This window comes from Dipodomys merriami, unplaced genomic scaffold, assembly GCF_024711535.1.
Source record: "Dipodomys merriami isolate MVZ:Mamm:240054 unplaced genomic scaffold, mDipMer1.0.p SCAF_6, whole genome shotgun sequence".
NCBI lineage: Eukaryota > Metazoa > Chordata > Mammalia > Rodentia > Heteromyidae > Dipodomys > Dipodomys merriami.
Window position 1 is genome coordinate 2,170,978 of NW_027206179.1, and position 72,089 is coordinate 2,243,066.

Here is a 72,089-nt window from a genome sequence, read left to right on the forward strand (position 1 = left end):
TTGGATGCACCTTCCTTTAGCTCTCTTATCTTGACAAATGGAACTGTGGTTACTCCCAGTCTGCTTCCTTTCTTTTAAAGCCTGAAGAACAGCCAGAAGTTGGTGACTCACACCCTTAATCCCAGATACTCAGAAGGCTGAGATCTGAGGACAACAGTTTATATCAGCCCAGGCTTGCTGGAAACTGATAAAAAAAAACCTATAAGAGGGCTGGGAAGGTGGCTCAGTGGTAAAGTGTTTGCCTTGCATGCATGAGGCCCTGGGTTTGATTCCTCAGCACCACATAAGCAGAAAAAGCCAGAAGTGGTGCTGTGGCTCCAGTGGTAGAGCGCTAGCCTTGAGCTGAAGAGCTGAGGGACAGCGCCCAGGCGCAGAGTTCTGGCCCCATGACCGGCAAAAAACAAAAACAAAAACAAAAAAAACCTATAAGAACAAACTGGAATAGCAATTATTTTGGTAATTCTCATTTTTTTCTTTGTGCACTTTGTGGCCAGTGTTAAGAACAATTTTATTTTTACGCTTTATATCCAGAAATCCATTCCTAATATTTTAAAACCTCATTAAGTTTTTAAAAATATTTTATACTTCAGTTTTCATCTGCATTTTGAAAAGATCCTTTGAAATCTTGAGGCCAAGTGTCAGTCATTGTCTCTTGGCTGCTTGTTTTAAAACAGATATACATTAAAACTTTTAAACTCAAATGACAATTTTTAATGCAAGAATTATAATCACCATCACTGTACCAAGAAGCTAGACTTAACACCTTTATGACTTTTAAAAACATATCCTAATGGTAGAACATCATTGAAAGCAAGTCACATTATATAAGTAAATTTTTTAAACCTCTTTTTGAGGCCTTAATTTTAATTTTAACATATTCATGGGGCAGTTTTAGCAATACTAATCAGATAATCACATCACTCATTTTAACCATCATGTTTCCAATGTCTATCTGCAGGGAAAAGGGACAGAACAAAGATGGGCCATTCCGCCTCTCCTATGGAATGGGCACACACCCAATCTGACTCTTTAGGGTTAGCTGAACAGTGTTTGTGCCAGCTTGCCCTCTTTCACTATGCATGGACTCCTCCCAGAGCCCGTCCCACCATCTGTGCCCCTCCTCAGGGCCTGTCCCACCATGCATGACCAGCTGAACTGCACTTCTGCCTTTTCACCCCTCACCCCTAAAGATAGGTCTTTTGTTGGCTTCTAAGTTTTCCTTTTTTAATCTCTTGGTTCTTGAATGAAATACACAGTTTTAGACAGACAAAACAGGTAAAGTCTTTGACAGTGTGAAATTAACCTTTACATTTAAATTTCTAATATTTATCCCCATATTTTAGCCCAGGGAACTATATCCCAAACTGCCAATGCATTTTTGTTATGCCAGATATCTTGATTACAGTGTAAACAACCTTATGCATCTTAAAATACCAGATTTTCTATTTTTTAAGTTAAAGAATCCTTAAAAAGTCATTTAAAACAATGTGAAAATTCTTAAATAATTTTTGGTAATGTCCAAACTTCCTAACCTTCTGCATTTTAAACTTAACCTCACCCAATTGTTACAGCATATTGGCAATTTTTATCTTGAATATGTTCACAAACACATACAAAACACACACAGATACTAAAGTGTGCAAAAATCAAAATCAGTTGTACATATATTTAAAACTGGTAGCAATTCTAAAACAGAACTAGACAAGGCAACAACCAAAGGCTGAGTTGGGGACTAATGGGCCCCCAGAACTCTGTGCCATTCTCAAGCTGAATTCAGAGTTTGCTGAGTGAGCCTGCCACTCTCACTCAGAACTTCCTTACCTCAGAAAACATAGAACAGAAAACACACAGAAGTATACAAGACAGACAAGCTGCCACAAAGACAAAATCAGGTCTCAGTGAATGGGGCGATAACTCACCACCATTCACAAGTGGGACTCAAATCCACTTACCAGGGGACTCAAACCCCTTCTACTCACCTCCGGAGGATTTTTCTTTTAGATTCCTACAAACGTAGACCCTGGGCCCTTCCAAGGCAGAGGAGAATTCCCAGTCATCTTGGGTCAAGGAAAAGAAGTCCCTAGTGGCCTTCCCCTTAGACTGACAGGTTTCCCCCCATGGGCCAAGGCCCAAGGCTAAGATCTTGCTGGTGCCACTTGCAGGTGGTCAGTGGCAGTTTCATCTGGCTGTGAGCTTTCCCTGCCAGCCATTTCAAGTTATGTTTAGATCCTCCGTGTTCCACCCACCCCCACCACACCCTTCTGGATCCAGAGAGGGAGGAGGAAGTGGCAGTGAAGGGAAGAAAGGGAGGTAAGTTTAAAGTGCAAATAAAAAAGAAGGAGCTAGAAACAGATATTAAGGGGGTGTTAGCCAGTCTCCTCCGAGCCCTCACATCAGGATGAATCAGGGAGGAAAAACGTTCCAACAATTCCAAAACACACACACACACAAAACACTGAATACTGAGAAAAGACACATTCACAGCATGCACATTGTAGATTGTCAGTCAGAAAGAGCTGGATTACAGACGGACCCAAATGTCTGCACTAGTGTACGGTCAACCCTGTAAGCTATCAGTCAGAAAGTGCCGGACTCAAACATCCACACTAGTGGATAGCCTACCCTGTAAACTATCAGTGTAAAAGTGCCTGACTCAAATGTCTGCACTAGTGGATAGTTTATCCTGAGGTAGACATCTCCCATTGGCTCTGTTGACTGTCTTATAGCACGTCCGCCAAGACCTCTTGCCAACCCCAATAAAGAACCTGCAGGCAACTCAGATACAAGATAATTACAGAGCGGCAATGCCTCAATTTACCCGCCATTTCTTGCGACTCTGATCAGGCGTCTGGGTGGGCTTATGAGGAGGATCCCGGACGAACCGCCATACGTTGTACTCGGACTTGAGATCCCCTGAAGCACACCAGAGACCAAGCTCAATGTAAACAGCAAAAGAGTCATTTATTGCAAGCTCGAGCTTGGTCTTCCACTCACCAGGTAACTGGTGACATTAAGAGGCCCTGAGCCCAGGGTTCCAGCACTTTTTATACACTTTTTAGGGAGGGGAGGGACTTTGTATACATCATTATATTTGTCACATATCACTATACATCATGGGAAAGTCATAAAACAATTTTAAAGTATAATTGGTGCACTACAAAGTGGGAAAGGACCAGAAACAGGTTGTTGGTTAAATCAAAGGGCTGATGTACTTTAAAATGGTTGGTTCGCACAACCGGGGAGTCTCAAGGAGATACGTGATGAACTGCAGGGTTCCTTTCTCAAACAAACACCATCTGTGGTCTGACTACTGAGTCACCATGCCCTCCAGCACCTGCCTGCGGTTTTCCCAAGGATTGTTTATGTCCCTAGTCACCCGGGAATTGTTTTTTCTGTTCATTCTCAGGTCAGGCTCATGGTCAGCTGCATAACTCATACCTTACAAGATGTTTACTAGCTCATGATAGAGTCATCCAGGCCTCAGTCTCCTTACCACCAAAAAAAAGCCCAAGTGGTGCTGTGGATCAAATGGTAAAGTAAACAAACAAACAAACAAACACGAGTATAGAGCCCAGGCCCTAAGTTCAAGCCCAGGACCCACACACATAGTGCAAAGGCCTTGTGGAGTCTACCTAAGAGAGCATTCCCGAACTCAGGAGCTCTGCACTTCATTTACAATGCAATTTTCAAACAAAGTTAGCCAAAGTAAACATCTGAACCTGTTAAATATACCCCATTTTCACATTATCATTATTATTATTATTATTATTATTGTATTATTGTAAATTTTGTAGTCTTTAGTTCCTTATCTTTTCTTCTAGTATAATTGTCTTTGCTAAATGTGGTAAACTGAGAAATTTATAGCTTTAGAATGGGTACATAGTTCCAATTTGGGAAGAGTAAATATTTCTGGAAATGAATGTCAGCTATCATTGTAAAACAAGATAAATGAATTTAATGCCACTAACTAGGGTCCACAAAAATGCTGAAAATAGTGAGCTGTCAGGTATATTTTTACTACAAGGAACAATGGTAATAAAGCACATGTAGAAGCCAGGTGCTGCTGATGGTTCACACCTGTAAGACTAGCTATTCAGGTGGGTTAATTCAGAGGATTACCATTCAAAGGCAACCAGGACAGGAAGGTCTGTGAGAGATTGATCTCCAATTAACTACCAAAACAATTTTAAAAAGCTGGAAGTGGAGCTGTGGCTGAAATGGCAGAGTGAGAGTCTTCAGCAAAAAAGTTCAGGGACAGCATCGAGGATTGGCTTTAAAAAGAAAAATCCAAGGGGCTGGGATGGTGGCTCATTGGTAGAGTGCTTGCTTTGCATGCCTGAGGCCCTGGGTTCTATTCCTCAGTACCACATAAGCAAAAACAAAATAGCCAGAAGTGGCATTGTGGCTCAAATAGTAGAGTGCCAGCCTTGAGCTGAAGAGCTGAGGGACAGGGCCTAGGCCCAGAGTTCAGGCCCCACGACCGGACTCCCCCCCGCCCCGCCCCCCCAAAAAAAAAGAAGTTAAAAAAAAAGAAAAATTCAAGAAACAGTCCGGATGCCCTTCAGTGGAGAAAAAGATGAAGAAAATGTAATACACACACACACACACACACACACACACACACACACACACACACACACACACATTTGTTACCCCTTAAAATACACAGTCATCATGAACCCTCATGTCTGTGCACTCTTGATTCTGGTGTCTTTCCTCATTAGTGTTTTGGAGTCACAGGTGCACACTCTGCGTTTAGCAGCTTCAAAGATGTGGATATTGCTCATTTTTATTGTGACCCTTCTCAAGTGTTTAGCTTTGACTGCTCTGAAATGCTCATCAAGAACCTAATCATATATTTTGTGGGTTCCCTATTGTGTTTCTTTCCCATCTCTGGGATTATTTTTGTCTTATTATACAATAATTTCTTCTATTCTGAGAATCACATTAGCAGGGAGGAACTGCCATTTGTATGGACCTAGAGTAAACAGTGTCCTATTCTCCAAGGAAATGTGCAATGGCCTCAGTGATGTACACCTTGGTCACCCCTGTGCTAATCCTCTTTATCTACAGCCTGAGGAACAGGAAGATTCAAAGTGCCCTGTGGAAATTGCAGAGCAGAACTATCTAAGCCACCTGTGGTGGTCAGAAGTTCCTTTCAACGAATATGTTTATGAATGCATTGTCCTGATCTTGCATTTACCCTGACGTCACCATCCATCCAACCAATTGTCCACATTCCACTCTCTCCATTATAGTTACCAGTTGGGTTTTTATTTCTTGACAGAATCCTGAGTAATAAATCATACCACTGAGAAAGACTCACCTTATGACCTGTCTGCCATTTGAAATGTCTTAAACTATGCCCATGGTGCTGATGGCTCACACCTGTAATACTAGCTACTCAGAAGGGTGAGATTTGAGTATCTCAGCTTCAAGCCAGCCTGGGCAGAAAAGTCCATAAGACTTTGATCTCTAATTAACTAGCAAAAAGCCAGAAGTGAAGCTGTGACTGAAGTGGTGGAGATTTCAACTTAAGTAAGAAAGACAAGTGAGAGCACAAAGCCCTAAGTTCAAGCTCTAGAACAGGCACACAAAAAATCAGTTCCTAGAATTCAAAACTAATCTGATATGAAAGAACCTGTGATCTTCAATATGCTACTGCTCTACTTAGCTTGCTTCTCAGAGTTTTGTGAATATCAGAGTATTTAATTGAAACCCTGTACCACAACATGGAGCCAAATGTCCCAAATCAGAATTTAGTCCTTAGTAATGTATAGTAGGGCAACTGTCATTATTAAAAAATGATCACTGTAAGCCTGTGGCTCACATCTGTAATCCTAGCTACTCAAGAGGGTGAGATCTGAGAATCTAGGTTTAAAGTCAGTCCAAGCAAGAAAGTCCATGAGACTCTTATCTCCAATATATTACCAACATAGCTGGAAGTGGAGTTGTGGTTCAAGTGGTAACTCACTAGCATTGAATAAAAGAAGCTCAGGGACAGTGCCCATGCCCTGAATTCAAGCCCCAGGACAGGTAAAAAAATTATATGTATATATATATATATATATATATATATATATATATATATATATATATATATAATTCAAGGACATCTCTAAATACAGGCTTGTAGTTCAAAGCTGGTTTTCAACATTAGCTGAAAATGATAACTGAGCAGATTGGGATAAATCCTTCTTTTTGTTTATTGGTCATGGGGCCTGATGTCTAGGCCTGGGTGCTGTCCCTAAATTATTCAGCTCAAGACTATTGTTGTACCACTTGAGCCACAGCGCCACTTTTGGCTTTTTGTCCTTATGTGGAGTTAAGGTATTGAACCCAGGGCCTCATGCATGTTATTCGAGCACTCTACCAGTGAGCCAACCTCAAATCCCTCATTTTTAATGGTACTTTGCTGTGAGACAAATAACAGAAGAGATAATATCTATGTAGTATAGGAATTTAGTAAATACAATTATGGTCTTCTTCTTCCCCCTCCTCCCCTCCTCCTGCTCCTCAATATATGATCTTGATCATCATCATCATTGTCATCATCATCATCATCTTCATCATCATCATCATCATCATCATCATCATCATCATCATCATCATCATCATCATCTATTGGACTATTGAGGCATTTCAGTTAGCTATCTGAACCCCTGTAGTGCTTCATCCTCCTGAGAGATCATCATATTTTTTATTTTTTTATTGTGAAATACTGAGATCATCATATTTTTAGCTTTTCTTCTTCTTCTTCTTCTTCTTATTTTTGTTTTGTGCCAGTCCTGAGATTTGCACTCAGGGCCTTGCAAGATCAGAGGTTTATAGATGTGAGCCAGGCTGCCGAGCTATATTGATTTTCTTCTGGACACTGGGGCATTGATGTCCCTTCTCTCTGCCTGGAGAGGTTCTTCCACCCTCTGCAATTTAACAGTTACTGGGGAGAGGAATGCTACAGGGACTCCTTTTAAGCCCCTCCACGCTCCTGCTGTACCTTGCCGGTTTGGAAACATACTCTCAGCCATTCCTTTCTCATTATGCCTCAGGATGCTCTGCTTCTCTTAGGAAGAGACCCGCTTTATAAATTAAGCATTTCCTTATATATCCACCCTTAAAATCCACCACTAATTTCTCCTCCAGATCAACCAGACTCGAACAAGCCCCACCCAAAACCTAATCTTCTGCTCCCTCAACTCCCCTTGCAAGAGTAAATCCCCTTAGTTTGGGACACTTCACCAAACCCCCCTCCTGCCATTGCCTCCCACCATGACCCAGCTCTTATTACTCTTAAAGCTCTCACATCCTTTTTTTTTTTTTCAACCCCAAATGAATATTCGGTTTCCTGCTACCCGCTGAGGGCTAAAGCCCATTATCCTTCAGCTTCTTTCTGCCTCTCTCCTGATTCCAATTCACTCTCGCCACAAACTCCCATTTTAGGAATTAAAAAACACTAATGGCTCCTACTGCTTGCTTCAGGACCCTGAAAAATTAATTAGAGAGTCATCTCATCTATTCCCATTTATCCAACCTTCCTCTCCCACATTTCTAACTCCCCAGTCTTTTCAGTGTTTGATTTAAAGGACATCTTCTTTATTATCCCTTTACAACTCACCTCCAGACGCATCCTTGCCTTCACCTAGGAAAGAACCAGATACTCTCCAGGCTCAGCAACTAAACCCAGACAGTATTGCCTCAAGGCTTTAGAGACCACCCCCATTATTTTGGCCAAACCCTACAAAAGGTCTTGACCAATCTCAACCTATCTCCTAGTTTTTCTTCAATATGACCTCCTTTTCTTCAGCCTTTCAGCTGAGCCAATATCAAGCATCCTGCTCATTAGTTGTTCAAAGGATCTATATCCTCAGAATCCTCCCCTAAGTGTACCATTTTTAGTCAATTATTTGTATGTTTGTAGTTTAGACTTAACTGAATCTAGCAAAATCTGCCACACTGTTACATATAGAACACATATTCTTTGCAATACATAATGTAAAGACACAACATATCTAAACTCTTCCTTCAGCTTTGTCCTTGCTGTGGTTTGTGTCTTCTCCAATATGACAGTATTAAGACGTGAGACCTTTTCAGTTTGATTCGGAAATAGAGTGACAAATAGTAAACCAATACAGCAGTTGTACTCACTAGACACCATGTGGCAAAGGAACTATACAAGTTGTGGGTGGAAATGGAGGGACAAACTGGGAAAGAGCAGGGAAAGAGGAGACATTGTCCAAAGAGAAATATATTCTTTACCTGACTTGTATAACAGTAACCCCCCTGTATATCACCTTTATAATAACAATGAACATTTTTTTAAATTTTATTTTATTTTATTTGAGAACATACTGTACAGAGGGGCTACAATTACATGGGCAGGATAATGCATACATTTCTTACCAAGCATTGCAGCCTCCTCCTTTGTTTACCCTTCACCTCCCTTCCCAGCCTCCTCCCTCCCGTCCCACCCAATCATACCCCTTTCCCCCCACACACCGACATTGTAAAGCTTGCTTTGACATGACATTTTGTAATTCTCCTTGTTGCAACAGGTCCACCTGAATCCTTAAACGACTTGTTTGTCCCCATCTCCTCCACATGTTATACTGACATCAAATAAAGTGAAAGCGGGGGTTACACTGTGGGGGAGGGACATACAAAGCAACAAAGAAATAATCTTATAAATGCTTTAGAAACACATGCATGAAAGAAACGAAAACATTAAAATACATATTTAAGGGTTCGTTTTCCTAACATCACATTATCTGACCTTTTCCGCTTGACTCATACCTATACTAGATATTGCAAATAAGGGAAACCATGGGACCTATGTTTCTTTGGGCCTGGCTTACTTCACTTAATATAATTTTTTCCAAGCCTTTCCATTTCCTAACAAATGGGGAAATGTCATTCTTTCTGATGGAGGCATAGAATTCCATTGTGTATATATACCACATTTTCTGGATCCATTTATCTACTGAGGGGCTTCTGGGTTGGTTCCATATCTTAGCTATGGTAAATAATGCTGCAATAAACATAGTTGTGCTGGTAGCTTTAGTGTGGTCTTGTTTGTAAACATTTGGGTAAATGCCCAAAAGTGCGATTGCTGGATCATAGGGGAGATCTATGTGAAGTCTTTTGAGGAACCTCTATACTGCTTTCCAAAGTGGTTGAACAAGTTTACATTCCCACCAACAATGAAGTAAGGGTCCTTTCTGTCCACATCCCCTCCAGCATCTGTTGTTGTTAGAGTTCTTGATTTTTGCTGTTCTAACTGGAGTCAGGTGATATCTCAATGTTGTTTTGATTTGCATTTCTTTTATGGCTAGGGATGTTGAACATTTCTTCATGTGTCTATTGGCCATCCTTCTTTCTTCTTCAGCGAAGCTTCTCTTTAAGTCTTTCGCCCACTTATTTATTGGGCAGTTGTTTCTTTGAGGATTTGTTGTTGGGTGGTTTAATTTTTTGAGTTCCAAGTATATTTTAGATATGAGACCCTTTTCCGTTGTATGGCTAGTAAAGATCTTCTCCCAATCTGTGGGCTTTCTATTGATCTTGCTAGCTATGTCATTTGTCCTGCAGAAGCTCTGCAACCTTATGCAATCCCATTTGTCCAACCTTTCTTTGATTTGTTGTGTTTCCGGGTCTCTATTCAGAAAATTTTGGCCTGAGCCAAGGAGACCTAGGGTTTCTCCTATTCCATCCTGTAATGTTTTCAGAGTGTCTGCTTTGAGTTCAAGGTCTTTGATCCATTTGGAGTTGATTCTGGTGCAGGGTGATATATAAGGATCTAGCTTTAGTTTTCTACATGTAGTTAACCAATTATGCCAGCACCATTTACTGAAGAGGCTGTCTTTCTTCCATATTATTGTTTTAGCTTCCTTATCGAAGATTAGATGGCTATAGGTCTGTAGGTTCATTTCTGGGTTTTCAATTCTATTCCATTGGTCCTGAAGTCTGTTATGCCAATACCAAGCTATTTTGATTACTATGGCTTTATAGTAGAGTTTGAAATTTGGTATTGATATTCCTCCAGCAGTGTTCTTTCCGTTGAGAAGTGTTTTTGCTATTCAGGGTCTTTTATTGTTCCATATGAATTTTTGGATTGCCTCTTCTAATTCCTTGAAGAATGAGGGTGGAATTTTGATAGGTATCGCGTTGAATTTGTAGATAGCCTTGGGAAGTATTGCCATTTTCACTATGTTAATCTTGCCAATCCAGGAGCATGGGAGGTTTTGCCATTTTTTAAGTTCTGTGTTGATTTCCTTTTTCAAGATTTTAAAGTTTTCATCATAGAGGTCCTTCACTTCTTTGGTTAAGTTAATTCTTAGGTATTTTATTTTTTGTGGGGCTATTACAAATGGAGTTGCTTTCCTAATTTCAGCCACACTTTTCTCATTGTTGGCATATAGAAAAGCCATTGATTTTTGGGGGTTAATTTTATAACCTGCTACTTTGCCAAAGTTTTGAATCAGCTTGAGTAATTTGGGAGTGGAGTCTATGGGATTCTTTAAATACAAGATCATGTCATCTGCAAAGAGGGAGAGTTTTATTTCTTCTTTCCCTATTTGGATCCCCTTTATGTCTGCATCTTGTCTTATTGCTGTAGCTAGGCATTCTAATACTAGATTGAAAAGAAGTGGAGAGAGTGGGCATCCTTGTCTTGTTCCTGAGTTAAGAGGAAATGGCTTTAGTTTTTCACCATTGAGTATAATGCTGGCTGTAGGTTTGTCATATACAGCCTTTATTGTATTGAGGAATGTTCCATGGATTCCTAATTTTTCCAGAACCTTCATCATAAAGGGGTGTTGGATCTTGTCAAATGCTTTTTCTGCATCTATTGAGATAACCATGTGGTTCTTGTTCTTGCTCCTGTTGATGTGATGAATAATATTAATTGATTTGCGTATATTGAACCAGCTTTGCATCCCTGAAATGAATCCTGTTTGATCATGGTGTATGATTTTTTGGATGAATTGTTGAAGTCGATTGGCCAAAATTTTGTTGAGAAGTTTTGCATCAATGTTCATCAAAGAAATGGGTCTATAGTTCTCTTTCTTTGATGAGTCCTTGCCTGGTTTTGGGATGAGGGTTATGATGGCTTCATAGAATGTGTTCGGTAGTGAGCTTTCTCTTTCAATTTCATTGAAGAGTTGGAGGAGAATTGGTGTGAGCTCTGCTTTGAAGGCCTTGTAAAATTCCGCTGTAAAACCATCTGGTCCTGGACTTTTCTTAGCTGGGAGGTCTCTTATTGCTGTTTCTATTTCAAAGCTTGATATGGGCCTGTTAAGCTGGTTTAACTCATCTTGGTTTAGTTTTGGCATGTCAATATTTGCTAGGAAAAGGTCCATTTCTGTCAAGTTCTCAAACTTATTAGCATAAAGTTTTGAGAAGTATTCCCTTATAATGTTCTGAATCTTGGTTGTTTCCGTAGTGATGTTTCCATTCTCATCTCTGAGTTTATTAATTTGGGTGTGTTCTCTCCTTTTTCTGATAAGGTTTGCTAAGGGTCTGTCAATTTTGTTAAGTTTTTCGAAGAACCAACTCTTTGTTTTGTTGATTCTTTCTATAGTTTTTTTGGATTCTAATTCATTTAATTCTGATTTAATTTTGATTATTTCTTTCCGTCTACTGGATTGGGGTTTATCTTGCTGCTCTTTTTCAAGGAGGTTTAGATGTGTCATTAAATTGCTAGTTTCAGATCTCTCCAATTTGTTGATGTAGGAGCTCAGAGCTATAAACTTGCCTCTGAGTACTGCCTTTGCTTTGTCCCAGAGGAGCTGGTAATTTGTGTGTTCATTTTTGTTGAATAGCATGAACATTTGAATTTCCTTTCTAATCTCTTCCACGACCCACTCTTGATTCAGCAGTGTGTTGTTTAGCCTCCATGTGATACCGGACTTTCTTTGGTGGCTTTTAGTGTTGAGTTCTAATTTTATTCCCTTGTGGTCACAATGAACATTTTTAAGTCGACAAAAAGTAATAAATATCTTTTAGGAAAAAACTAACCCAGCAATCCACTCTATTTCTTTTTTTTATTTCTTTTTGCTTATTTGGTACTGAGGAATCAAACCCAGGGCCTCAGGCATGCAAGGCAAGCGCTCTACGACTGAGCCACTTTCGAAGCCCTCCACTCTCCTTCTTAACCCTCTTGCTTCTTGGGGCTACAGGGCCTTGAAAGACAAGGCCCAGTTATTCCAGATGTTAGTCACACCTGGGGGTTATTTTTTCTCATCAGAGATGCTCTATACCTTCCTGCAGATTTCAGAAACTCCTCAATTACCCCCTAGCTCTGTCCAACTTAGAGCATCTGGCCCTTCTTGGCCTCATTAACTTCTTTCACATCTGGATTCCCAATTTTTCTCTTATAGCCTTTTCCTTGTACTCTACCACAAAGGGGCCCTTTTCATTCAGCATGCTTACCAGTAGTGTTTCTAGAGCATTTTGAGAACTAGTCTCTAGGTTTTTCATTGACTGCTCTGTTGCCATTTCCACGTGAGCAGAAGAATCCATAGAACACAAGAAAAATGGCACGACAAGAAGCCTCAATTACCACTCCAAACAAACAGGCAATAGATTCTTATTTCTTCAGGGAGTCATCTGAATGGTTGAATTGTTCCTTCTCTCTTACTATATAAAGAACATTGATAGATATTGAGTCTGAGCATGATCTACGGTATTTCCCCCTGTTTTGGGATCCTTTGCTCTTTTTCTATCTATTACTATTGAGGATACTTAGGGCTAAGATGACAAGGCTCAGCTCAGACAGTCATGCACTCTCTACCTTCAACTTCCAGTGAGAACTAAGGACCAATAATCAAACTATTCCTCTAGTGGTTCTGCATAAGTCACGTTGATGCCCTGTCCCATTTTCCAGGAAAAAGAACACATACAGATTCCCATAGGAAATTGGTGCTGATTAATATCCTGATCTAAATTTCTAAAGGTAGAGAGTAAGAGAGGAAATAGAGAGAGAGATGGGGGAGGTGAAGTGGAGGGAGAGGGAGAGAGGAAAGAGACCGAGAGAGAGGAGAGAAGTTTCTTAGGAAAACACATTCAGTAATATTGCAAAACAGCAAAGATGTGAACAGAAATGTACAACAATCTCAGAAAATATACTCAAGAAATTGTAACCAAAGCATGGAAAATTTCACCAAGATGAATGTTCATATATCAGTGAATTTAGCAATATAATGATATTAAAGCAGTGATATAGCCTACATATAGTGATTGGAAGAATCACAGTAGACAATGTACTCAAATGGACGACTGATAGCATAAAAGGCAGATTACTTTGGGCGAAGCAAAGGATATCCAGGATGAAATGGAAATTTAGGAGGTCTAAATGGAACCTTGCGCTGACTCTAACATAACCAGAAACATGAGTACGAATAACTTATTTGTTGAAGCAATCCCTCAGGTCAAACTAATTTTGACTGACAAAATTGTATAGATTTGTCTCAGAACCTCTAAGCCTTCTAGACAACATTTATGTTCCTCTTAAGATTTATTTCTTCCAGGTAGTCGCTCCTTAAACCTGTGCAGCGAATTTCTCTCAGATCTTATCAAGATGATGTAACACTTGGGAGCAAAGATGCAGCCCAGGAGACCTCCACTGGAGGCCAAGATGGAGAAGACCTCCACAGCCACCATGACCTTCCCCTTGGCACTGTGGTAGACAGGCAGGAAGGTGAGCCACACACTGCAGAACACCAGCATGCTGAAGGTCAGGAACTTGGCCTCATTGAAGGTGTCAGGCAGGTTCCTGGCCAGAAAAGCCACCGTGAAGCTGGCCATGGCCAGGGCACCCAGGTATCCCAGGACACAGTAGAAGGCGGTGAGGGAACCCTTGTTGCACAGGATGATGACGTGGCCATATTCAGAGTGTGCATCTGTGTCAATGAAGGGAGGAGAGATTCCCAGCCAGAGGCTACAGAGAGTCACCTGGATGAGGGTGCAGATGGGGATGATGAGGTTAGGAGGCCTGGACACCAGTAACTGCCTCATGCTTCTCCCTGGAGCAGTAAGAGTGAAGGCCAGAACCACAGTGATGGTCTTGGCCAGGACTGTGGAGACAGCCACAGTGAAGACCACTGCAAATGTGGTGTGCTGGAGGATGCAGGAGGCTGTGTGGGGACGGCCAATGAAGAGCAAGGAGCAGAGGAAACAGCAGGTGAGGGAGATGAGCAGGATATAGCTGAGGGCCTTGTTATTGGCCTTGACAATGGGGGTGTCTTGGTGCTTGATAAACACCCCAAGGACAGCAGCTGTTAGTGCAGAGCAGCAGAGAGCTGTGCAGACCAGAGCCTGGCCCAAGGGATCTTCATAAGCCAGGAAACTCTCAGCTTTCATGAGGCAGTGGTTTTTCTGGGAGTTGGCAAACTGGTGATCTGCACACCTGACACACTGCTCCATGTCTGGTGAGTAGTGAGAATCACTATTAGCCTGCGATTCGTAATTTCTCTTTCCTCTCATCCACCTCCACTCAAGCAGCTCATTTTCCCTGATTCACCAGGTGACCTGTATTGCTTTCAGTATGAAGTATTGTAACTCTCTATATCAAAATACCTTCAGGTGAAATCTCTTTCTCTCTCACATTTTTTCTTTCCTTTCTCACTTTCTCTTTTTTCTGTTTATATCTTTCCTTCCTTGCTTCCTTGCTTCCTTCCTTCCTTCCTTCCTTGCTTCCTTGCTTCCTTCCTTCCTTCCTTCCTTCCTTCCTTCCTTCCTTCCTTCCTTCCTTCCTTCCTTCCTTCCTTCCTTCCTTCCTTCCTTCCTGCCCTCCTTCCTGTCTTTCTGTCTTTCTATCTTTCTTTATTTCTGTCTTTCCTACAGTGCAGGAACTCTGGTCCTCGGTATTTTTCCAGAGTATTCATGCTCAAAACTACCACTCTACCACGTGAGCCACAGCTCAAATTCCAGCTTATTGAGTGCTTAATTGTGGAAAAGATTTGTAATGAGTTTCCTGCCCATTATTGCATTGATGCTCTATCCTTAAATATCAACTTCCTGAATACCTTGGATTGCAGGTGTAATATATAATTACCTAGCCTTATGTGCTGCATTCTTGACATGGCATACCACTCTGGCTCTCTGCTACTTATTCAAGAAATAATGGAAAATATAGAATCAGCCCAACCACTTCAATTTAACAAGAGGGTCTAATCCAAACCTCAACCTACTCCTTACACTCCTTACACAAACTTCCTGAGTATTTGATCTGTGTCAAAAACAATGCTCCTCCACTGATATGAGAGTGTCTGGGAAGATCAGCTGGAGAAGGGAGAAGGGAAATGAAATGGAGATGGTAAACTACTTCTGAATCAATTACTTTTGAGTAATTGCTAGTCAATGTAGTGCTAGTGTCAGATATGGAGTGATCATAACAAAGCCCCTTGTATTATTAGTTATGCTAAATAGAAAGTAAAATTTAACTAGAAAGCGCACCAATGGGCACTCAGTAATGAAAGGCTGTGTTAGACCCACAATTCCACATCATTTCAAAGAGCAACAACTGGTCCTTGATATTCTGTTTCTTTTGTTTTTGTCTGTTTTCTTTAAATACAAAACATGTGACCGAGGAGAGGGGTACAGAGGTATTCTCAAGATGAAGCCTGTAATAGATTAGAAAATACAATCAGATTTGTAATGGAGGGGCAATGGGTTGTTTCTTCTAAGAAGTATGGTTTATGGTAGCCATGGAATTCTGCATGAAGGTGCATGTGTGTTCCATTGGCTTCGATTGACTGATGGTTAGGAAGGGAGATGGAAAATTTCTCTATAAGTCACAGACTCACCTGTCGCATTAGAAATCTCATTATCTGGGCAAAGAATGCAGTCAAAGCAACAGGTAGCATTTCTCTCCAGAGAGACCTTCCTGAATCCAGGACCACAGCTCTCAGTGCAGACAGACTGAGGAGTCTGAGAACAGACAGATGAAGGTTAGTGACTCTTCATCTTTTGACCTGAGATCCTAGACACTCCATTGCTTTCAGGGAAAAGATCATCAAAACACATAATCTTTATATACACAGAGCCAATTATTGATTGAGCCTTCTTAGAGTTTCATCTAACATGACCTGAAGAACATATGGGGCCTTGACACCCAGCCCCTCATGCTATCGGGAAGTCATGGAGCCTTTAAGAGCTGGATGTTAATTCTAGGAAAATAGGAAATGAAAGTAAATCCTGCATCCCATTCTTGAATTCAGGTGATGATGTGTTTTCCCTTTTATTCATCGGTGAACAGATGAACAAGAGCATGAGAGGAAAATCACTCAGAGAAACTTCAAACCCACACTCTAAAGCATGGCTAATTACTTTGGAGGTGCTGCTGTACCCAGGGCGATTCACATCTCTCTTGGCTTCCCAGCTGCCATGAGGTGGGTGAACTTCACTGGCAGATGCTCCTTTCATTACACCCTGTCTCAACACAGACTCAAAAGCAGCATCTACCCAACCATGGTGTGAAATCTCCAGGCAGAAGCAAAGCAAGCCCTTTTGCCTTCTCATTTGATTACCTCAGATATTTGGTCACAGTGTTGGAATGATGATTCACAGGTGTCATTCACCTTTTATGATATTCAATATGCAAACATAGAACAACATATTTAATGATATATTCTCCTATTCCTTACATTAATATGTTAGTAAATAATTTCCAAAAACAGGAACTTGTGAAATGTACACCACTGAGCCTGAGTCTCACTTTTATTGGACATGGTCAAAGACAAAAACAGGATAAGCTTATTGCATATTTATGCATAGATCATGACATTATGGTTAAAAATGACTGACCCTGGGGAGAAATATGGATGTGGTGACATTGTCTACAAGCATTGTACTAATAACTTCACTTAGGGAATTGTAAGCTCTTTCTACAACTACTTCCTAATAACAATACTTTTTTTAAAAAAAAGGAGAGAGGGAAAAAAGCAGAAATGACCCACCTTGGTAATTCCTATGGGCCACTCTATCAGATTTTCAAACAAAATCAGTTGTTGACCATGTGGCCTAAATGGAGAAAACTCGCCAACTTTCACCTTTTGTCCCAGACTTTCTGGAAAATTCCAAAAGCTCTTAATGTCATACTCTGCCTCCAATTTCCTTTCCTCATTCAAAACCACTTGGTCTCCAACAGGATTGGTAAATTGGATCTTCTTCAAAAAGGGATGCAGCTAAAAGGGATACATTTCAGTATGGTGAAGTGCTTCCAGTGTTATCACAGAACCCCAGAACAATGGATTACTCTTCATTCCCATCCCCTGATTCACACCCCCCCCAAAATCCAACCAACTGCATCAAATACAGGCCCACAGCAGACTAACATGTTAAGAAGTTTCTAAATCCTGGTTGTCCAAGATGGGATGCAGAAACTCAATTTCAAGGGAATGAAACTCCAGCCACATCCAAGCAAATAATGAATTACAATATGACATATCTCAACTGCCTTTCTGAAGTGCATTATTTTATGATTGTGATCAGATACTCAGTCTGAAATAAAGGTAAATAATAAAATAAGTAGTATCCTAGAAGGTTTATGATAGCTATGAAAGATTACATTAAGCAAGATTTAATTCAGTGTGTGTGTGTATGTGTGTGTGTGTGTGTGTGTGTGTGTGTGTGTGTGTGTGTGTGTGTGTATCCTGTCGTGTGGCTCCACCTCAGGGCCTAGACACTCAACTTGATTCTTTTTCCTTTTCATAATAAGCATTCGATCAATTGAACTACAGCTCCACCTGTGGCTCTTTGGTGGTTAATTGTAGTCAGGAGAGAGCCACAGGTGTGAACCACTTGTGTCCAGACAATATTAGGTTTTCAAGAACTAGTCACCCTTGATCTGTTATTTTAAAAAGGTCCAAGGACAATGTGGCTATATGCTATTGAAATGGGGATGGTTTTTCCCCACAGAATGAGGATGGGGACAGAAGACACAGCACTTCCTTGTCATGGATGCAGCGTTCTTCAAGAGCTTGTCTTCATAGCTCTACAGTCATTTCATGGAGAGCACAACAGGCCCACTGGCTCTTGTATTTTCTTTTCTTCTTGTTTGTTGGTTGTGGGGCTTGAACTCTGGGTCTGGCTCTGTCCCTGTGCTCTTCAGCTCAAGGCCAGCGCTCTACCACTTGAGCCACAGTGCCACTTCCAATTTTCTAGTGGTTAATTGGAGGTAAGAGTCTCATGGACTTTTCTGCCTGGGCTGGCTTTGAACTGTGATCCTCAGATCTCACCATCCTCAATAGTTAGGATTACAGGCATGAGCCACCAGCACCAGGATTATGAAAAGACTTTTTTTTTTGTCATGTGTGGGCCCTGAACTGGTGCTGTTCCTCAGCTCTTCAGCTCAAGGCTAGCTCTCTACCACCTGAGCCACAGTGCCACTTCTGACTTTTTCTGCTTAGGTGGTACTGAGGAACCAATACCAAGGCCTCATGCATGAAGGCAAGAACTCTATCTCTGAGCCACCTTCTCAGCCCTTGTTTCTTGTATTTTCCAAAATGGAGCCAGATGGTTCCATTTGCTATGAAAGCTTCTATGAAAGTCTGTATGTCTAGGGTAGGTCACCCAAAAGCAAAGCCATTACCTGTAAAGAGAGAAATGCTCTTGGTTGCCCATTGTGTACTTGTCGCTCTTCCATGTGATAAAGGAGCATCTGGTGGAGGGCATAGGCCACAGCATACACAGCATTGTAGATGTTGTAACTCTCGTCTGACATGGTCATGTCAAAAATATGCCTCAGCAACCAATGCAGTGTGGCATTGTATGAACAGTGCCCCAAGTCTCTGCAGTCAGACTTAATCAGAATGCAATAAACAGACTGAATCCATGACCTAGGAAGGGAATTATCTCCTGAGTTCTTGGACAAGGTATCTGTCAGAATAAAATTGGTGAACCCAGCAGTGTTTCTATGATGATGATAGAAGTTGAGAGATGCGTGGAAGGAGTGGATCAGAAAATATCTTTTACCAATGGTGACATCATCATAGGGTGAGTTCATGATCCAGACTTTCCCTGTAATTAAAATATGCCCAAATTTAACAATAAAGCTTAGAAGAAATTTACTGTCCCCATAAATGATAATCACATTGGTTGATAAGTCCATTATCTGGCGATACATGGAAAGATCATCTGAGTAATCTGTGAAGGTATTGTAAGTGATCATGTTCTCAAAGGCAAAACAGACTCCATTCTTGCCCATCTCTTCTCTCAAATCTGAGAGGAACCACACCCCATAGTTGTCTTCACTGATGAACAGTCCCACCCAGGTCCAGCTAAAATGAAGCATCAAGGAGACCATGGCCAGGGCTAGGCCTGTGTCCTTGGCAGCCATCTGATAGACAGTACCGAACTTTTCATGGTCACTCAGGAGAGGATCAAAAGTCCCAAAGATGAACTACAGGGAAACAATGAACACAACACCAGGAAGAGGATCATCATAGGCAAGACACAGTCTTGATGTGAACTACACAACAACTGGCAGAGGTGGAAGCAAAGTTCGCTTATCCCACTTGCAAATCATCTCCCATGTTTCAAGCACTTTGTAGGATAAGGCTCAGAGCTTTGGGTCATCCTTTCCTCTCATTACACGCCTCCTTTTATTTGCAGCAATGAATATGTGTATGTCCCACCCACTTTTGGAGTCATTTCCCTGTGAGATCATGCATTTCGAAGGGCTTGTGCTAACACCTCTTCTTCAGCCTGTCGAGAACAGAGGCCATGTGGACATGGCTTCACATCTGCCCACCCCTTATAGCCTCACCTGTGGAAGTTTGTAGAGGTCCAGCAGAGTCCCGATTGGGACAGATGTGCTTGAGGTTCCTGTGAGTGCCGCTATAGCCTTGCTGTCTCTTCTGCAGGTGTAATTAGGGTTGTTTTTATTCTTCCCAGATAGCCAGGTGAGTGGATCCTCTAACAGATCAGTACCTGAGTAGTGTGCACTATAGATCTCAAATCCCAGAGTCATGTTGGGTAGTAGATGGGAATTCTTGTTGATCTCCTCCACAGCCAGCAGCAGGGTGAGAAGCAATTGGTATTTCTTTAAAATGATCCTGCACAGAGAACACAACATTTGGGTAGGTATAGGAGTATTACAAATGATTAACTGCAAATCTCTTGACTTTGTTTAATCAAATGCTTAACTCTACACACACTAATAGGTGTAGATCCTGTCTTCTAATAGGAGGGCATTATAATTTGGAGTGTTGGACAAGTTTTTGGAATTGGGAGTGCTCCTGAACAGACCTTGATTAGCATGTATGAGATGACTATTCTTCTGAGATTGCAGAGAGAGGAGGAGGGATGAGCAAGGTGGCTTTTCCTCTCTGTCACCTGTAGATATGTGAAAACGCTGCTGCCTGTTGGGACATAGGTGCATGCCCAGCTCACATACTAAGCCATTGAGTACCTTGAATTAGCTGTGCATATGAAGAAATTCCTAAGAAATACAACTCAAATTGGGAGCAGATTGTCCACCTGAGTTCAACCAATATCAGCAGAGAGGCAGGGCCTGCAGTGTTAGGAATAAATAGGAAAACAGGCTGCCTTGTCTCTGTACTTGCTTGCCACACTTTTGCCAATGAGGCATCCTTCTGCAAAGAAGTGAATCTTGCCTTGTGAGGAAAGTAAAGAAAACAAAGAAGGGCTGGGAAAGTGGCTCAGTGGTAGAGTGCTTGCCTTGTATGTATAAGGCTCTGGGTTATATTCCCCCGCACCATCTAAGCAGAAAAGGCCAGAAGTGGTGCTGTCGCTCAAGTGGTAGAGCACAAGCCTTGAGCTGAAGAAGTGAGGCACAGCGCCCAGACCCAGAGTTCTGCCTCCATGACCGGCCAAAAAAAAGAACGAAAAAAAAAAGAAAAACAGAGAAATACAATTCATTTGATGTGGTAGAGGAACACTAAGGTGACTCAGAGTATGTCATCATTCAAGGGGATTCCCTAGAAGCAGAGCAAGATGGTAGGCCAGGAAGCTTGAACATGAAGATTACCTCACCCAACAAAGAACAGACGAGAGTCAGGGGGTGTGGGCTGGAGGGTACTTCTCTAGTAGAACAAACAACAGAAAAGGATGTGTGAGAAAAGGGGGAAGAAGCCATCTCCATGTTCCTCCCCATTACCAGCATTAGTAGCTCAGTGTGGGCAGAAACCCTCTGACATTGCAGGGAGGGAGAGAATTAAAGTTAAATCTCAGCACCATTCACATACACTGAGACCAGTGCTGGTGAACTGCTTATAGTCTCTACCTTTGGGTCAAGACCTTTAGATTGTGCCTCTAGAACTGTTTTAGAACAGAGAAGGAAGACACTGCCACAACCTCCCTGCTCCAATCTTGTGAACGAGAGCAGGTATGAGATACAACCTCCTCGTGAGCAGGGCATAAGAGTGGGTCAGGGTTTTTCTTAGAACCCTTTGTCAGGCATGTCATGGTTGGACCAATAATCCAGCATAAACTAGAGGCACTGTTTGGTGCTGGCATCTCAGCTTCCATTAGATTCTTTCAGGAGGTGTTGGAAGGTCCCTGAGACACAACCAAATGCCATTTCCATCAGTTTCCACCATGGGTACAGTAGGATGACACCTGTCTTCCTACTTAACCTGGTGAAGGCACTGTGGCTATGTGACTCTGTTGTCATCTGGTCAGTCCCAGTCTTGTTGCTCAGTGAATCATCTCAGGGACCACTGCCCTAGAAGGACAGTGCTCAAGATGGCACCAGGCAGAAACTGACGTCGCTATAGGAATCCAGTGTGCAATGGTCTACAGCAGCATAAGCTAGAGTGTGGCTTAAGTGTATCCACATGTCAGTTTGGGCTTTCTGGATGCTCCATAGCCTGAGTGCATGGTGGTGTTCACCAAGATGTCCCTGTGGCTTCCTTTTTTCTTTTGCCAGTTGTGGGGCTTGAACTCTAGGTCTTGGATCTGACCCTAAAGTCTTCAGCTCAAGATTAGCTCTCTAGCACTTGCGGCAGAGCGCCACTTCTGGCTTTTTGATGTTTTATTGGAGATAAAAGTCTCACAGACTTTTCTGCCTGGGTTGGCTTTGAACACTGGTCCTCAGATCTCAACCTCCTAAGTAGCTAGGATTATAGGCGTCAGCCACCCATGCCCGGCTTGTGACTTTCTTTACAAACCTTACCAAGCTGCTGTGACACAGCATAGATCTCCATCCTACTTGGCATGGATAAGACAGGGAAGTAAGATGGTGATATTGTCCCATAGCTTAGTGTGGGTCAAGTGATAGCACTAGAACTGTGCCATGACTTCCTAGCCAGGGCAGCCTCTGGCAGAATCTGTAATCACCTCAGTACCTGGGAAAGTCATCTACCACCAGATAGTCTGAATTCTAATCTAGCTATCACTAATTGTGTATGGTTGTGGGCATCTTGGCGCATGAAAGCACCTCTACCACCTTCAGCCTGAGTCGATCTTAGTGCTCATCCAGCACTGTATTGGTCTTGATTGCAGTGGACCGAGGATGCTGTTCTCAGGCAGGATAGACTAAGGAAAATGATTAATAATGCATGCCAGGAACTAAAAAAACTCAAGCTTAAAGCTTGTCCATCTACTTCCCTTAATGTTAAGGGAATGAAGTCATGTAAGGGAAAGTGGAGTAGAATAGATTAGTAAAAAATGAGGTTTTGGAGGCTCACAGCAAATAGAGAGCTATTCATCCATCTACATATCTTAAGATTAAGGGAAAAAAGTCATTGAGCACAAAGAGAAGCTGGATAAATTGAAAAAAAAAAAGAGTCCTAGAGGAGGCAACTCAGAAACATGTTATTTTGAAACACAGGGCTACTATCTTTACTTCAAAGAGAGATGACAGGTTGCATTGCTTCCTGAAAGATGCATTTCTCATCATATGAATTTATAATTTTCTTGTACTGTGTATGCGTTCCCCCCAAAATGCTTTGTCCAAACTTAAGCAACGTCCTACCCCAAACATAGACAACAGCACACCTTTTTTCCCTCAAGGATAATCATCTGGAAAGAATGGTCAAAATATATAGAAAATCAGAAAATGTAACACCAGGAGTGATTAGAGCAAAGGATGACAAACCTATGTTTGTGTAACTTTGAAGTCAGACCTTCTGCCTTTACCATCTGAATACCCCTGGCAGCCCAAGAGCTGTGTGTCTCTCCTCAGTTAGAGTGTGTCTTTGCCTTTCTGTTTCCTGTTTGTCTGCCTGCTTGTTTGTTTGCTTCCTTACTCAGGAAAGCTCTGCCACATTTTCTTACTGTTGTGACTTGTCTAGAATTTCTTCTTCTGTGATCAAAGTCCAGGATCCCAAGTCCCTACTTTTAGAGGGAAACTTCATTAACCTTCATCTGATTTGGTGAACCTGCTCTTTGGTTTTCCAGGTGTAATAGAGTTCTGGTGTCCACAGCTGTCACTAAGGCCTGGTCTAGCACACAGATCTTGCCACTGCTAGGCAGAATCCACTCACAAGGCCATTCCCTGTGGACGAGGCATATGTTCCCCCTGTGCACCCAGGAGGAGGCATATTTGGACCCATGATTCATTAAAGTTCTCGTGCAGTTTTTAGAATCACAGAGTATTTGTCACCGAAATTGCCTTTGGTTTTCTCTGGTACTGAAGTGGTTTATCACCTCACAGCTGACTTCTCACAATGCCTGGCCTCCCTCTAGTGGTGCCATTGTGGAAGTCACCACAGACTCAGTGACATTGAAGCCTGCCTGGATTTTCTGGAAAGACAGGCACAAAGCCAGACCAGGTCCACTGGTGTAATTTGGAGATATTTCAAAGGCCTGATGGTATCACATGCCAATATGAATCAAGATTGTTCCAGAACTGTGAGTTCTCCTAGCATTCCATATAATCATCTTTGGGAAATTCTCATAAAGAGAATCTCAGTTTTCCTGGTTATTTGCTGATGTCCTTGTATACAATATAACTCTGATGCTTGACAGCTAGAATGTCAGTAATACTAAATAAGAATTATGAACTGGTGGCTCAGGCCTGTAATTATAACTACTGAGGAAGCTGAGATCGGGAATTATGTTTTGTAGTCACTTTGGGCAGGAATGCTGTGACACTCTTTATGTGCAAGAAACCCCACATAAACTGGTAGCAGAGCTGTGGGTCAAGTGGTAGAGTGCCAGCCATAAGGGAAAATGATAAGGGACAGCCATCCGGACTTGAGATGATGCCTGAGTACCAGAGTGTATGTGAACATGCACACACACACACACACACACACACACACACACACACACACACACACACACACACACAGAGCTCAATTAGAGAATGGACAGAGAAGAAGATAGCTCTGACATCTCTCACCTTCTATGGGGGTACGTTTCTAAGGCTGAGTTTACACATGAGCCCCATCTTTCTCACTCACTTCCTCACCATGTTCAGCTGGCTTCAATATCCTTCACATACCTCTCATGGAATTTAGTATTCCTCTTCTGAACAAAGCCCATCCAGGGTGTTTCCACACAACTTGTCTGAGAAGATTCATCCGTGACTTCCCTAGTTTATAGAGAATTCTGTAGATCTGAAAGTAGTGAGCTCAGCTGGGTCAAATGAATGAATCAAAGTATGTATAAAACATATGAAAAAGCCAGGTACCTTCGCTCATGCCTGTCATCCTAGCTACTCAGGAGCCTGAGATCTGATGATCATGGTTCAAAGCCAGTTATGGCAGAAGAGTCCATGAGATTCTTATCTCCAATAAGCCACTAGAAAATTGGAAGTGGCACTGTGGAGCGCTTGTCTTAAGCTGAAGAGCACAGGGGCAGCATCCAAGCCCAGAGTTCAAGCCCCATTACTGACAATATATATGAAAAAAATCATTCAAATCTAGTTTAGGATGAGCAGGGAAAAATAAAGAAGTTTGGAAAGATGTTGGAGAACAAGGATTGGAAACAGAGTTTCTGGGAATGACATAGGAGACAGGCCAAGACATGGAAAAAATCAAACTAGTCATGGATCTCTTATTACTGATCTGTCCAGCAGCTCCCCATTCCCAGAGCTTTGCTGACATGAAATAACCCCAGAAGCAGACACTGCATGTCTATCCTAAGATACATTGCCCTGAAGGAGGTGCAAACATTGGTCCTGTTTTGAAAAGTATAAAGAACAGAATGGATTGAAGATTCCCTGGCCTTTGCCCTATGGATGGGGCCATTGCTCTTTAGTGTCTTTGTATGGACTCTTAGTCACCCCAGTGACCCTGATGAGTGGAGGAGTCACAGTGATGGTGGGGTGGTCGGATATCTCTGGAAAGGGGAGTGGAATGGAAGACAGACAGAAAACTCTGTACCCTTGGAAGAAAGAAAAAATATTCATCAGGAAAACCTGAAATGAAGTAGAGCTGTTGTAGTGAGGGCAGTGTAGAAGATGCAGAGCACATCAGTGATTGTGTCCAAACTTCCCCCCACCTCTGACTGTAACACAAAGAAAAAAATTCACAATTTAAGGAAACCCAAGAAATCACTTACTGAATGTTCTGTTGCTGCAGGGTAGGGTTATTCATGTTTTGAACGAAGAATTCCCAGGAATAGAGGGGGTAAAATCCAGCAATGACCACATCTCCCCTGCTGTGGGCAACAGATTTCTCTGTGCAAATGCGTCTGCCATCTTCAGAGGAGCTGACCAGGTGTGGATGCTGGAGGAGAAGCAGTGTCAGGGCCACAAGGAACATTGCTGCTCCTTTGGCCTGGCGCTGCAATTCCAGCTGTCCACTGAGCCTGCAGTGTCAGGTGGGTGTCTAAATGGATCTTCAGTTTCTGTGGCTTTTTGTTTCCTAGATGGCCATTGGGATGTACCACCAGCCTCCTACACTCTCCTACAGGAAAACAAGGCCATTCTTCCCTCCGGCTCTGCATCTGGGGTCCAGCTTCAAGGTGAAAACACAACTTAGAAAACATGTGTACTATCTTCCTCCACACCCTCAGGACCATGATTTCATCCAAGACTGTAGATAATGAAACTCCAGGGATGGATTCCTTTCTTGTTGAGTTGTTCACAAACTTGTGTGAAAGCAAAAAGTTGAAAAGAAAACAAGTACACACAATCAAGGGTCACTAGGGATGATGGGAATTGATGACACCAGTGGATGCCATGTGAAGGTCAAATGACCATAGAGTGCCATGGCCAGAAATGGCCCAATGAGAGTTATTGGAGCACAGTCAAAGATAAAGATGGGCAGACTCACAACCCAGGGCCAAGAGACACAGCAGGTTTCCATACCAACTGCACATGCATACGTATCCAGAAGTGGTCAATGCATTCATTTAGTGCTCCAGGTCTTACCAACAGTCTCCCTGAATTCAACCATTAAAGATGAATACTTTAAGGTCAATGCACATATGCAATTGGATATTTGCACTCTGAACCTTGAACTTCTTCGTGCTTGCATGTCGTTGACCAGCATAATGCACCTATCAATATATTGTGGTGGTCCACTGTTAGACAGAGATGTTCTATGATCTGTGACTTTCTGGGAACATAGCAGGCCTGCACACTGAGGATCCTGGTTGCTGTGGGTGTATGGATGGTTCTTGCTCTGCTGTGTCCCCATCATGTCTTAAGGGCTCCGGGAATTCTTTTCCTACTTGGACAGCCGGGTGGTGCCAGCTCTGTCCATGTCTCCCTACCTGTCTTCTCTATTACTTCCTCATACTAGAAGTGAAACCAAGGTCACAGATAGTCCTGCTCTGCACAGAGTTCACCATGGTGGCTGGTTCTGTGAACTGGCTGCATATATTTATGAGGAAGGGCTTGGCAAATGTAAGTTGGAAAAGTAAGGATGCAAATACTATTTGGTGATGGTAGCCAGCAAGACCTTGCAAGAGCATCAGTGCTGGGGCCTAGCCTGACTTGGGTTCTGAGGTAAAAATCTTTGTTGCTTCTATACCCAGGATTACAGGTATGAGTCACCTGTGGCTGGCTCAGAGGACAAACTTTTATCCCATTCTCCTCATCTATTACTCTATTTCTGTTATGTCTGCCCAAGAGAACAGCCCCTTCCCACTTCCTCTTCACCGGCCTGAACAAGTAGTCACCTGTCAATCACCTGACTGTGAGTCAGCAAAGGACCCCACACTCTGAGGTTACTTCCTCATCCACGGAGGTCACTTCCTGGACCATCCTGGTCACACCTCCCTAGGACAGTGAGAAGTTCCCTGCTGTGGTCCTGGCTCAGCACAAGTCCCCTTCTCTCTCTTTCTCTTTTCCTCTTTTTCTTTTCCTCTGTTCTCTCCAAGCGCTTCCATCTACTGTGGGCAGGCAGTTTGCCTTTTCTGCCTGAACCATGTGTCATGTTTTCTTGCTGACGAAACTAACAATTTCTACTTCATTGTCATTGATATCTACTGTGGTACTCTAAGCCTTCTTCTCCCTATATTTCAAATATGAGAGAAAACTTGGGGATCTGTGTTGGGTGTTAATGCATCTCTCTATTTGTCTGTCCTTCTGTCTGTCTGTCTGTCTGTATTGTAAATGTGTTGTACAGAGGAGTTATCATTATGTAAGTCAGGTAATGAGTACATTTCTGTTTCTACAGTTTTCCCTTCTCTTCCCCACCCATAGGTTGTATGCTTCATTTTTCACATGGTGTCCAGTATCTACCACTGCTTCTTTTGTCAGGGAGATTTACTGAATACGATGATCTCCACTTCTTCCCATATTCCTGACTCAAACATATAATTGCACAACAATGCTTGATAAGAAATGTACTCATTACCTTGCCCATGTAATTGTGACCCCTCTGTACAGTATTTTCACAATAAAAAAAACTCCAATACTTTTTCTATTCATGTGTTGATTGGAACGGAGCCTGGTTCTGCAACTCAGCTTCATATAGTGTCATGATACACGCTCATCATATGTAAAATAGACATAACAAGCACCAATGCTAGTGTGTGTGTAATGTGCATGTAATATTATATCTTTTGTCATATTATGTGACCAATGATGTTCTAACATTCCTTTTGGCCACATCCCCACTAGCATCTGTTATTATTGATTTTCTTGATAATTAATCAACTTACTTATTGCCAATTATGTTATAATTAGCTCCAGTTTATGAAACTCAAGATGTACTCATACTATCTGCCACTTAGTTGAACATTTTGTGGGTATAAAAATTGAAGACAATTTCTGCTTCTTAAATAATGTTTTATCCAAATGAAACCAATTTGTTTCATCAATTCTCTTTCTCAAGGCTTTCATTTACTAACTTCCCTCGGTCATGGGACTTGAACTCTGGGCCTGGGTGCTGTCCCTCAGTCTTCAGCTCAAAGAGAGTGCTCTACTACTTGAGCCACAGTGCCACTTTCGGTTTTCTGGTGGTTAATTGGAGGTAAGAGTCCTATGGAATTTCCTGCCTGGGCTGGCTTTGAACCCTGATCCTCAGATCTCAGCCTTCTGAGTAGCTAGGATTACAGGTGTGAATCACTGGCACCTGGATTCCTTACTGAGCAATAGCTGGGAGCGGGTGGCTCTCACCCATAACCCTAGCTACACAGGAGGCTGAGATTTGAGGATCACGATTCCAAGACAGCTAAGGCAAAAAAACTCTATGAGACTCTTATCTCCAATAAACCACTCAGAAAACTGGGAGTGGTGTTGTGGCTCAAGTGGTAGAGTGCTTGCGTTGAGCTGAAGAACAGGGGGACATAGCCTAGACTCAGATTTCAAGCATTGTGACTGCCCAAAAAAAGAATTGAGTAATATAAATTAGGTTTTACATTGAAGTAAATATCTAATCAAAGCCAGAAAATTTAAATGTAGGCGCTATTTTTTTCTTTGTGCCTTAAAGGAAACCACAATGGGAAATATATGTATGTAACATAAATTGCACATTATCGATATGAACCATATTTATAAGTAAACTAGAATATCTGAACACACACTCCACGATTAAAGGAATCCTGGGGGAAAAAAGAAGGCAAATATGAGTTTAGATGGGTTAGTATTGGCAAGGAGTGGCAAAATAAGAGAAGAAAAATAAGAAAACCGTAAAACTCAAGCCAATATCTTTACTTTTGGATGTTCTCATAGCTAGTTAGAGAATTTCTACCTCCTATCCCTTTGGCTGGTGGAAGCTACCAGTACGTGCCAAGAAATTTCTGGATCGCAGTATCCCAGTCTGGTTGGTCCATGAGCCAGCCGTTCACCACCTGTTAGCGCAGGGTGCGGCATCTGCCTCTGGGAGCTTCAGATCCACCCCTACCAGGCCAAGCAACCTAGGGTGCAGGTCTCCCACCGCGTGCATCAAGTGGTCCCCAGACATGACAAGCAGCATGTCTGAGCTGCCTAGGTCCTGCGCATGGTTTGGTGCCTCTGGGGGAAGATGGGACTCAGGGTCCTGCTGTGGAAATGGAAGGATACTCCCAGCATGCCCTGGGGTATGGGGCAGTGAGCATCATAGGAAGGAGACCTGGGCCTTGAGCATGTGGGACTGCATGTTGTTCTGGAATACCGCAGGGCCTTGCCCGTGTCTTGGCACAGGTTCAGCAACACAAACTCGCGGCAGATCCTGAGCAGCAGGCCCAGGGGGGCATGGGTGGGATCCACAGTCTATTCCTGCTATTCTGGCCCCTCTCTGGGTTGAGGTGTCTCACGTGCAATGCGTGGGCTTTTCTTTTCTTCTCTTGCTCACACAGTCTGGGATGATTTTCATTTAATGATTGTGTGGCTTTAATATATTAGCTGTTCTGTCTGTCTGTCTATCTCTGTGTCCCTCTCTCTTTCCCCTTACTTTTCTCCCGGTTTCTATTGAGCCTTTGCCATCACTGGCACTGCCCACAGTGGCATCCTCAGACCATCGTGAGAAAAGACATCACTTGCTTTTAAAAAAAATTTAAATACAGGACTGATAGTTTTCAGAGTTGGGTGGCAGAAGTAAAGGGAATTAAAAATGAATTTATGTTTCCAATATTGAAAAATGTGTGTGTGTGTGTGTGTGTGTGTGTGTGTGTGTGTGTGTGTGTGTGTACCAGCCTTGGAAGTCAGGTCCCCAAGTTCGTTCTCTTGGCTTTCTTATTCACATGTGGCATTTTAGAGTTTGACAAATACCGCCTGTCCCATATTTTTACTTGTAAGTTAGATATGGAGTCTCATAGACTTTTCTGTCCAGGCTAATTTTGAACTGTGATCCTCAGATCCAAGCATTCTAAGAGAGCCACTGGTGTCTGACCTGCAAAAAATATTACATGTCTAATATTGAAATTCATACTGAATTTAATAATAATTTCCAGAAGAATGTGAAAATTTAATACACATTACCCAAGGATTTAGTCCATATTTTAAGAGTAACACTTTTTCTTTATTGAGATTATGTAATTACATAAATTTCACACTATTGTGGCATAGTGATACTTAGCTAAAGTCACTAACACATTTTAACCTTCACAATGCATCTTGTCATTGTCTTGATCTACAAAGCGTATGAACTCTACAGACTTTAACAACAAAACTATTTCTTCCAGATGGCTGATATGTACATTTCTTTCCTTTTGCTCAGTATCAGCTGTTTCCTCTTTCTCTCTCATTCCCTCCCTTCCATCATCACTCTTGAGTTGCTTAGTTCACTTTCATCAATGACCTGTGCCACTGATGGGCCCTCTGCTGTATTTTTTTCACCCATTTTCCTCCACTTCTTTGCCATCCTCTTGGCTTCCCTCAGATGTGCATGCCTATGCAGCATATAAGGAGTCAAGAACATGAAGTCAGCTAGGAACTATATGAAAATTAAGCAGAGGTCCTTTGTTTCTTGGGTCTTGTTTACTTTGTCATATCTCAATGTAAAACACGTTTATGACGTGTAATTTAGTCCAATGAAGTGAAGATTGAACACCCCTGGATCTTAAAAATAAGAAGAAAAAGCAGTGGAAGAAAGGACACATTATCTTTTGCCAGCATAACTAACGAGATCTCCTCGCAAAATCCAGTGTGGCTATTCTTATCTTTTCTCTTCTTCTTCCATTTCTGTTTGGAAGTCCTTAGAGATTTGGTACAATAAGATGCACAAGTTGGCTAATTGTGAGCTCTGGAGATTGATTTTCTTAAGGTCAATGATGAGTCCATCCTTTCCCACCTTCACTTGAGCATCTCCTGGACAGGTGTGGCCCTCTAGAACAGAGGCTGGCACTAGCCAGGTCCTGGTCTGTCAGTCCTGAGGATGGAGGCTGACCTTTCCTTATGCATCAGGCTTGAAGAGATCCTTGGTTCTTTACCCCTTGGTTGTGTCTAAAGACAGAAGCATCTCTACTCAGTAAATACTGATGCATTTGATACATGAAGAGTCTTGGAAATACCACCTCTTAATCACAAATACCAACATAATGGTTTTGGGTAGCCAGATGGTAGGACAGCACAGTAAAAATTACTTCACCACTGTGTGAACACTACAGTTCACCATGTTTTATATGTTCTTATAGTTGTGTTTTGTTACCAGAATGGGTAATCAATTTTTTTCTTTCTACCTATACAGTACTGGCTCTGATCCTGTTAACGTCTTCCCCAAACTACAATACATGTATTATTCTAAACTCTTTCTGAGTACTGCAGAGAGAGTATCACAATCATATTGAAGGTCTGGACCTCAGTTATCAAAACAGCATCAATGGCGGGGTGCTGGTGCCTCATGCCTGTGATCCTAGCTACTCAAGAGGCTGAGACCTGAGGATTGCAGTTCAAAGCCATCCCAGGCAGGCAATTCCATGAAACTCTTATCTCCAATGGACCACCAGAAACCCAGAAGTGGCGTTATGGCTCAAGTTGTAGAGCACTTGCATTGAGCTGAACCACTTGAACCACAGATACACTTCTGGCTTTTTTGTTTGATTGGAGATAAAAGACTCATGAACTTTCCCGCCCCAGGCTGGGTTGGAACCCTGATCCTCACATCTCAGCTGTCTGTGCAGCTAAGTTTACAGGCCTGAGGCCCTGGTGCTTAGCTAAGTGTAAGCAATTTTAATATAACTTATAAGTGTTTAGACACATACTTTTATAACTGTGTTTGTATTGGGCTCTCTGCTTATGGACCAAAGACATGAGATCAGAATAATTCTCATAACTTGTCCTATTTGACAAGGTAAACATCCATTTTATTTTGCTGAGAGCCCAGGAACAGGTCCCTTGTACCTTAGCCTCTTTCCTTAGCAATGGCTTAAGGCTTACTTCCTGTACTATTGGAGTATGATGAATGTATAAGGGCAACTACCAATTTGTTATTAGCATAAAATGGTAAGTTTACACTTAATAAAAATCAAAAAGTTATTGGATTTGAAGTTTATGTGTTCCTATTTCTCTAATGGGCAACTGATAATAGTCTTCATAAAGTTTGATGTAGACATTTGACATGGCAGTCTAACACTCATTAGTGTTGTGAGTTAGGATGTTTTGGTTCCCATTAAAGCGTTATTGTAGCAAAATTCATGAATGCCCCTGTATTGAATACATTCTTGTTCAACAATAGCAATCATTACATGAACACCTAGACGGAATATTCAGCATTCTCTTTTTTGAGTGTAAGTGGGATAATCTGTTTGGCTTCCAGACATTTCTGTCTCTGTGCAGATGGTTTTCTCTTTTCCAGCTATGGCCTGGCAGAAATAGAGACAGCACTGTGGGTGTCTCTGTCATGTATGTGTGGGTGATGTCACTCCACTGAGCCACAGGTACAGCATTGAAAGACGTCAAAGTCTCTGGACTCAGAGACATGAGCTTGTTTGTCCATTGGACTCCTCCTGGCTGTATGATGCGGTGGTGGCCTGACAATATTCCTACTTCAAGCTCCTCAACACTTCTTATTTCTGAAGGGACTCTTCTGAATCATTCTTGTTTCCATAGAATTTTAAAGATCATTGAGAGACACAAATTCTGAGCCTATCTGATGCCTTTGTCCTCTCTTTGGGAGCTATTTCTCTTCTTATAAATGATTCAATTTCTCCATCCATTAATATGAAGATTCTTAGGGACTGGGATGACAAGGCTCTGGTTGGCCAGTTATGCACTCTGTACATTTGGTTTTCAATAAGAAATAATGATCAATAAACAAACGATTGCTCCAGCTGCTCACTTGGACAGCTCTAGTTATGTTGGTGCACTCACATTTCTTCCCTAAAAGTTATATTTATGGATTCCTGTCAGAATGTAGCAGACTAACATCCTGCTTTAAAATTCTTAAGGAAAGAAGAGAGAGAATGAGAAATTTTCTAGTAAAATACACAGCAATATAGCAAAATAGAAATATGTGGACAGAAATATGCAACTAGGTCAGAGAATGGACTTGAATGACCATAATGAAAGCATGGAAATGTTCAACAACATAACCTCCTATACTAGTAGCTTAGCAATACAGTGATATTCAAGCAGTGATATAGCATAGGTAGGAAGGATACTTGAGACAGGAAAGAGAAAGGAAAAAGCACAGTAGATAATGTACTCATTAGGAAGTATGATAGCATAAAGGACAGATAACACTGGAGGAAGCATAAAATATCCAAGTTAGAATGCAAATTTAGGAGGTCTTGTTGGGAATGTGCTATGACTCTAAAATAACCAGAGGAATGATTAAGAGTAACTTCTTTGTTCAAAGAATTCCTCAAATTAAACTAAGATGTGACTGTGAAATTGGTATAGATTGCTCTCAGAGCCTCTGAACATTCTAGTCAATACTTATGTTTATCTTAATGTTTGTTTCTTCCAGAACACCATCTCTCCCTGAACCTAGATATTATAGAGAAAGAATATACAGCCATCCAAGACAAATCCAAGAAATATGATAGATCTACTCCACATTTGGAAGACACCATCAGAAGGCCTAATCTGAGCATAATGGGTGTAGAGCGGCCCCTAGAAACAGAAGTTAATGGTCTAGGAAATTTGTTTCACAGGATACTAGCAGAGAACTTCCCAAACATGAAAAAAGATAGGCCTATTCAGATACAAGAAGCTTTCAGAACTCCAAATAGACCAGACCAGAACAGGACATCCGACAGTCACATTATAATCCACACAGGATCAATTGAGACCAAGGAAAAGAACCTTAAAGCTGTCAAGGAGAAAAGATCAATCACCTATAAAGGGAAAACAATTAGAATCACCTCAGATTTTTCAGTAGAGACAATCAAAGCAAGAAGAGCCTGGAATGATGTATGCCATGCCCTAAGACAAACAACTATCAACCAAGAATACTGTACCCAAGGTCAAATAAAAACCTTCCATAGCAAAGAAAACTTGAAACAATATATCTCCACCAAACCAGCTCTACCAAAAATACTTAATGATGTCCTACACGTAGAAAACCAACAAGACCACAATAAAGGCCAAGAAACTGCACCCAAACTGAGAATCCAAGAACCATAGGAAGAACCCAGTTGCCACAGCCCCTAAGAAGGTGGATAACATGGCAGGAACTCCCAAACACCTCTCAGTCCTCTCTCTTAACATTAACGGGCTTAACTCTCCAATTAAGCGACATAGACTGTCCAGTTGGATTAAAAAGCAAGATTCTTCTGTCTGCTGTCTTCAGGAATCACACCTTGCCTATACAAACAAATTTTGAGTGTGAAAGGCTGGAACAAAATCTAACAAGCAAAGACTCCCATATACAGGCAGGAGTTGCAATCCTAATATCAGATAAAATAGACTTCAAATTAAAATTAGTGAGAAGAGAAAAAGAAGGTCGCTACATACTAATTATAGGCTCTCTCCTTCAGGAGGATATTACAATTCTAAATCTCTATTTGCAAGACAACAGAGCACCCAAATTTATCCAAGAAACACTTCTTTCTCTCAACTCTCACATAGATCCAAAGACATTAATTGTTGGGGACTTTAACACACTACTATTCCCACTAGATAGATCAACTAGGCAAAAACTCAACAGAGAAACTGCAGACCTAAACAACTGCATAGATCAACTAGATTTAACAGACATCTACCGAATATTTTAAATAGCAGTATCAGAATACATGTTCTTCTCAGCGGTACATGGAACATTTTCCAAAATAGACCACATTTTAGGTCACAAAGCAAACTTGTCCAAATTCAGAAACATTGAAGTTATATCTTGCATTCTCTCAGACCACAAGGGAATAAAATTAGAACTCAGCACCAAAAGCCACCAAAGAAAATCCTGTAACCCATGGAGGCTGAACAACACACTGTTGAACCACCAGTAGGCCATGGAAGAAGTTAGAAATGAAATTTAAGTGTTCATGATATTCAACAAAAATGAGCACACAAACTACCAGCTCCTCTGGGACACAGCAAAGGCAGTACTCAGAGGCAAGTTTATAGCTCTGAGTTTCTACATCAACAAATTGGAGAGATCTGAAACCAACAATTTAATATCTGAGCTTCCTTGAAAAAGAGCAGCAAGATAAACCCCATTTTTGTTGAATATCATGAACATTTGAATTTCCTTCCTAATCTCTCCATGACCCACTGGTGATTCAACAGTATATTGTTCAGCCTCCATGTGTTACAGGATTTTCTTTGGTGGCTTTTAGTGCTGAGTTGTAATTTTATTCCCTTGTCTGAGAGCAGGCAGGGCATAACTTCAATGCTTCTGAATTTGAACCAGTTTACTTTGTCACCTAAAATGTGCTCTATTTTGGAAAATGTTCCGTGTGCTGCTGAGAAGAATGTATAATCTGATGCTGCTGGGTGAAATATTCAGTCGATGTCTGTTAAATCTAGTTGATCTATGCAGCTGTTTAGGTTTGTGGTTTCTCTTTTGAGTTTTTGCCGAGTTGATCTATCTAGTGGGGATAGTGGTGTGCTAAAGACCTCAACAATTAGTGCCTTTGGATCTATGTGAGATTTGAGGGAAAGTAGTATTTCTTGGATAAATTTGGTGCTCGGTTGTTTGGTGAATAGACATTTAGAATTGTGTTATCTCCTGAAGGAGAGATCCTTTAATTAGTATGTAGCAACCTACTTTTTCTCTTCTCACTAATTTTAATTTGAAGACTATTTTATGTGATATTGGGATTGCAACTCCAGCATGTTTATGGGGGCCTTCGCTTGGTAGATTTTATTCCACTCTTTCACTTTCATAATATGTTTGTTTTTATGGGGCAGGTGTGACTCCTGAAGGTAGCAGATAGAAGGACCTTGCTTTTTAGTCCAAGTAGACAGTCTAGATCACCTAATTGGAGAGTTAAGTCCGTTAATGTTGAGAGTAAGGACTGATAGGTGGTTGGTAGTTCTCGCCATTTTATCCACCTTCTTGGTCGCTGAGGCAACTGGGTTCTTCCTATGGTTCTTGGATTCTCAGTTTGGATGTGGTTTCTTGGCCTTTATTGTGGTCTTGTTGGTTTTCTATGGGTAGGACATCTTTACGTATCTTTTGTAGGGCTGGTTTGGTGGAGACATATTGTTTCAGTTTTTCTTTGCTATGGAAAGTTTTCGTAATGATCTTCATTACGAAGGGGAGTTTAGCTGGGTACAGTATTCTTGCTTGGTAGTTGTTTGTATTTTGGGCGTGGTATACATCATTCTAGCTTCTTCTTGCTTTGTCTCTGCTGAGAAATCTGAGGTGATTCTAATTGGTTTCCCTTTATAGGTGATTGATCTTTTCTCCTTGACAGCTTTAAGAATCCTTTCCTAGTTCTGAATTGATCCTGTGTAGATTATAATGTGATGGTGGGATGTCCTATTCTGGTCTGGTTTTTTGGGGGTTCTAAAAGCTTCTTGTATCTGAATAGGCCTATCTTTTTGCATGTTTGTGAACTTACCTGCTGGGATCTATTTTAAATAAATTACCTAGACCATTAACCTCTGTCTCTAGTTGCTCCTTTACACCCATTATCCTCAGATTAGGCTTTCTGATGGGGTCTTCTAAATGGGGAATACATCTATCATATTTCTTGGATTTGTCTTGGTTCGTTTTCTCTCTATAACATCTTGTCTCTCTTCAGTCCCAGAGATTCCATCTTCTGCATGGTCTAACCTACTGTCAAGACTTTCTACTTTGTTTTAGATATTGTATGAACTTTTTACTTCCTTAGTTTGGTGTTCAATGTTCATTCTCAAATCCCTTATTTCATTGGTTATGATTTCCTTGGTCTCCCATTCCTTCTGTCGGGCTCCATTCAGCATTTCCTTTGTGGTCTCCCTGGATTCCTTCAGCTGTCTGTTTATGGATTTCATGAGTGAGTCTATTGATCTTTGTCCATTCTCATCCTGTTCACACAATTCCTATCTTACTCTTTGATTAGCTTCCTCATGCTCATGCAATTCCTGTATTTTTCTTTGACTGTTCTCAGTGTGCTCATGCAATTCCTGTCTTTCTCTTTGATTGTTCTCAGCCTGCCATGCAATTCCTGTATTAATCTTTGATTAGCTTCCTCATGCTCATGACAGTCCTGTATTAATTTTGGTTAACCTCATCATACTCGTGAAGTTTCCATAGTAATCTTTGGTTACCCTCATCTTGCTCCCTATAATGGTCACTCTGAATCCTCTGCAGGTTTTCATACTTTTCATTCACCATGATTACAAGTGTTTGTAGAGCTTTTTGGGAACTCTATTCTGAATTATTTATTAACTGTACTGTCACCTGATTATTATGAGTGGGAGTTGAGATACCCGGACTTGCCATTTTTCTTGTCTTTCTCCGGCTTGTTCTGCCCATTTGGTAAGAAAGTAACACCAATTTTGTGCTAGAACACTATTTTAAAGCAAGCATTAACCAGAGTCCTGTAGTTGCATCAAAATGGCTGCAGATACAATCTAGTTCAACAGATACAATCTATTCATCATCAAACAACAATGGATTAATGGGCTAAGGACATCAAGGAAGGATTCAGATGACCAGACCTTAAAAGGTTTAGGGAGAATTTTGAGGAAAAATAGGATTAGAGGAATGTGGAGAGGTATAAAGAAAGTGAATTTAACCAAATCCTAATCTCAGAGAGACAATTGGATAGGACTTAATGAAAGGAGAGAGATTAAAAAACAAGAAATAAGAAAAAACAAAAATTTAAATATAAAAAAATCAAACACTTAATATTATGTAAGAATAGAGAAATGATATTGAGTGAAGAAAAGGATAGGATGAGAGGAGGAGAGAGATAAGAAGGAAAAATGAAAAAAATAAAAAATAAAAATTAAAGAAATGGAATACTGAAAATTATATAGGTACAAAGAAATAATACTAGTATTAAAGAAGTTAAGCATAAGAGGTTGTGAATTAAGTAATAAATTGCACGATGAGGGATAAGGTCTAAAAATCGATGACAGGTATATATTTGGGGATGAGCAGAATAGCAATTAAATCACTCAAAAAAAAGAAAGAATAAAAATACAATTAAAAAAAAAAGAAAAATAAAGGATTAAAAGGTTAAAAGAGATTTCACACACACACCAGAAATAAAAATTCTGAAAGAAAAAATAATAAAAAAACCATTTTTTTTGAAATTTAAAAAATTAGGTAGAAAAAGGTTCTTTGATTTTTTTTTTTTTTTTTTTTTTTTTTTTTTTTTTTTTTTTTTGGTGGAGTTGGACATCTTGCATCTCCCGACTGTCTGTAACCAGTCTCTTGGGGGAGTGTCTGGCCTGCTCGTGGTGTTTTGTTTTCCTGTGGCTTGATTGGCTTCTTAAGTTAGTTTGTTTGAGTAGGCAAAAAGAAGGTCTTCCTCCCCCAGGACTTTGTGACCCTCCTCTCAGGGTAGTTGAGTGGGAGGGAGTTCTGCTTTGAGTATCACAAAAGAGGGAGATGACTGTTTCCTCTAACTTGGAGTTGCTGTGCTGAGGCTAGGTTCTGGGTAGGTTTGAGGCCTATCAGCAATCAGTAGCTTTCTCCTGAGGGGCTAGCTCCTGAGACACAGAGCCTAGCCTAGTGCCATGATCAGGGTACATGTTTACTGAGTTTCAATTGTTTGTGTTTTACCGCTCCTGCTGTCTAGGCTGCAGTAGGGAGGGGCAGCCTCTGGCTCTGTTTACCCAGTGAATAAAGAGACTTTTCCAGAGGCAGTTCTTCCTCTCCCTGACAGGAGCTGAGCCTGACAAGTCAGGTCAGGTTCCTGTAACCTGTTGAATGGCTCCTTTGTTTTTCTTTCAAGGCCTAAGTTGGAGCTAGCTGCTCTGGCAGGGCATTTGTCAGTATCAAAGATGAAGATCTTTTCCAGTGGTGGGGGAGGAGCTACCTTCCCACTGCTGCTCCATGAGAAGAATTGAGGTTATCTTGCTTCTACTCATGCCAGACTCTTGGTTCCTGGGCTGTCCCTGGTCTGCGAAGAGCAGGATGAACATATCTGCTCCTTGTCAGTTCTTGCTGCTGGTGAACAGAATCTGCTCACAGTCCACGTCTGGCACCTTTGTCCTGGACTGTCTCTGTTGATATGGTGGCCGGAGTAACTGCTGCCGCCATCACCGCCGACACCCGTGCTGTGGCTACTGGCAAGTGCTTAGATCTGTCTTCTTGACCTAGCTGTCTGGATTTTCCCTCTCTGACCGAACTCTCTGTACTGTGATGACACACTTGGTGTGATTCTCTAGCCTAGGACTGTTCACTGGAACACTAAAACTGCTTTCTATGAAAGACCTTATTTAGTCTTCAGCTTCTTCTGAACCATCTTCCTCCAGAGTGATATTTTGGATTTATACTATTGAAAAGTTGAGAGCTTATACCACACAAAGTGAGGATAAAGACAGGAGACATAGCACTTCCTTATCACAGATGCTGTGTTCTTCAAGTCATGTCATGGAGAGCATGACAGGTCAAGCGTATCTTGTATTTTCCCTTAAGGAGTTAGACAACCTAATTCCATCTGCTATCAAAGGTTCTAGAAAGCCACTATGCCTGGAACATATCGCCTAACATAAAAGTCATTACCTGTGAGGACAGAAATGCCCTTGGTTGCTCATGGTGTGCTGGTGGCTCTTCCATGTGATGAAGCACCACCTCGTGGAGGGCGTGGGCCACGGCATACATGGTGGTGTAGATATTGTAACTCTTGTGACATGGCCATGTCAAAAGTGTGTCCCTGCAACCAAGCCACAGTGGCATTGGATGACAAGTGCCCCAATTTTCTATAATCAGACTTAATCAGTATGCACTGAACACCCCGAATCTATAACCTAGGAAGAGAAATATCTCCTGAGTCCTTGGAATAGTTCTCTTGGGACATAACTGGTAAACGCAGAAATGTCTGTATGGTGGTGAGAGAAGATGAGAGGTGTGTGGAAGGAGTCTAGCAGGAAGTATCTTTTGCTAAGGGTCATGTCATCATAGGGTGATTTCATGACCGAGACTTTCTTTGTAATTAAAAAATCACCAATTTAAGAATAAAGGTTAATAGCAATTCAATTTCTCCGTAAATGATTATCACATTGATTGAGCATTCCATGATCTGGAGAAATCTTGGTTGATCAGTTGATAAATCTGATGGGATGTTTGTCAGGATCATATTCTCAAAGGAAAGACAGACTCCATTCTTGTCCTTCTCCTTGCTCAATTCTGAGAGGAACCACACACCATAGTTGTCTTTGGTTATGAGCAGTCCCACCCAGGTCCAGCCAAATTGAAGCATCACGGAGACCATGGCTAGGGCTAGAACTGAGTCCTTGGAAGCTATTTGATTGACAGCACCGAACTGTCCATGGTCACTCAGGAGAGGATCAACAGACTCATAGGTTAACTAAAGGGGGAAAAATAATCACAACAGCAGGAAGAGGATGGTCATTGTCAGTGTCACAGTCCTGATGAGTAGTCAACAACCACTTGCAGTGGTAGGAGTGAAGAATTGCATATCCGTTTGTGTTTTTTTGGTCAGTTGTGGGGCTTGAACTCTGGGCCTGGGCATTGTCCTTCAGCTTTTAAACTCAAGGCAAGCACTCTACCACTTGAACTACAGAGCCATGTCCAGTTTTCTATTGGTTTCTTGGAGATAGGAGTCTCACGGTCTTTCCTGCCCGGGCTGTCTTTGAACCGCGATCCTCAGATCTCAGCCTCCTGAATAGCTAGGATTACAGGCATGAGCCACCAGTGCCTGGCTTGCTTGTCCCACTTGTAATATCATCTCTCATGTTCCAAGATGTTTGTAGAATTGTATGGATCAGGATCAGAGCTGGGCTCATTCTTTGCTCTCTTATAAACTCTCCTTTGATCTCTTCCAACAAAGATAATGTGGATATCCCACCCAATTTGGGGATATTTTTCTTTGAGGCCATTCAGTATGTGAGGCTCATAGTACCACCTCTGTTCTCCACTTCTTCAACCTATTTGAGTACAGGTTCAAGGTGGACTTAGCTCACATCTGCCCTCCCCTTCCATACTCACCTCTGGAAGCTTGTAGAGATGCAGAAGTGTCTAGATTGGGACAGATGTGCTTGAAGTTCCTATGAGTACTGCTAAAACTTTACAGTCTCTCCTGCAGGTGCAATTAGGGCATTTTTATTTTTCCCGGACAGCAAGGTCAGTGGATTCTCTAACACATCAGTTTCTACATAATGTGAAATATAGATCTCAAACCCTAGGGTTTGAGATGGGTCAGATAGGGTTCCATGCTGCTCTCTGAGAGTGATGTCTTTTAACTGCAAGAATTTAGTTAGAAACAAATAAAAATTAACCTGAGTCCACTCAGGGACTCAGGTTCCCTAAGTATTGTACCCAGATTAGCAGGACGATCCTCATCTGGGGGCTTATTAAACAGGAGACTCCTTGGCTCTTTCCCCAGATCTATTGAGACTGAAACTCCTGGGGTCAGACTCAGACTTTCATATTTAATGAGCTCTTCAGGAAAGTCATTTCTACAGGGTTGAAGTTTGGAAACATCTGACACTAAGGGGTTTGTTATAATGAGTGATGAGGGACCCGCAAAGGGCTGCCTCTGTCAGGTTTCAGGGCTCTCTGCCTCCCTCCAAATGCTCATGGGCCCATCTAAAGAAATAATGATGTGTTCATTTTGGAATTCATTTTAAAAAACAGTCTGCATCTATGTCAATGGCTTTTGGGAACAATGCTTTGCGTATTTATCAGCTGCCATTTCTTAATGCTTCTATGTCCGGTAGAAGGTTATCCCCAATGTAAAAATCCAATTATTTATCACTTAAAAAAAGCATCTTGGTGTTTCTCATTTGAGAGTGTGCATGAATCTTCCATTTCTGCATTCACATTGGCAATTGCAGGTGGCATTAAAAATTATACACATGCATTTTGATTTTTAATTGAGTGAAGTAGGTATATTTACATGAGAAATGAATGCATGTTTATGTACTAAGAGTGATCACATTTAAATTCCTGGGAGAAAAATTATTGATTTTTTGTTGGTCATTGGACATGAACTCAGGGCTTGGATGCTGCCCTTGAGCTTTTTTCTCTCAAGGCTAGCACTCTACAACTTTGAGCCACAGTGTCACTTCTGGTTTTCTGGTGGTTAAGTGGAAATAAGAATCTCATGGACCTTCCTGCCTTGGCTGGTGATTTTTTCTTATATTTGTCTTTAACAATATAAGACAGCCTTACCATTCAACTCAGCTAAACTAACTTTTATTTATTTATTTTAATATTTTGAAACACTATATTGTATATAATTTAGCTCTCTATATAAGATTTATAGCATATAATACATTATAATTATATCATATACTTTATTATGTTTATAAGATATATAAATCCTATGATAAATTATAAAATATAACAGTCATTTTATATGATAAAAGTAATTTCTATTACTTGTTTTTCTATTATGAAATAATTATATTAATTTCTAATTCAAATATAATATATAGAACATCATATATCATATTCTATAGACTATGTATTACTATATAATACCTTTTATATATCATACATATACACTCCATACTGCATATTATATTTCATACATTATATACAGTATTTTACATTATATTCTACATATAAAGTACTATGTATTAAATATTATATCACAGGTGTGAATACAAATGTGAGCCATTGGTACTCAGGTATTGTCTTTTAAAGGAGGAGTCAGGAGAAGATGGCAGATTAGAAGCACCAACATGAATTTGAAGAATCAATATACACAGGAAAGGAAGTAGAACTATGGCTCAAGTGTTAGACTGCTAGCCTTGAGCAGAAAAGCTCAGGGACAGAGCCCAAGCCCCCAGTTCCAGCCCCATCGCCAGCTCAAAAATAAAAAAGAAAAGAAAAACAGGAAAGACTATAATGTAAGAAAAGAAAGAGCGGAAGAGCATTGGGAACCATAGAGGTGGTAGACAGACAGGAGAAAAGCATAGAGAAATAGGAACAATATTTTTCAGAGTACAGATACTCTGCATTCATTAAAATAAATTCAATCAAGTATATTGCATATGTTAATAATAAAAATGTACAATCATCTGTTAATATGTAAAGTTTCATATCATGTATTGTATATGTATTATCTTTAAGTAAATGTACAGGGACTTCAATTCAAGAAGTCAGTGTAGCTGGGCACTGGTGGCGCAGGTCCGTAATCCCAGCTACTCAGGAGGCTGAGATCTGAGGATCGCAGTTCAAAGACAGCCCCGGCAAGAAAGTCTGTGAGAATCTTATCTCCAATGAACCTCCAGAAAACCAGAAGGTGCACTGTGGTTCAAGTGGTAGAGTGCTCGTCTTGAGCTGACTAGCTGAGGGACAGTGCCCAGATCCAGAGTTCAAGACCCACAACCGACAAAAAGAAAAAAAAAAGAAGTCAGTGTATGAGTACAACGCATCTCCACCCAAGTCACTCCTTCTATTTTTCTCTTCCATGTCTCCAAACCTCACCCCTCCCCTCAAGTTATCTGGTTCCATTTTCACACGTGTACCTTGAATATTATGCTTGTGTTCTCCCACCCTTTCTTTCTCTATTCATCTGCCCTGCCTCCCCTTGACCTCTGTCACCCTGACAAACCATGTTTCAGCTTTCTGCTATTCCTTTTGTTAAACTCTTTGATCATGTCTATTATTGAGAATTACTTATTAATGAATATGCAATACCTAGCTTACCCCTGACCCCATTTTTATAGCAACAGACCATGCAGATTTTTCCGATAAGGGTAAATCTGAGTTAAAGGTAAATATACTTCCTGAGCAAATTGTTAAACTATAAATCCTGTTTTCCAACCTACCTAGGTCATGAACTCCTTAACAGTCACTTTTGTTTAAATTAGGAGATATACACTGCCATCTCCTTGCAGCCTTGTAGTTCTCATCTCCGTATTTGAGATGAGAATGTATGTAGCTAAATGTATGTAAAATTCATCATTTTTGCCTTTAAAACCCTATGGAAAGAGCCCAGATTCCCTACACTAGATGAGTAGATCCAAAGAGAATGTCGTGTATATATATACACAATAGATTTTACACAGCCATTAGACAGAATAAAATAATGTCATTTGCAGGGAAATGAAGTAGAACAGATCATGTTAAGTGAGGTAATCCAAGCTCAGAGAGACAAGTAGTGCATGTTCTCTCTGATATGTGGAAATTAGATCTAAAATGCACAGGGATATGATAAATTATACAGGATTCTACAATGAAACCAAAAGAGGAAACTTAGGAGAGAAACACAAAGGCACAAGACTATGTGCCTCTTCTATTTACATGAGTCAGTCAATCAATCAATCAATCAATCAATCAATCAATCAATCAATCTATCTATCTATCTATCTATCTATCTATCTATCTATCTATCTATCTATCTATCTATCTATCTATCTATCTATCTATCTATCTATCTATCTATCTATCCAGACTCCAACATATGGAAACAAGAGACCTCTCTTCTTTTTTGAAAATTTTTAACTTGTATTTTTTTATTTTTGAGGATTCTCTCTTTTTTACTATGTATGGTATAGTCAAGTGTATATCTTTAGGAGAGTTGGGGGTAGAGAACTCAGGAAAAAAGGGTGAACAAGTGCAGCAGCGGAGCTCACTAGACACTGATGACAGTGAACTATACAACTTGTGGATAGAGACAGGAGGGAGGGACTGGGAGAGTGTGAGGGAACTGAAGACACTGTAGGAAAGGATTGTGTACTCATTACCTGACTCATGTAATTGTAATCCTTCTGAACAGCAGAAGTAAATTAATGATAAATTGAAAACACTTAACTTCCTCTCAGGGCCGAGACATTTTTCTTGGGTGATAGCCATTCTGGGACTCTGGCTTTAATAAAAGTCCTTCAAATTGCTCAGTGAATGATGCTTGTCAGATTCAGCTAGCATAACAAATATAAATAATCATAAAGAATATAGGCACTCATAAATATAGGCCCAAGAGTGGTGTGGCAGAAACATGGGGGTTCCACTTGAACTTTCTTGGAATATCCATGTTGATGTTCATAGTGAGCCACACTCCTTTGCATTATCATGTCACCAGCAGCACCTTTGTGTTTTCTTGTCAATTTCCACTTTAGAGTCTCTTGGTGATGTGGGAAGCATCAAGACTTCTCTTAACTGTGCTTCATGACTGTAGTGGGGGTTTGCTTTGTGACTACAACAGGCCTTGGATGCACCTTCCTTTAGGTCTCTTATCTTCACGGATGGCACTGTGGTTACCCCCAGTCTGCTTCCTTTCTTTTAAAGCCTGAAGAACAGCCAGAAGTTGGTGACTCACACCCTTAATCCCAGTTACTCAGAAGGCTGAGATCTGAGGACCACAGTTTATACCAGCCCAGGCTTGCTGAAAACTGATAAAAAAAACCTATAAAAGCAAACTGGAATAGCAATTATTTTGGTAATTCTAATTTTTTTCATTGTGCACTTTGAGGCCAGTGTTAAGAACAATTTTTTTAGCTTAATATCCAGAAATCCATTCCTAATATTTTATTTTATTTTATTTTTTTTAAATTGTATTTTATTTTATTTGAGAACATACTGTGCAAAGGGGCTACAATTACATGGGCAGGATAATGCATACATTTCTTACCAAGCATTGCAGCCCCCTCCTTTGTTTCATTCCTAATATTTTAAACCTCATTAAGTTTTAAAAAATATTTTATACTTCAGTTTTCATTTGCATTTTGAAAAGATCCCTTGAAATCTTGAGGCCAAGTGTCACTCATTGTCTCTTGGCTGTTTGTTTTAAAACAGATATACATTAAAACTTTTAAACTCAAATGAGAATTTTTATTTATTTATTTTTTTTATCGGTCGTGGGGCTTGAACTCTGGGCCTGGGCGCTGTCCCTCAGCTCTTCAGCTCAAGGCGAGTGCTCTGCCACTTGAGCTACAGGGCCACTTCCATCAAATGACAATTTTTAATGCAAGAAATATAATCACCATCACTGTACCAAGAAGCTAGACTTAACACCTTTATGACTTTTAAAAACATATCCTAATTGTAGAACATCATTGAAAGCAAGTCACATTATAGAAGTAAACTTTTTAAACCTCTTTTTGAGGACTTTTTACTTTTGATTTTAACACATTCAAGGGGCATTTTAGCAATACTAATCAGATAATCACATCAATCATTTTAACCATTATGTTTCCAATGTCTATCTGCAGGGAAAAGGGACAGAACAAAGATGGGCCATTCCGCCTCTCCTATGGAATGGGCACACAACCAATCTGACTCTTTAGGGTTAGCTGAACTGTGTTTGTGCCAGCTTTCCCTCTTTCACCATGCATGGACTCCTCCCAGAGCCCGTCCCACCATCTGTGGCCCTCCTCAGGGCCTGTCTCACCATGCATGACCAGCTGAACTGCACTTCTGCTTTTCACCTCTCACCCCTAAAGATAGGTCTTTTGTTGGCTTCTAAGTTTTCCTTTTTTAATCTCTTGGTTCTTGAATGAAATACACAGTTTTAGACAGACAAAACAGGTAAAGTCTTTGACAGTGTGAAATTAACCTATACATTTAAATTTCTAATATTTATCCCCATGTTTTAGCCAAGGGAGCTAAATCCCAAACTGCCAATGCATTTTTGTTATGCCAGATATCTTGATTACAGTGTAAACAGCCTTATGTATCTTAAAATACCAGATTTTCTATTTTTTAAGTTAAAGAATCCTTAAAAAGTCATTTAAAACAATGTGAAAATTCTTAAAAAAGTTTTGGTAATGTCCAAACCTCCTAACCCTCTGAATTTTAAACTTAACCTCACCCAATTGTTACAGCATACTGACCATTTTTATCTTGAATATGTTCACAAACACATACAAAACACACACAGATACTAAAGTGTGGAAAATCAAAATCAGTTGTACATATATTTAAAACTGGTATGAATTCTAAAACAGAACTAGACAAGAAAACAACCAAAGACTGAGTTGGGGACTAATGGGCCCCCAGAACTCTGTGCCATTCTCAAGCTGAATTCAGAGTTTGCTGAGTGAGCCTGCCACTCTCACTCAGAACTTCCTTACCTCAGAAAACATAGAACAGAAAACACACAGAAGTATACAAGACAGACAAGCTGCCACAAAGACAAAATCAGGTCTCAGTGAATGGGGCGATAACTCACCACCATTCACAAGTGGGACTCAAATCCACTTACCAGGGGACTCAAACCCCTTCTACTCACCTCCGGAGGATTTTTCTTTTAGATTCCTGCAAACGTTGACCCCGGGGCCTTCCAAGGTGGAGAATTCCCAGTCATCTTGGGTCAAGAAAAAGAAGTCCCTAGTGGCCGTCCCCTTAGACTGACAGGTTTCCCCCCATACTCAGACTCCCCTGGGCCAAGGCCCAAGGCTAAGATCTTGCTGGTGCCACTTGCAGGTGGTCAGTGGCAGTTTCATCTGGCTGTGAGCGTTCCCTGCCAGCCATTTCAAGTTATGTTTAGATCCTCTGGGTTCCCCCTTCCCCCACTGCCCCCTTCTGGATCCAGAGAGGGAGGAGGAAGTGGCAGTGAAGGGAAGGGAGGGAGGTCAGTTTAAAGTGCAAATAAAAAAGAAGGAGCTAGAAACAGATATTAACGGGGTGTTAGCCAGTCTCCTCCGAGCCCTCACATCAGGATGAATCTGGGAGGAAAAACGTTCCAAGAATTACAAAACACACACACACACACACAAAACACTGAATACTGAGACATGACAGGTTCACAGCATGCACATTGTAGATTGTCAGTCAGAAAGTGCTGGATAACAGACAGGCCCAAATGTCTGCACTAGTGTACGGTCAACCCTGTAAGCTATCAGTCAGAAAGTGCCGGACTCAAACATCCACACTAGTGGATAGCCTACCCTGTAAACTATCAGTGTAAAAGTGCCGGACTCAAATGTCGGCACTAGTGGATAGTTTATCCTGAGGTAAAGGTCTCCCACTGGCTCCATTGACTGTCTTATACCACGTCTGCCAAGACCTCTTGCCAACCCCAATACAGAACCTGCAGGCAACTCAGATACAAGATAATTACAGAGCGGCAATGCCTCAATTTACCTGCCATTTCTTGCGACTCTCTGATCAGGCGTCTGGGTGGGCTTATGAGGAGGATCCCGGACGAGCCCCCATATGTTGTACTTGACACGAGACCCCCTGAAGATCACCAGAGACCAAGCTCAATATAAACAGCAAAAGAGTCATTTATTGCAAGCTCGAGCTTGGTCTTCCACTCACCAGGTAACTGGTGACACTAAGAGGCCCTGAGCCCAGGGTTCCAGCACTTTTTATACACTTTTTAGGGAGGGGAGGGACTTTGTATACATCATAATATCTTGTGACATATCACTATACATCATGGGAAAGTCATAAAACAATTTTAAAGTACAATTGGTGCACTACAAAGTGGGAAAGGACCAGAAATAGGTTGTTGGTTAGATCAAAGGGTGATGTACTTTAAAATGGTTGGTTCACACAACAGTGGAGTCTCAAGGAGATACGTGATGAACTGCAGGGTTGCTTTCCCAAACAAACACCATCTGTGGTCTGACTACTGAGTCACCATGCCCTCTAGCATCTTCCTGTGGTTTTCCCAAGGATTGTTTATGTCCCTAGTCGCCTGGGAATTATTTTTTTCTGTTCAGTCTCAGGTTGGACTCATGGTCAGCTGCATAACTCATACCCTACAAGATGGTTACTAGCTCATGATAGAGTCACCCAGGCCCCAGGCTCCTTACCACCAAAAACAAGCCCAAGTTGTGCTGTGGCTCAAATGGTAAACAAATAAACAAACACGAGTATAGGGCCCAGGCACTAAGTTCAAGCCCCAGGACCCACACACATAGAGCAAAGGCCTTGTGGAGTCCACCTAAGAGAGCAATCCCAAACTCAGGAGCTGTGCTCTTCATTTACAATGCAGTTTTCAAACAAAGTTAGCCAAAGTAAACATCTGAACCTGTTAAATATACCCCATTTTCACATTATCATCATTATTATTATTGTAAATTTTGTAGTCTTTAGTTCCTTATCTTTTCTTCTAGTATAATTGTCTTTGCTAAATGTGGTAAACTGAGAAATTTATAGCTTTAGAATGGGTACATTGTTCCAATTTGGGAAGAGTAAATATTTCTGGAAATGAATGTCAGCTATCGTTGTAAAACAAGATAAATGAATATAATGCCACTAACGAGGGCCTACAAAAATGCTGAAAATAGTGAGCTGTCAGGTATACTTTAATTACCAGGAACAATGGTAATAAAGCACATGTGGAAGCCAGGTGCTGCTGATGGTTCACACCTGTAAGACTAGCTATTCAGGTGGGTTAATTCAGAGGATTACCATTCAAAGGCAACCAGGACAGGAAGGTCTGTGAGAGACTGATCTCCAATTAACTACCAAAACAATTTTAAAAAGCTGGAAGTGGAGCTGTGGCTGAAATGGCAGAGTGAGAGCCTTCAGCAAAAAAGCTCAGCGACAGCATCCAGGACTGGCATTAAAAGGAAAAATTCAAGGGGCTAGGAAGTTGGCTCAGTGGTAGAGCACTTGCCTTGCATGCCTGAGCCCTGGGTTCGATTCCTCAGCACCACATAAGCAAAAACAAAAAAGCCAGAAATGGTGTTGTGGCTCAAGTAGTAGAGTGCTAGCCTTGAGCTGAAGAGCTGAGGGACAGGACCTAGGCCCAGAGTTCAGGCCCCATGACTGGACTCTCCACACCCCCCAAAAAAAAGAAATTAAAAAAAGGAAAAATTCAAGAAACAGTCCGGATGCCCTTCAGTGGAGAAATAGATGAAGAAAATGTCACACACACAAACACACACACAGACAAACACACACACAGACAAACACACACACACACACACACACACACACACACACACACACACACACCATAGAATTTTATTCATCCACTAAGAAGAATGATATTACCACATTTGCAAACAAATAGATTGACCTGGCAAAATTTATGTGAAGCAAGTCAGGCCCAGAGAGACACAGCACACATTTTCTCTTTCCTGTGGAAGTTAGATTTAATTTATAAATATAAAAGTAAACATTTAAGAGGTTTGTACACAGAGATAATTACCACAGTATGATATAAGCAGAGGAGAATTCATGTGGTGTCATTCCTTAGCAAAACAAGCTCTCAGTCCAATAAAATGGACACCAGAAATTAGCACTTGCAAGGAATGGGATAAGGTCAAGGGGTGGTGGTCGACAAATGAAGAGTGAAAGGACGGAGAATGCAGTCATAGAATTGAATGCATTTGGTATGAAACTAGGACAATTGTGAAGAGGGCAGATGGATTTGGAGAGATGGAGAGAAAAATGGAAGGGGCAACACTGAAAATGATGCATTGTATCCTAAATGACATGCTGGATTTAAACTCCTTTTTACAACTACCTGATGAGAATCTCAGAAATGTTGCTGAAGTTGTGTGGACTTCAAGTGAGAACATTTTACTTGTGATGACTTGAATGAAAAAAAAACATACAGAGTAGTGGGTACTTAGTTGTGTCTTCTATTTTTTTCTCCAATGAATATACTTTTTCTTAAAAAAATCAGGTGTCCAAGCAATGTAGAAGCACAAAACCTAGCAACATGTCATAGAATTTCTTTCCTGAGTCTCTCAGCAGATCCAAAATTACAATCCATCCTCTTGGGCTGTTCCTGTCCATGTACTTGATCACTGGGCTTGGAAATCTGCTCATCATCCTGGTCATCAGCTCTAACTGCCACCTCCACATCCCCATGTACTTCTCTCCATCCTGTCCATCAGTGGCATTGGTCTCATCAACACTATTGCCCTAAGATGCAGGTGGACTTACAGAGTCACAGCAGAGCCTTCTCCTATGTGGGCTGCCTCATACAGATGTCTCTTGCTATCATGTTTGGAAATGTGGATGACATGCTTCTAACCGTGATGGCCTGTGACAGGTTTGGACCATTTGTTACCCCTTAAAATACACAGTCATCATGAACCCTCATGTCTGTGCACTCTTGATTCTGGTGTCTTTCCTCATTAGCATTTTGGAGTCACAGGTGCACACTCTGCGTTTAGCAGCTTTAAGGATGTGGATATTGCTCATTGTTATTGTGACCCTTCTCAAGTGTTTAGCTTTGACTGCTCTGAAATGCTCATCAAGAACCTAATCATATATTTTGTGGGTTCCCTATTGTGTTTCTTTCCCATCTCTGGGATTATTTTTGTCTTATTATACAATAATTTCTTCTATTCTGAGAATCACATTAGCAGGGAGGAACTGCCATTTGTATGGACCTAGAGTAAACAGTGTCCTATTCTCCAAGGAAATGTGCAATGGCCTCAGTGATGTACACCTTGGTCACCCCTGTGCTAATCCTCTTTATCTACAGCCTGAGGAACAGGAAGATTCAAAGTGCCCTGTGGAAATTGCAGAGCAGAACTATCTAAGCCACCTGTGGTGGTCAGAAGTTCCTTTCAACGAATATGTTTATGAATGCATTGTCCTGATCTTGCATTTACCCTGACGTCACCATCCATCCAACCAATTGTCCACATTCCACTCTCTCCATTAAAGTTACCAGTTGGGTTTTTATTTCTTGACAGAATCCTGAGTAATAAATCATACCACTGAGAAAGACTCACCTTATGACCTGTCTGCCATTTGAAATGTCTTAAACTATGCCCATGGTGCTGATGGCTCACACCTGTAATACTAGCTACTCAGAAGGGTGAGATTTGAGTATCTCAGCTTCAAGCCAGCCTGGGCAGAAAAGTCCATAAGACTTTGATCTCTAATTAACTAGCAAAAAGCCAGAAGTGAAGCTTCTGACTCAAGTGGTGGAGATTTCAACTTAAGTAAGAAAGCCAAGTGAGAGCACAAAGCCCAAAGTTCAATCTCTAGAACAGGCACACAAAAAATCAGTTTCTAGAAATCAAAACTAATCTGATATGAAAGAACCTGTGATCTTCAATATGCTACTGCTCTACTTAGCTTGCTTCTCAGAGTTTTGTGAATATCAGAGTATTTAATTGAAACCCTGTACCACAACATGGAGCCAAATGTCCCAAATCAGAATTTAGTCCTTAGTAATGTATAGTAGGGCAACTGTCATTATTAAAAAATGATCACTGTAAGCCTGTGGCTCACATCTGTAATCCTAGCTACTCAAGAGGGTGAGATCTGAGAATCTAGGTTTAAAGTCAGTCCAAGCAAGAAAGTCCATGAGACTCTTATCTCCAATATATTACCAACATAGCTGGAAGTGGAGTTGTGGTTCAAGTCGTAACTTACTAGCATTGAATAAAAGAAGCTCAGGGACAGTGCCCATGCCCTGAATTCAAGCCCCAGGACAGGCCAAAAAATTATATGTATATATATATATATATATATATATATATATATATATATATATATATATATATATATATTTAAATATATAATTCATGGACAACTCTAAATACAGGCTTGTAGTTCAAAGCTGTTTTTCAACATTAGCTGAAAATGATAACTGAGCAGATTGGGATAAATCCTTCTTTTTGTTTATTGGTCATGGGGCCTGATGTCTAGGCCTGGGTGCTGTCCTTCAATTCTTCAGCTCAAGACTATCGTTGTACCACTTGAGCCACAGTGCCACTTTTGGCTTTTTGTCCTTATGTGGAGTTAAGGTATTGAACCCAGGGCCTCATGCATGTTAGGCGAGCACTCTACCACTTAGACAACCCCAAATCCCTCATTTTTAATGGTACTTTGCTGTTGAGACAAATAACAGAAGAGATAATATCTATGTAGTATAGGAATTTAGTAAATACAATTATGGTCCTCTTCTTCCCCCTCTTCCCCTCCTACTGCTCCTCAATATATGATCTTGATTATCATCATCATCATCATCATCATCATCATCATCATCATCATCATCATCATCATCATCATAATGTATTGGACTATTGAGGCATTTCAGTTATCTACCTGAACCCCGGTATTGCTTCATCCTCCTGAGAGATCATCATATTTTTTATTTTTTTATTGTGAAAATACTGAGATCATCATATTTTTATCTTTACTTATTTTTATTTTTGTTTTGTGCCTGTCCTGAGATTTGCGCTCAGGGTCTTGGAAGACCAGAGGTTTATAGGTGTGAGCCACGCTGCCGAGCTATATTGATTTTCTTCTGGACACTGGGGCATTTATGTCCCTTCTGTCCTCCTGGAGAGGTTCTTCCACCCTCTCCAATTTAACAGTTACTGGGGAGAGGAATGCTACAGGGACTCCTTTTAAGCAGCTCCGCACTCTTGCTGTACCTTGCAGGTTTGGAAACATACTCTCAGCCGTTCTTTCTCATTATGCCTCAGGATGCTCTGCTTCTGTTAGGAAGGGACCTGCTTTATAAATTAAGCATTTCCTTATATATCCACCCTTAAAATCCACCACTATTTTCTCCTCCAGATCAACCAGACTTGAACAAGCCCCCACCCAAAACCTAATCTTCTGCTCCCTCAACTCCCCTTGCAAGAGTAAATCCCCTTAGTTTGGGACATTTCACCAAACCCCCTTCCCGCCATTGCCTCCCACCATGACCCAGTTCTTATTACTCTTAAAGCTCTCACATCCTTTTTTTTCAACCCCAAACGAATATCCAGTTTCCTGCTACCTGCTGAGGGCTAAAGCCCATTATCCTTCAGCTTCTTTCTGCCTCTCTCCTGATTCCCATTCACTCTCCCCAAAAACCCCCATTTTAGGAATTAAAAAACCCTAATGGCTCCTACTGCTTGCTTCAGGACCCTGAAAAATTAATTAGAGAGTCATCTCATCTGTTCCCATTTATCCAAACTTCCTCTCCCACTTTTCTTTTTTTTTTTTTTTTTAATTGTATTTTATTTGAGAACATACTGTACAAAGGGGCTACAATTACATGGGCAGGATAATGCATACATTTCTTACCAAGCATTGCAGCCTCCTTCTTTGTTTACCCTTCACTTCCCTTCCCCGCCTCCCCCCTCCCCCCACCCAATTTTACCCCCCTCCCCCCACCCAATTATACCCCCTCCCCCCCTCACACTGACATTGTAAAGCTGGTTTTGACATGACATTTTGTACTTCTCATTGTTGCAACAGGTCCACCTGAATCCTTAAACGACTTGTTTGTTCCCATCTACTCCACATGTTATACTGACATCAAATATAGTGAAAGCGGGGGTTACACTGTGGGGGAGGGACATACAAAGCAACAAAGAAATAATCTTATAAATGCATTAGAAATACATGCATGAAAGAAACGAAAACATTAAAATACATATTTAAGGGTTCATTTTCCTAACGTCACATTATCTGACCTTTTCCGCTTGACTCATACCTATACTAGATATTGCAAATAAGGGAAACCATGGGACCTATGCTTCTTTGGGCCTGGCTTACTTCACTTAATATAATTTTTTCCAAACCTTTCCATTTCCTAACAAATGGGGAAATGTCATTCTTTCTGATGGAGGCATAGAATTCCATTGTGTATATATACCACATTTTCTTGATCCATTCATCTACTGAGGGGCATCTGGGTTGGTTCCATATCTTAGCTATGGTAAATCCTCTCCCACTTTTCTAACTCCCCAGTCTTTTCAGTGTTTGATTTAAAGGACATCTTCTTTATTATCCCTTTACACATCACCTCCAGACCCATCCTTGCCTTTACCTAGGAAAGAACCAGATACTCTCCAGGCTCAGCAACTAAACCCAGACAGTATTGCCTCAAGGCTTTAGAGACCACCCCCATTATTTTGGCCAAACCCTACAAAAGGTCTTGACCAATCTCAACCTATCTCCTAGTTTTTCTTCAATATGACCTCCTTTTCTTCAGCCTTTCAGCTGAGCCAATATCATGCATCCTGCTCATTAGTTGTTCAAAGGATCTATATCCTCAGAATCCTCCCCTAAGTGTACCATTTTTAGTCAATTATTTGTATGTTTGTAGTTTAGACTTAACTGAATCAAGCAAAATCTGCCATACTGTTGCATATAGAACACATATTCTTTGCAATAAATAATGTAAAGAAACAAAATCTCGACTTCGATTTACTTATTCTTCAATTTGTTCTCATTTCATTATCCCCTCCAGCATTACAGTGTTAAATCAGTCTTTCTAAAGCATTTCTTTGATTTTTCTTCCCATCTGATTTTACAAAGGCAATGATTTTCTACCACCTGAACTTTTCTTTTTTTCAGATCCCCAGTTCTTCCTTCAGCTTTGTCCTTGCTGTGGTTTGTGTCTTCTCCAATATGACAGTATTAAGAGGTGAGACCTTTTCAATTTGATTAGGAAATGGAGGGACAAAGAGTGAACCAATACAGCAGTTGTACTCACTAGACACTATGTGGCAAAGGAACTATACAAGTTGTGGGTGGTAATGGAGGGACAAACTGGGAAAGAGCAGGGAAAGAGGAGTCATTGTCCAAAGAGAAATCTATTCTTTACCTGACTTGTATAACAATAGCCCCCCATGTATATCCTTTATAATAACAATAAACATTTTTAAGTTGACAAAAAGTAATAAATATCTTTTAGGAGTTAGTAAAAAAAACACAACCCAGCAATCCACTCTCCTTCTCTTTTTTTCTTTTTGCTTATGTGGTGCTGAGGAATCGAACCCAGGGCCTCAGGCATGCAAGGCAAGCGCTCTACCACTGAGCCACCTTCCAGCCCTCCACTCTTCTTCTTAACCCTCTTGCTTCTTGGGGCTACAGAGCCTTGAAAGATAAGGCCCAGTTATGCCATGTTAATCACACCTGGGGGTCATTATTTCTCATCAGGGACGAGCTATACCTCCCTGCAGATTTCAGAAACTCCTCAATTACCCCCTAGCTCTGTCCAACTAAGAGCATCTGGCCCTTCTTGGCCTCATTAATTTCTTTCACATCTGGATTCCCAATTTTTCCCTTATAGCCTTTCCCTTGTATTCTGCGACTAAATGGGCCTTTCCATTCAGCATGCTTACCAGTAGTGTTTCTAGAGCATTTTGAGAACTATTCTCTAGGTTTTTCATTGACTGCTCTGTTGCCATTTCCAAGTGAGCAGAACAAGCCATAGAAACACAAGAAAAATGGCAAGTCAAGAAGCCTCAATTACCACTCCAAACAAACAGGCAACAGATTCTGATTTCTTCAGGGAGTCTTCTGAATGGTTGAATTGTTCCTTCTCTCGTAGTATATAAGGAACATTGACAGATATTGAGTCTGAGCATGATCTACGGTATTTCCCCCTGTCTTGGGATCCTTTTTCTTTTTATATCTATTACTATTGAAGATACTTTGCGCTAAGATGACAAGGCTCAGCTCAGACAGTCATGCACTCTCTACCTTCCACTTTCAGTGAGAAATAAGGACCAATAATCAAACTATTCCTCTAGTGGTTCTGCATAAGTCACGTTGATGCCCTGTCCCATTTTCCAGGAAAAAGAACACATACAGATTCCCATAGGAAATTGGTGCTGATTAATATCCTGATCTAAAATTCTAAAGGTAGAGAATAAGAGAGGAAAGAGAGAGAGAGAGGGGGGAGGTGAAGTGGAGGGAGAGGGAGAGAGGAAAGAGACCGAGAGAGAGGAGAGAAGTTTCTTAGGAAAACACATTCAGTAATATTGCAAAACAGCAAATATGTGAACAGAAATGTACAACAATCTCAGAAAATATACTCAAGAAATTGTAACCAAAGCATGGAAAATTTAACCAAGATGAATGTTCATATATCAGTGAATTTAGCAATATACTGATATTCACGCAGTGATATAGCCCATATATAGGGAATGGAAGAATCACAGTAGACAATGTACTCAAATGGACGACTGATAGCATGAAAGGCAGATTACTTTGGAGGAAGCAAAGGATATCCAGGATGAAATGGAAATTTAAGAGGTCAAAATGGAACCTTGCGCTGACTCTAACATAACCAGAAACATGAGTAAGAGTAACTTATTTGTTGAAGGAATTCCTCAGGTCAAACTAATTTTGACTGACAAAATTGTATAGATTTGTCTCAGAACCTCTAAGCATTCTAGACAACATTTATGTTCCTCTTAAGATTTATTTCCTCCAGGTGGTCGCTCCCTAAACCTGTGCAGCGAATTTCTCTCAGGTCTTATCAAGATGATGTAGCACTTGGGAGCAAAGATGCAGCCCAGGAGACCTCCACTGGAGGCCAAGATGGAGAAGACCTCCACAGCCACCATGACCTTCCCCTTGGCACTGTGGTAGACAGGCAGGAAGGTGAGCCACACACTGCAGAACACCAGCATGCTGAAGGTCAGGAACTTGGCCTCATTGAAGGTGTCAGGCAGGTTCCTGACCAGAAAAGCCACCGTGAAGCTGGCCATGGCCAGGGCACCCAGGTATCCCAGGACACAGTAGAAGGCGGTGAGGGAACCCTTGTTGCACAGGATGATGATGTGGCCATATTCTGAGTGTGCATCTGTGTCAATGAAGGGAGGAGAGATTCCCAGCCAGAGGCTACAGAGAGTCACCTGGATGAGAGTGCAGATGGGGATGATGAGGTTAGGAGCCCGGGACACCAGTAACTGCCTCATGCTTCTCCCTGGAGCAGTGAGTGTGAAGGCCAGAACCACAGTGATGGTCTTGGCCAGGACTGTGGAGACAGCCACAGTGAACACCACTGCGAATGTGGTGTGCTGGAGGATACAGGACGCTGTGTGGGGACGGCCAAGGAAGAGTAAGGAGCAGAGGAAGCAGCAGGTGAGGGAGATGAGCAAGATGTAGCTGAGGGTCCGGTTATTGGCCTTGACAATGGGGGTGTCTTGGTGCTTGATAAACACCCCAAGAACAGCAGCTGTTAGTGCAGAGCAGCAGAGAGCTGTGCAGACCAGAGCCAGGCCCAAGGGGTCTTCATAAGCCAGGAAGCTCTCAGTTTTCATGAGGCAGTGGTTTTTCTGGGTGTTGGCAAACTGATGATCTGCACACCTGACACACTGCTCCATGTCTGGTGAGGAGTGAGTATCAGTATTAGTCTGTGATCAGTAATTTCTCTTTCCTCTCATCCACCTCCACTCAAGCAGTTCATTTTCCCTGATTCACCAGGTGACCTGTATTGCTTTCAATAAGAAGTGCTGTGACTCTCTATATCAAAATACCTTCAGGTGAAATCTGTTTCTCTCTCACATTTTTCTTTCCTTCCTCCCTTTCTCTTTTTTCTGTTTATATCCTTCCTTCTCTCCCTCTTTTCCTTCCTTCTTTCCTTCCTTCCTCCCTTCCTTTCCTTCTTTCCTTCCTTCCTTCCTTCCTTTCCTTCCTTCCTTCCTTCCTTCCTTCCTTCCTTCCTTCCTCCCTCTCTCCCTCTCTTCCTTCCTTCCTTCCTTCCTTCCTTCCTTCCTTCCTTCCTTCCTTCCTTCCTTCCTTCCTTCCTTCTTGCCTTCCTTCCTTCCTTCCTCCCCTCCATCCTGTCTTTCTGTCTTTCTATCTTTCTTTATTTCTGTCTTTCCTACATTGCTTGAACTCTGGTCCTGGGAATTTTTCCAGAATATTCATGCTCAAACCTACCACTCCACCACTTGAACCACAGCTCAAATTCCAGCTTATTGAGTGCTTAATTGTGGAAAAGATTTGTATTGAGTGTCCTGCCCATTATTGCATCGAAATTCTATCCTCAAATCTCAACTTCCTGAGTATCTTGATTGCAGGTGTAATATATAATTTCCTAGCCTTATTTGCTGCATTCTTGACATGGCATACCACTCTGGCTCTCTGCTACTCATTCAAGAAATAATGGAAAATATAGAATCAGCCCCAACCACTTCAATTTAACAAGAGGGTCTAATCCAAACCTCAACCTACTCCTTACACTCCTTACACAAACATCCTGAGTATTTGATCTGTGTCAAAAACAATGCTCCTCCACTGATATGAGAGGGTCTGGGAAGATCAGTTGGAGGAGGGAGAAGGGAAATGAAATGGAGATTCTAAACTACTTCTGAATCAATTAGTTTTGAGTATTTGCTAGTCAATGTAGTGCCAGTGTCAGACATGGAGTGATCATAACAAAGCCCCTTGTATTATTAGTTATGCTAAATAGCAAGTAAAATTTAACTAGAAAGAGCAGCATTGGGCACTAAGTAATGAAAGGCTGTGTTAGACCCACAATTCCACATCATTTCAAAGAGCAACAACTGGTCCTTGATATTTTGTTTCTTTCTTTTTTTGATGTTTTCTTTAAATACAAAACATGTGACATAGGAGAGGGGAACAGGGGTATTCTCAAGATGAAGCCTGTAATAGATTAGAAAATACAATCAGATTTGTAATGCAGGGGCAGTGGGTTGTTTCTTCTAAGGGGAAGTATGGTTTATGGTAGCCATGGAATTCTGCATGAAGGTGCATGTGTGTTCCTGCCCTGCGAATGTAGATCATTCCACTGGCTTGGAAGGACTGAAGGTTAGGAAGGGAGATGGGGAATTTATCTATAAGTCACAGACTCACCTGTCGCATTAGAAATCTCATTCTCTGGGCAAAGAATGCAGTAAAAGCAACAGGTAGCATTTCCCTCCAGAGAGGCCTTCCTGAATCCAGGACCACAGCTCTCAGTGCAGACAGACTGAGGAGTCTGAGAACAGACAGATGAAGGTTAGTGACTCTTCATTCTTTGACCTGACATCCCAGACACTCCAGTGCTTTCGGGGGAAAAAATCATCAAAACACATAATCTTTATATACACAGAGCCAATTATTGATTGAGCCTTCTTAGAGTTTCATCTAACATGACCTGAAGAACATATGGGGCCTTGACACCCAGCCCCTCATGCTATCGGGAAGTCATGGAGCCTTTAAGAGCTGGATGTTAATTCTAGGAAAATAGGAAATGAAAGTTAATCCTGCATCCCATTCTTGAATTCAGGTGATGATATGTGTTCTCTTTTATTCATATGTGAGTAGATGAACAAGAGCATGAGAGGAAAATCACTCAGAGAAACTTCAAACCCACACTCTAAAGCATGGCTAATTACTTTGGAGGTGCTGCTGTACCCAGGGTGATTCACATCTCTCTTGGCATCCCAGCTGCCATGAGGTGGGTGAACTTCACTGGCAGATGCTCCTTTCATTACATCCTATCTCAACACAGACTCAAAAGCAGCATCTACCCAACCATGGTGTGAAATCTCCAGGCAGAAGCAAAGCAAGCCCTTTTGCCTTCTCATTTGATTACCTCACATATTTTGTCACAGCGCTGGAATGATGATTCACAGGTGTCATTCACCTTTTATGATATTCAATATGCAAACATAGAACAACATATTGTAATGATATGTTCTCCTATTCTCTTCAGGAATCTGTTAGTAAGTAATTTCCAACAACAGACCTTGTGAACTGTACACCACTGAGCCTGAGTCTTACTTTTATTGGACATGGTCAAAAACAGGATAAGCTTATTGCATATTTATTCATAGATCAAGACATTATGGCTAGAAATGACCAACCCTGGGGGAGAAATAAGGATGTGGTGGCATTGTCTACAAGCATTGTACTCATAACTTTACTTAGGGAATTGTAAGCTCTTTCTACAACTACTTCCTAATAACAATATTTTTTTTTTAAAAAGGAGAGAGGGAAAAATGCAGAAATGACCCACCTTGGTAATTCCTATGGGCCACTCTATCAGATTTTCAAACAAAATCAGTTGTTGACCATGTGGCCTAAATGGAGAAAACTCGCCAACTTTCACCCTTTGTCCCAGACCTTCTGGAAATTTCCAAAAAGCTCTTAATGTCATACTCTGCCTCCAATTTCCTTTCCTCATTCAAAACCACTTGGTCTCCAACAGGATTGGTAAATTGGATCTTCTTCAAAAAGGGATGCAGCTAAAAGGGACATTACAGTATGGTGAAGTGCTTCCAGTGTTATCACAGAACCCCAGAACAATGGATTACTCCTCATTCCCACCACCTGATTCAGGCACACCACAGGAATCCAAACAACTGTATCAAATGCAGGCCAACAGAGGACTAACATGTTAAGAAGTTTCTAAAGCCTGGTTATCCATGATGGGATGCAGAAACTCAATTTCAAGGGAATGAAACTCCAGCCATATCCAACGAAATAATGAATTACAATATGACATATCTCAACTGCCTCTCTGAAGTGCATTATTTTATGATTGTGATCAGACAGTCAGTCTGAAATAAAGGTAAATAATAAACTAAGTAGAATCATAGAAGGTTTATGACAGCTATGAAAGATTACCTTAATCAAGACTTACTTCAGTGTGTGTGTGTGTGTGTGTGTGTGTGTGTGTGTGTGTGTGTGTGTGTGTGTGTGTGTGTGTGTGTGTGTGTATCCTGTCCTGTGGCTCCACCTCAGGGTCTAGACCCTCAACTTGAGGTGATTTTTTTTCCTTTTCATAGTAAGCATTCAATCAATTGAACTACAGCTCCACCTGTGGCTTTTTGGTAATTAATTGTAGTCAGGAGAGAGCCACAGGTGTGAACCACTTGTGTCCAGACAATCTTAGGTTTTCAAGAACTAGTCACCCTTGGTCTGTTATTTTAAAAAGGTACAAGGACAATGTGGATATATGCTATTGAAATGGGAATGGTTTTTCCCCACAGAATGAGGATGGGGACAGAAGACACAGCACTTCCTTGTCATGGATGCAGCGTTCTTCAAGAGCTTGTCTTCATAGCTCTACAGTCATTTCATGGAGAGCACAACAGGCCCAGTGTCTCTTGTATTTTCTTTTCTTTTTGTTTGTTGGTAGTGGGGCTTGAACTCTGGGTCTGGGCTCTGTCCCTGTGCTCTTCAGCTCAAGGCCAGCGCTCTACCACTTGAGCCACAGTGCCACTTCCAATTTTCTAGTGGTTAATTGGAGGTAAGAGTCTCATGGACTTTTCTGCCTGGGCTGGCTTTGAACTGTGATCCTCAGATCTCAGCCTCCTCAGTAGCTAGGATTACAGGCATGAGCCACTGGCATCCGGCTTATGAAAAGACTTTTTTTTTTGTTATGTGTGGGCCCTGAACTGGCACTGTCCTTCAGCTCTTCAGCTAAAGACTACCAGTCTACCACCTGAGCCACAGTGCCACTTCTAACTTTTTCTGCTTAGGTGGTACAGAGGAACCAAACCCAAGCCTCATGCATGCAAGGCAAGAACTCTTCTCTGAGCCACCTTCCCAGCCCTTGTTTCTTAAATTTTCCAAAATGGAGCCAGATGGTTCCATTTGCTATGAAAGCTTCTATGAAAGCCTGTATGCCTAGGGTAGGGCACCCAAAAGCAAAGCCATTACCTGTAAAGAGAGAAATGCTCTTGGTTGCCCATTGTGTACTCGTGGCTCTTCCATGTGATAAAGGAGCATCTGGTGGAGGGCATAGGCCACAGCATACACAGCATTGTAGATGTTGTAACTCTCATCTGACATGGACATGTCAAAAATATACCTCTGTAACCAATGTAGTGTGGCATTGTATGAACAGTGCCCCAAGTCTCTGCAGTCAGACTTAATCAGGATGCAGTAAACAGACTGAATCCATGACGTAGGAAGGGAATTATTTCCTGAGTTTTTGGATAAGGTCTCTGTCAGAATAAAATTGGTGAACCCAGCAGTGTTTCTGTGATGATGAGAGAAGGTGAGAGATGCATGGAAGGAGTGGATCAGAAAATATTTTTTACCAATGGTGACATCATCATAGGGTGAGTTCATGATCCAGACTTTCCCTGTAATTAAAATATGCCCAAATTTAACAATAAAGCTTAGAAGAAATTTACTGTCCCCATAAATGATAATCACATTGGTTGATAAGTCCATTAGCTGGCGATACATGGAAAGATCATCTGAGTAATCTGCCAAGGCATTGTAAGTGATCATGTTCTCAAAGGCAAAACAGACTCCTATCTTGCCCATCTCTTCTCTCAAATCTGAGAGGAACCACACACCAAAGTTGTCTTCAGTGATGAACAGTCCCACCCAGGTCCAGCTAAAATGAAGCATCAAGGAGACCATGGCCAGGGCTAGACCCGTGTCCTTGGCAGCCATCTGATACACAGTTCTGAACTTTCCACGGTCACTCAGGAGAGGATCAAAAGTCCCAAAGATGAACTACAGGGAAACAATGAACACAACACCAGGAAGAGGATGGTCATAGGCAAGTCTCAGTCCTGATGTGAGCTACACAACAACTGGTAGAGGTGGAAGCAAAAGTTTGCTTGTCCCATTTGCAAAGTCATCTTCCATGCTCCAAGCACTTTGTAGACATGTACGGATAAGGCTCAGAGCTTTGGGATATCCTTTCCTCTCATTACACCCCTCCTTTTATTTGCAGTAATGAATATGTGTATGTCCCACCCACTTTTGGAGTCTTTTCCCTGTGAGATCATGCATTTGGAAGGGTTTGTGCTAACACCACTTCTTCAGTCAGTCAAGGGCAGAGGCCATTTGGACATGGTTCACATCTGCCCACCCCTCCCCGCCTCACCTGTGGAAGTTTGTAGATGTCCAGCAGAGTCCCGATTGGGACAGATGTGCTTGAGGTTCCTGTGAGTGCCGCTATAGCCTTGCTGTCTCTTCTGCAGGTGTAATTAGGGTTGTTTGTATTCTTCCCAGATAGCCAGGTGAGTGGATCCTCTAACAGATCAGTACCTGCGTAGTGTGCACTATAGATCTCAAATCCCAGAGTCATGTTGGGCAGCAGATGGGGATTCTTGTTGATCTCCTCCACAGCCAGCAGCAGGGTGAGAAGCAATTGGTATTTCTTTAAAATGATACTGCACAGAGGACACAACATTTGGGTAGGTATAGGAGTATTACAAATGATTAACTGCAAATCTCTTGACTTTGTTGAATCAAATGCTTAACTCTACACACACTAGTAGGTGTAGATCCTATCTTCCAACAGGAGGGCATTATAATTTGGAGTGTTGAATAAGTTTTTGGAATTGGGAGTGCTCCTGAACAAGCCTTGATCAGCATATACGAGATGACTATTCTTCTGAGATTGCAGAGAGAGGAGGAGGGATGAGAAAGGTGGCTTTTCCTCTCTGTCACCTATGGATATGTGAAACCACTGCGTTCTGTTGGAACATAGGTGCATGCCCAGCTCACATACTAAGCCACTGAGTGTCTTGAATTAGCTTACATATGAAGAAATTCCTAAGAAATTCAATTCAAATTGGGAGCAGATTGTCCACCTGAGTTCAACCAATATCAGCAGAGAGTCAGGGCCTGCTGTGTTAGGAGTAAATAGGAAAACAGGCTGTCTTGTCTCTGTACTTGCTTGCCACACTTTTGCCAATGAGGCATCCTTCTGCAAAGAGGTGAATCTTGCCTTGTGAAGAAAGTAAAGAAAACAAAGAAGAGCTGGGAAAGTGGCTCAGTGGTAGAGTGCTTGCCTTGTATGTATAAGGTTCTGGCTTATATTCTTCTGCACCACCTAAGCAGAAAAATCCAGAAGTGGTACTGTGGCTCAAGTGGTAGAGCACAAGCCTTGAGCTGAAGAAGTGAGGGACAGCACCAAGGCCCAGAGTTCTGCCCCCATGACAGGCAAAAAAAAAAAAAAAAAAAAAAGAAAAAGAACGAAAAAAAGAGAAAAAACAGAGAAATACAATTCATTTGATGTGGTAGAGGAACACTAAGCTGACTCAGAGTATCTCTTCATTCAAGGGGATTCCTAGAATCAGAGCAAGATGGCAGCCAAGGAAGCTAGAACATGAAGATTGCCTCACCCAACAAAGAACAGATGAGAGTCGGGTGGTATGGACTGGGAGATACTTCTCTAGTAGAACAAACAACAGAAATGGATGTATGAGAAAAGGTGGAAGAAGCCATCTCCATGTTCCTCCCCATCATGAGCATTAGTAGCTCAGTATGGGCAGAAACCCTCTGACATTGCAGGGAGAGAGAGAATTAAAGTTAAATCTCAGCATCATCTCCTACACTGAGACCAGTGCTGGGGAAGTGCTTATAATCTCTGCTCTTGGGTCCAGACCTTTAGATTGTGCCGCTAGAATTGTTTTAGGACAGAGAAGAAAGACACTGCTACAACCTCCCTCCTCCAATCTTGTGAACGACAGCAGGTATGGGATACAACCTCCTAGTGAAGAGGGCATTAGAGTGGGTCAGGGTTTTTCTTAGAACCCTTTGTCAGGCATGTCATGGTTGGACCAGTAATCCAGAATAAACTAGAGGCACTGTTTGGTGCTGGCATCTCAGCTTCCATTAGAATATTTCAGGAGGTTTTGGAAGGTCCCTGAGGCAGAGCCAAATGCCATTTGAATGAGTTCCACCATGGCTGGAGTAGGCTCACACCTGTCTTCCTACTTAACCTGGTGAAGGCACTGTGGCTATGTGACTCTGTTGTCATCTGGTCAGTCCCAGTCTTGTTGCTCAGTGAATCATCTCAGGGACCACTTCCCTAGAAGGACAGTGCTCAAGATGGCACCAGGCAGAAACTGACGTCACTCTAGGAATCCAGTGTGCATTGGTCTAGAGCAGCATAAGCTAGAGTGTGGCTTAAGTGTATCCACATGTCAGTTTGGGTTTTCTGGATGCTAGCTGGCCTGATTGGATGGTGGTATTCACCAAGATGTCCCTGTGGCTTCCTTCTTTCTTTTGCCAGTTGTGGGGCTTGAAGTCTAGGCCTGGGATCTGACCCTAAAGTATTCAGCTCAAGATTAGCTGTCTAGCACTTGAGGCACAGCGCCACTTCTGGCTTTCTGATGTTTTATTGGAGATAAAATTCTCACAGAGTTTTCTGCCTGGGTTGGCTTTGAACCCTGGTCCTCAGATCTCAGCCTCCTAAGTAGCTAGGATTATAGGCGTCAGCCACCGGTGCCTGGCTTTTGGCTTCCTTTACAAACCTTAGCATGCTGCTGTGACACAGCATAGATCTCCATCCTACTTGGCATGGATAAGACAGGGAAGTATGATGGTGATATTGTCCCATAGCTTAGTGTGGCCAAGTGATAGCAGTAGAACTGTGACATGACTCCATAGCCAGGGCAGCCTCTGGCAGAGCTGTGGACCTGGGAAAGTTATCTACCAACAGACAATCTGTATTCTATTCTTGCTATGACTAATTGTGTATGTTTGTGGGCATCTTGGCCCATGAATGCACCTCTACCACATTCTTCCTGAGTCGATCTTAGTGCTCACCTAGCACTGTATTGGTCTTGATTGCAGTGGACTGAGGATGCTGTACTCAGGCAGGATAGACTAAGGAAAATGATTAATAAGGTTAATGCATGCCAGGAACTAAAAAACTCAAGCTTAAAGCTTGTCCATCTACTTCCCTTAATGTTAAGGGAACGAAGTCATTTAGGGGAAAATGGAATAGAATAGATTAGTAAAAAATGAGGTTTGTAGGCTCACAACAAATAGAGAGCTATTGATCCATCTACATATCTTAAGATTAAGGGAAAAAAGTCATTGAGCACAAAGAGAAGCTGGATAAATTGAAAAAAAAAAGAGTCCTAGAGGAGGCAACTCAGAAACATGTTATTTAGAAACACAGGGCTACTATCTTTACTTCAAAGGGAGATAACAGGTTGCATTGCTTCCCGAAAGACACATTTCTCATCATATGAATTAACAGTTGTCTTGTACTGTGTATGCATTCCCCCCCCAAATCCTTTCCCCAAACTTAAGCAATGTCCTACACCAAATATAGAGAACAGCACACCTCCCTTCCCTCAAGGATAATCATCTGGAAAGAATGGTCAAAACATACAGAAAATCAGAAAATGTAACACCAGGAGTGATTAGTGCAAAGATGACAGACCTATGTTTGTGTAACTTTGAAGTCAGACCTTCTGCCTTTACCATCTGAATACCCGTGGCAGCCCAAGAGCTGTGTGTCTCTCCTCAGTTAGAGTGTGTCTTTGCCTTTCTGTTTCCTGTTTGTCTACCTGCTTGTTTGTTTGCTTCCTTACTCAGGAAAGCTCTGCCATATTTCCTTTCTTTTTTTTTTTAATTGTATTTTATTTTATTTGGGAACATACTCTACAGAGGGGCTACAATTACATGGGCAGGATAATGCATACATTTCTTACCAAGCATTGCAGCCTCCTCCTTTGTTTACCCTTCACTTCCCTTCCCCGCCTCCCCCCTCCCCCCACCCAATTTTACCCCCTTCCCCCACCCAATTATACCCCCCTCCCCCCCACACACTGACATTGTAAAGCTGGTTTTGACATGACATTTTGTACTTCTCATTGTTGCAACAGGTCCACCTGAATCCTTAAACGACTTGTTTGTCCCCATCTCCTCCACATGTTATACTGACATCAAATATAGTGAAAGCGGGGGTTACACTGTGGGGGAGGGACATACAAAGCAACAAGAGAATGCCTAGCTACAGCAATAAGACAAGATGCAGACATAAAGGGGATCCAAATAGGGAAAGAAGAAATAAAACTCTCCCTCTTTGCAGATGACATGATCTTGTATTTAAAGAATCCCATAGACTCCATTCCCAAATTACTCAAGCTGATTCAAAACTTTGGCAAAATAGCAGGTTATAAAATTAACCCCCAAAAATCAATGGCTTTTCTATATGCCAACAATGAGAAAAGTGTGGCTGAAATTAGGAAAGCAACTCCATTTGTAATAGCCCCACAAAAAATAAAATACCTAGGAATTAACTTAACCAAAGAAGTGAAGGACCTCTATGATGAAAACTTTAAAATCTTGAAAAAGGAAATCAACACAGAACTTAAAAAATGGCAAAACCTCCCATGCTCCTGGATTGGCAAGATTAACATCGTGAAAATGGCAATACTTCCCAAGGCTATCTACAAATTCAACGCGATACCTATCAAAATTCCACCCTCATTCTTCAAGGAAATAGAGGAGGCAATCCAAAAATTCATATGGAACATATTTTCTTAAGGTTGTTATTTGTGTAAAATTTCTTCATCTGAGATCAAAGTCTAGGATCCCAAGTGAAGAGTCCCAACTTTTAGAAGGAAACTTCAAACCTTCATCTGTTTTGGTGACCCTGCTGGTTGGTATTCCAGGTGTAATAGAGTTTTGGTGTCCACAGCTGTGACTAAGGCCTGTTCTAGCACACAGATCTTGCCACTGCTAGGCAGAATCCACTCACAAGGCCATTCCCTGTGGACAAGGCATATGTTCCCCCTGTGCACACAGGGAGGAGGCATACTTGGACCTACGACTCATTAAAGTTCTCTTGAAGTTTTTAGAACCACAGAGTATTTGTCACCAAAATTGCCTTTAGTTTTCTCTGGTACTGAAGTGGTTTATCACCTCACAGCTGACTTCTCACAATGCCTGGCCTCCCTCTAGTGGTGCCATTGTGGAAGTCACCACAGACTCAGGAACACTGAAGCCTGCCTGGAATTTCTGGAAAGACAGGCACAAAGCCAGACCACTGGTGTAAATCTGAGACATTTCAAAGGCCAGATGGTATCACATGCCAATATGAATCAAGAATGTTCCAGAACAATGAGTTCTCTTAGCATTCATTGTAATCATTTTGGGGAAATTCTCATAGAATCTCAACTCTCCTGGATGTTTGCTGATGTCCTTGTGTACAATTTAACTCTCAGGCTTGACAGCTAGAATGTGAGTAATATTAAATATGAATAGGAACTGGCGGCTAAGGCCTGTAAATATAACTACTAAGGAGGCTGATATAGGAGAATTATGTTTTGTAGTCACTTTGGGCAGGAATGTATGTGACAGTCTTATGTACAAGCAACTCTACAGAAACTGGTGCACAGCTGTGGGTCAAGTGGTAGAGAGCCAGCCATGAGAGAAAAAAATGCTAAGGGACAGCAATCAGGACTTGAGATGATGTCTGAGTATCAGAGTATGTGTGAACATACATACACACACACACACACACACACACACACACACACACACACACAGCTAAATTAGAGAATGGACAGAGAAGAGGATAGCTCTGACATCTTCCCTCTCCCATGGGGTATGTTTCTAATGCTAGGTTTACACATCCTCACCAGGTTCAGTTGGCTTCAATATCCCTCACATACCTCTTATTTAATAAAATATTCATCTCCAAACCCAACCCCAAACAGGATGTTTCCACACAACTTGTCTGAGAAGATTCATCCATGATTTCCTTAGTTTACAGAGAATTATGTGATCTGAAAGTAGTGAGCTCACCTGGGTCAAATGCATGAATGAAAGTGTGTATAAAACATGTGAAAAGTGTTCGCTTCGGCAACACATATACTAAAATTGGAACGATACAGAGAAGATTAGCATGGCCCCTGCGCAAGGATGACACGCAAATTCGTGAAGCGTTCCATATTTTTAAAAATTATATTAAGTGAAGTAAGCCAGGCCCAAAGAAGCATAGGTCCATTGGTTTCCCTTATTTGCAATATCTAGTATAGGTATGAGTCAAGCGGAAAAGGCCAGATAATGTGATGTTAGGAAAATGAACCCTTAAATATGTATTTTAATGTTTTCGTTTCTTTCATGCATGTGTTTCTAATGCATTTATAAGATTATTTCTTTGTTGCTTTGTATGTCCCTCCCCCACAGTGTAACCCCCGCTTTCACTATATTTGATGTCAGTATATCATGTGGAGGAGATGGGGACAAACAAGTCGTTTAAGGATTCAGGTGGACCTGTTGCAACAATGAGAAGTACAAAATGTCATGTCAAAACCAGCTTTACAATTTCGGTGTGGGGGGAGAGGGGGGTATAATTGGGTGGGGGGAGGGGGGTAAAATTGGGTGGGGGGAGGGGGGAGGCAGGGAAGGGAAGTGAAGGGCAAACAAAGGAGGAGGCTGCAATGCTTGGTAAGAAATGTATGCATTATCCTGCCCATGTAATTGTAGCCCCTCTGTACAGTATGTTCTCAAATAAAATAAAATACAATTTAAAAAAAAAAACATGTGAAAAAGCTAGGCACCTTTGCTCACACCTGTCATTCTAGTTATTCAGGAGGGTGAGATCTGAGGATCAATGTTCAGAGCCAGCCAAGGCAGAAGAGTTTATGATACTCTTATCTCTAATAAACCACTAAAAAATTGGAAGTGTCACTGTGGCACAAGCAGTAGAGCACTTGCCTTAAGCTGAATAGCACAGGGGCAGCATCGAAGCCCAGAGTTGAAGCCCCATTACTGACAATATATATGAAAAAAACATTGAAATCTAGGTTAGAAAGTTATGATCAGGGAAAAATAAATAAGCCTGGAAGATGTTAGAGAACAAGGAATGGAAGCAGAGCTTCTGGGAATGACATGGGACACAGGCCAAGACATGGTCATCAGGGCAGACGTTTACTTACATTAGTTAAGGGGAAAAAAATCAAACATATCTTCAAGCTCTTATTACTGATCTGACCAGCAGCTCCCAATTGCCAGGACTTTGCTGACATGAAATATCCCCAGAACCAGACAATGAATGTCTATCTTAACAAAGGTTGTTATGAAGGAGGTCCAAACATTGATCCTGTTTTGAAAAGTTTAATTACAGAATTGATTGAAGATTCCCTGGTCTTTGCACTATGGATGGGGACATTGCTCTTTAGTGTCTTTGTATGGACTCTTGGTCACCCCAGTGACCCTGAGTAACAATGATGAGTGGAGGAGTCACAGTGATGGTGGGGTAGTCGGGACATCTCTGGAAAGGGGAGTGGAATGGAAGACAGACAGAAAACTCTGTACCCTTGGAAGAAAGAAAAATATTCATCAGGAAAATCTGAAATGAGCTGTTGTAGTGAGGGCAATGTAGAAGTTGCAGAGCACATCAGTGATTGTGTCCAAACTTCCCCCACCTCTGACTGTAACCCAAAGAGAAAATTTACAATTTAAGGAAAGCCAAGAAATCACTTACTGAATGTTCTTTTGCTGCATGGTAGGGTCATTCAAGTTTTGAACGAACAATTCCCAAGAATAGAGGGGGTAAAATCCAGCAATGACCACATCTCCCCTGCTGTGTGCCACACATTTCTCTGTGCAAATCCGTCTGCCATCTTCAGAGGAACTGACCAGGTGTGGACACTGGAGGAGAAGCAGTGTCAGAGCCACAGGGAACATTGCTGCTGCTTTGACCTGGAGCTGTGATTCTGGATGCAGACTCTGATTTCTGTGTCAGGAACGCATCTAAATGGATCTTCAGTTTTTGTGGCTTCTTGTTACCTGGGAGGCCTTCACTGTCCTAGAGGAATACAGAGCCCATTCTGCCCTCTGGCTCTGCATCTGGTGTCCAGCTTCAAGGTCAAAACAAAAGTTAGAAAACATGTGTACAATCTTCCTCTCCACTTCCTCAGGGACGTGATTTCGTCCAAGACTGTAGATAGTGAAACTCCAGGGATGGATTCCTTTCTTGTTGGGTTGTTCACAAATTTGTTTGAAAGAAAAAGTTGAACAGAAAAAAGTACAACCAATCAAGGGTCACTAGGGATGATGGGAATGGATGACACCAGAAGATGCCATGTGAAGTTCAAATGGTCATAGAGTGCCATAGCCAGAAAAGGCCCAATCAGAGTTATTGGAGCACCGTCAAACAAGGATGGACAGCCTCACAATCCAGGGCCAAGTGAGCCACAGAAGTTTGCTGAAATGAACCATTCAGCTTTCCATACCATCTGCACATGCATAAGTATCCAGAAGTGGTCAATGTATTTATTTAGTGCTGCTGGTCTTACCAACAGTCTCCCTGAATTCAATTATTACAGATCAATACTTCAAGGTCAATGCAGATATCCAGTTGGATATTTGCACTCTGAACCTTGAACTTCTTCAGTGCTTGCATGTCCTTACCCATCAGACTGTACCTATCAATATATTGTGGAGGTCCACTGTGAGACACAGAGATGTTCTATGATCTGTGACTTTCTGGGAACATGGCAGGATCCTGTTAGCTGTGGGTGT

The 72,089-nt window shown here is 41.5% G+C and overlaps 2 protein-coding genes and 2 non-coding genes across 4 annotated transcripts in view; 1 reads left to right on the top strand and 3 right to left on the bottom strand.

Moving 5' to 3' along the window:
* Positions 1 to 13,500: 13,500 nt before the first annotated feature.
* Positions 13,501 to 26,546, bottom strand: LOC138813615 (vomeronasal type-2 receptor 116-like). Its single transcript, XM_070002015.1, has 7 exons — positions 26,362 to 26,546; positions 25,465 to 25,713; positions 19,760 to 20,048; positions 18,584 to 19,393; positions 16,950 to 17,177; positions 15,798 to 15,921; positions 13,501 to 14,417 (listed from the first exon to the last, which is right to left on the bottom strand). Exons 1-7 carry the CDS (start codon positions 26,544 to 26,546, stop codon positions 13,501 to 13,503), a joined length of 2,802 nt encoding a protein of 933 aa, XP_069858116.1.
* Positions 26,547 to 29,733: 3,187 nt separating this feature from the next.
* LOC138814347 (small nucleolar RNA SNORD35) lies at positions 29,734 to 29,819 on the bottom strand. Its single transcript, XR_011367936.1, has one exon. It is a non-coding gene; the product is annotated as a small nucleolar RNA SNORD35 (small nucleolar RNA).
* Positions 29,820 to 57,301: 27,482 nt separating this feature from the next.
* The window catches only part of LOC138813617 (vomeronasal type-2 receptor 116-like), a 15,388-nt gene continuing 600 nt past the window's right edge, over positions 57,302 to 72,089 (bottom strand). Inside the window, 9 exon segments of the mRNA XM_070002016.1 lie at positions 57,302 to 58,218; positions 59,712 to 59,835; positions 60,859 to 60,982; positions 60,984 to 61,087; positions 62,508 to 63,317; positions 63,694 to 63,982; positions 71,050 to 71,216; positions 71,355 to 71,425; positions 71,892 to 71,992. Of these exon segments, the coding sequence (XP_069858117.1) occupies positions 57,302 to 58,218; positions 59,712 to 59,835; positions 60,859 to 60,982; positions 60,984 to 61,087; positions 62,508 to 63,317; positions 63,694 to 63,982; positions 71,050 to 71,216; positions 71,355 to 71,425; positions 71,892 to 71,992 (2,707 nt within the window).
* On the top strand, positions 69,411 to 69,517 carry LOC138814388 (U6 spliceosomal RNA). The gene has a single exon (XR_011367968.1). It is a non-coding gene; the product is annotated as a U6 spliceosomal RNA (small nuclear RNA).

Excerpts from the sequence above, each read along its gene's own strand:
- LOC138813615 (XM_070002015.1), bottom strand. The coding sequence starts at position 26,546 with ATGGGGACACAGCAGAGCAAGAACCATCCATACACCCACAGCAACCAG. Across the intron at positions 25,714-26,361 it reads CAAGCACGAAGAAGTTCAAG|GCTCAGTGGACAGCTGGAAT; the intron begins GTTCAGAGTGCA and ends CTGACACTGCAG. Across the intron at positions 14,418-15,797 it reads TGAGATTTCTAATGCGACAG|ACATGGAGCAGTGTGTCAGG; the intron begins GTGAGTCTGTGA and ends ACTACTCACCAG.